The following is a 72,089-nucleotide window of genomic DNA, read 5'->3' as shown; positions in this document are numbered from 1 at the left end:
TGACAACTATTACTGTATTTCTTTGGATCATCAACCTGACTCGGGTGCCTTCATATCTTCTCTGAGCTGCGGTCCTTGGGGGCTCTCTTGAAGTCCATTATGCTAGCTATCTGTGCAGAGCTGGTATGATAGATAGAGGGAGCGTATGACAAACACAGCTGAACGTTGATTATCACTGAGGGTACGTCTACACAGAAGCAGCATTTCGGAATAACTGATGTTATTTCAAAATAACAAAATGTGCGTCTACACTGCAAGCCGTTATTTCAAAATAATGTCAAGGTGGGGGACTTCTTACTCCCACCCCGGCACCCCTCATTTCACAAGGAGTAAGGGAAGTTGATGGAAGAGCGAGCTTCCTTCGACTTCCTGCAGTGCAGACAGTGCCACAAGTCGAATGAAGCTATTTCGACTTCAGCTACGCAATTCAGGTAGCTGAAGTTGCGTCGCTTAATTTGACTTTGGCCCTGCTGTGTGGATGTCCCACCAGTGCATCCTGAACTTCTACACCGATAAAAGCAATCCGGGGTTTGCCCTGACCGAGCTAAATGGGGATTAATCATTGCACCGACCTGAAAGCCCTTGTCTACACTTAAGAATCGGCATAAGTGCAGTTATGTCTCTTGCTGGCCCCCAATTGCTAAGTCACCACCAATCCTGGGGGTAGATCCATCTTAGTTATTTTGCCATCTCTCTCTTCCAGATCCTGGGTTTGTCAGTTATACCTACTCAGTTAGATTCGGTGGGACCAATTCAGAGGTGTAAGCAGATATGTTGAAATGAATCCAAATTAAGTCGAAGGCTGCCTCTAATCTCACGTAGATATAGGTATAATTGCAGAGGCGCTAGGCCAAACTTTGCTCTCATTTACCCTGGGGCAAATCTGGAGTAACGCCGCTGTGATAAATGGTCCTCAGTATAAATTGGCACAGTTCCACTGACCGCCAGGAATTTATGCCTGATTTGCTCCAGCAGGGAATTAGCCCCAATGGAGTAACTTTGGCTGTACGGTGGTTTAAACAGCCCAGTGTGCTGCATTGGTGCAGTGACTTCGGATTTATCCTGGTCCCAGGAACAACACAATTTGGTGTGGAGGGAGTCAGAAGAAGGAATCGATTACATCAGTTTAGATTCTGCTCTGAATTGATACCTGTGTTTGGATTTCCCAGCAATTATTTGGAAGAAATCCTTCCTCCCGGACGTCAAGGAGAGTTTTGTCCTTGACTTCAACGGGGCCCGTTTCTTTCTTGCGAACTGTCCAGCCAACTTACTTGATCCACAAATGGAGAGTCGATCTTCTCCAAAGCTGGACACAGTTCTGAGATTAAAACAGAAAGATCCTGCTCAGGTGAACGCAGCCTTTTCCCTTTCATGGACAAAGATTAAGGGTTATTGCTGGAGGTTTTTCCCCCAAAGAGCAACGTGTTTTTTATTTACCATTATTATTTCTGCTCGAGGTTGCTAATCAGAACCAGCACCTGGTCAGCCTGCAAATAAAGGAAATACAATTAAATAGCACAATTGCTTTGTTTTAACGAGCCTTCAGGGCGCTGAGATGGGTGTGATGGGAGCGGGAGGCCCGGGGCCTGTTTTCTCTAGATTCCTTTTGCTTGTGTTCCACCGATCCCAGAAGCACGTGGGGAAGCAGCGACCGGCAGAAAGGCAGCATGGGAGAAGAACTGTGAGTGAGGCCGAGTTCCAGGAGTGCCGGTGCTGAGCACGGGGGTTCATAGTGGGAGCTCCTGGAAGTCAGGACTCGGCCTAACTGGGGGGGAGCAGAGCCCAGAGGGACAATAGGAGAACAGGGCAAGGCAAAGCTGAGATGGGAGGTGCAGGACCAGAGCAGCGCCTGTGAAGTGCAAGTTAGATGTGACTTAGAACAGCAAGGAGATGAGAGAGCAGGAAAACCTCTCTCAGGCTTCTGGGCAGGGCCCAGCTGGGGAGCAGAGCAGTGGGGAACACAGCAACCGAGGAGTAACTACAGACTGAACCTCTCGAATCCGGCCCCCTCGGCAGGTGCCGAACCAGAGAATTTGCCGAACCGTGGGAGATCAATATTGTCGAGCAGCATCACCAACACTGCCGCTTGCTGCGCTCTGAGAAGATACTTAGGGGTAAATTAAAGCTAAATCACAGCACGGGACACTGAGATCTAGGCCTGGTGGCTGTAAAACTTTATGGGACTGTGGGAAATTTGGCCACACCCACAATAAGTGGACACCCAGAGAACTAAAATCATGCCAGACCACAGATGTTTCTGGATCGGAGAGTTCTGGACTAGAGAGGTTCAACCTGTACTACAACCCGAACCCCCCACTACAGAAAGGATGTGGGTGCATTGGAGAGGGTCTAGCAGAGGACAACAAAAATGCTGAGGGGCCTGGAGAACATGACTTATGAGGAGAGACTGAGGGATTTGGGCTTATTTAGTCTGCAGAAGCGAAGAGTGAGGTGGGATTTGATAGCAGCCTTCAACTTCCTGAAGGGAGGTTCCAAAGAGGCTGGAGAGAGGCTGTTCACAGTAGTGATGGATGGCAGAACGAGGAGCAATGGTCTCAAGTTACAGGGAAGGGGGGGGAATTAGGTTGAATATTAGGAAAAACTCTTTCCCTAGGAGGGTGGGGAAGCCCTGGGCTGGGTTCCCTAGGGAGGGGGTGGAATCTCCATCCCTAGAGGTGTTTAAATCTCGGCTTGACACAGCCCGGCTGGGTTGATTGAGTTGGGGTTGGTCCTTCTTTGGGCAGGGGCTGGACTTGATGACTCCTGAGGTCTCTGCCAGCCCTGGGATTCTAGGATACAAAAGGTATCTGGTCAGACTTGGGAATTTTCTTCCCTTTTCTCTCTCCTCCTCCTTTTGCATCATTTTTTAAAATTCCTGACATGAAACAGTCAGAAACTGGCCCCTCCCGATTCTGTCCCTTTGCAATACGCATCCCGCTAGGGAGGCAAGGGGGGAATGTGCCAAGATGGAGCTTTTGGCCCTTCTGCTTGTTGGGAGCCCGGAGTGTAATGAAAATCCTATGGAAGCGGTTCTGACAGGGACATTAATAACTGTACCAGAGGGGCTACTCGGGCCGCTGACCGGAATGAACATTTAACAGAAGAACCTTGGCCTGTATACTGACATTATACAGTAGGGAAGGACACGGGGGGGGGGGGGGAAGTGTAAATCTAACTTGTAGCTTTTTCTGCCTCCCCCTTCCCAGAAAATAACCCCCCAGTGTAAATCTGTGGTCACTACACTCACTTGAGCAGAGTGAGCCGGATTATGCTGCTTACACCAGTGTAAAACCCAAGCAACTCCATCGGTCCCGATCCGGCAGCACTCCCCGGATGTCAGAAATGGTCTGGAGGAGGAATTCTATAGAATTAGAATATGAGTGAGCCGTGGGCGAGCAGTGAATGAGTTAAGCTGTCCCCCACCCCCACCCCCCGGACTGCCTAGCCCGCTGCGGCATGGAAGATTTATTCTTATCGCAGCCAGCCCAGGACACTGTGTAACCTGAGTTCCCGTAGGTCTGGGTCAAAACGGTCAGTGCTCGGTCATGGGCCCCGCTTCCCCCATCTCCCTCTCCCACGAGGAGGGATTGGATTTCCAACGCTCTCCTCAGTCGTCCTGAGATGGCGAAATTCAACCAAGAGGCACCCTCAGAGCAGGCGTCGGTGCAGAGGGGGGAGCAACGTGTGTCTCATCCAAAGCGCCCCTTGGCTGCTTCCCTGGGGCAGGAGGGAGGCTGAAAAGACCCATTTTCACAGCGCTCAGCACCAGGAAACAGGCGTTTCATCAGGAGCTGAGTCGTGGAGAGGAGGGTTGGGCCAGGCAGCTGTTGCTGAGGCAGAGACAAGTGTAATTTATGACCCTGTGGCTGGCAGAGGTTTGAGGAACTCGCTGGGAACACGCTGCACTGAACAGGCCTGGCCTCTGAGGAAGTATTTGGAGAGTGACTAATCAAAAGGGGATTATGCTCAGCTGATGGAGGCCATTGAGGCCTTTTGCAGGGGATGCAGATCCTAGGGGGAGCAGTGGCCTGGTGGTTCTGGTACATGACATATAAGTGCTAGTTCTGTCTCTGCCACAGACTCCATCTATAACCATGGGCACGTTATTTAACCCTCACTGTATATCTGTTCCCCATCTGCAAAATGGAGATCATATCACCTCCCAAGGGTGTTGCAGGCAAGGAACTGGAAGGGATCTTGAGAGATCAGGGCAGGACCAAGCTCCGTCTAGACCATCCCTGATAGATGGCTGTCCCACCTGCTCTTCAATATCTCCAGGGATGGAGATCCACAGCCCCCTAGGTAATTTATTCCAGTGTTTCACAACCCTGACAGGTAGGAATTTTTTTCTAATGTCCAACCTAAATCTCCCTTGCTGCAATTTAAACCCATTGCTTCTTAGAATCATAGAGCTGGAAGATACCTCAGAAGATCATCAAGTCCAGCCCCCTGCCCAAGGCAGGACCAATCCCAACTAAATCAACCCAGCCAGGGTTTTGTCAAGCTGAGACTTAAACACCTCTAGGGATGGAGACTCCACCACCTCCCTAGGTAAACCATCCCAGTGTTTCACCACCCTCCTAGTGAAATAGCTTTTCCTAATATCCAACCTAGACCTCCCCCACTGTAACTTGAGACCGTTGCTCCTTGTTCTGCCATCTGTCACTACTGTGAACAGCCTCTCTCCATCCTCTTTGGAACCCCCCTTCAGGAAGTTGAAGGCTGCTCTCGAATCCCCCCTCACTCTTCTCTTCTGCAGACTAAACAGACCCAAGTCCCTCAGACTCTCCTCATAGGTCATGTGCTCCAGCCCCCTAATCATTTTGGATGCCCTCCGCTGGACCCTCTCCAATGAGTCCACATCCTTTCTATAGTGGGGGGCCCAGAACTGGACACAGTACTCCAGATGTGACCTCACCAGAGCCGAATAAAGGGGAATAATCACTTCTCTGGATCTGCTGGCAATGCTCCTCCTAATGCAACCTAATATCCCATTAGCCTTCTTCTCCTATTATCAGAGGCTAAGGGGAGTTTTTTTTCTCCCTCCTCCTTACAACACCCTTTTAGGTACTTGACAGTTGATATCATGTCCCCTTTCAGTCTTCTCTTTTCCAAACCCAATTCCTTCAGTCTTTCCTCAGAGGTCACGATTTCTAGGCCTTTAATCATTTTTGTTGCTTTTCTCTGAACCTTCCCCAATTTTTCCACATCTTTCCTGAAGTGTGGCACCCAGAACTGGACACAATACTCTGGAATCAGCGCAGAGTAGAACTGAAGAATGACTTATCGTGTTTTCCTCACAACCCTCCTGTTATTACAGGATGAGAGGGTATGTCTATACTACCCCGCTAGTTCGAACTAGCGGGGTAATGTAGGCATACCGAACTTGCTAATGAAGCCCGGGATTTGAATTTCCTGGGCTTCATTAGCATAAAGCCGGCTCCGCCATTTTTAAAAGCCAGCTAGTGCGAACCCCGTGCCGCGCGGCTACATGCGGCACGGGCTAGATAGTTTGAACTACGTAGCCATTCCGATCTATCTGTACGCCTCGTGGAACGAGGTGTACAGATAGATCGGAATGGCTACGTAGTTCGAACTATCTAGCCCATGCCACGTGTAGCCGCGCGGCACGGGGTTCGCACTAGCCGGCTTTTAAAAATGGCGGAGCCGGCTTTATGCTAATGAAGCCTGGGAAATTCAAATCCCGGGCTTCATTAGCAAGTTCGGTATGCATACATTACCCCGCTAGTTCGAACTAGCGGGGTAGTGTAGACATACCCAGAGAGATAAATCAATGAGACGGGGTGTATAACCCGTCCCCTGGTTGGAAAAGGGATTACTTACAGCCAGAGGCTCAGTGAACCCCCCTAGGGGTGGACTTGTATGGACGGTCAGACCTGGGTGCAAGATTTAGAAAAGATGCAGGCCAGCAGTTAAGGGGGAAGGAAAAGGAGCAGGCAGGGGAAATCTGGAACCCTGATGGGGGACAGGGAACCATGGGGAGCTGTAGCCTCCGGGAAATCGGTTAGTGAAATTCCTTTGTAGACGAATGGCTGCTTTATCATCACAATGGGCCTTAGCTCCAGCAATCGGAATGTCTATGTTATATTCAGGAAGCTGGTCCAAACACACCACGTGACCTTGAAAAAGTAATTGAACCTCTCCACGTCTCATTGTAAAACTGTGTCTCACCGCACCTACATCATAAGGGCGCTGGGGAGGAATCATTCATGTTTGTGAAATACTTTAAGCCCCCTCCAGAGAAAGGTAGGAATCCAAGGTGGCGTTATTTCATCCAAGCCGTGCTTAAACGATCGTGCTAAATGCCGAAGCCCGCCCCTTCCCATCTGGGCCAGGCAAATGACTAATGCAAACCTGAAGAGCGACAGCAGAGCATATTGGAAAGATCAAGCCTATTTCAGCTTATGTTCCAATCGGAAATGCCAGAGATTGTTTCACAGTCTTCTGCAATGTTCATTATAAAAGTCCCCAGATGGCAGATGGCTATTAGCTTACGGTGACCTATATAAATGTCAAACGTAAAAACTATTGCCCCAGTGAAAATCTCAAAATAAATAACAACAGGAGGTTTGCGGCTCTGCTGCTGTTGGGATTCACGGGTTATGAATTCATACGCATTTATCCCAAAGCCAGCAAAGCAATGAACCTTGTTCTGTTTTTGAGGGATTCACTTAACACCTGCTTACAGACAAACTTCAGGCCTATTTGCCTAACTCTTGAACTAATCACTTCTCTCCTCTCCCACTGGGTCTGGACAGCTACCCCTGAAGGGACAGCTGGGTCCTGGAAAAACTAGGATTTCTGCAGGGCGGTATCGATTAGCACGACCTAACATCAGTGTCAGTCATTGCTGAGAGTGGAGACCTTCCTTTGCTTGCCAGAATCGTGTAGCAGCTACTTTAACAATCATTTGTCTTTTGTTGCCTTTCTTGATCACTATTCTGCCTCTTAATTATGTCAAAGGCCACGTCTCCACTGGCGGCAAAATAGACACTGTGGTGATCGATCTTCTGGAGTTTGATTTAGCGGGTCTAATAAAGACCCGCTAAATCGAATGCGGAGGACACTCCTATTGGAACTGGTACTCTACTCTTCACAAGGAGTAAGGAAAGTTGACGGGAGCATTTCTCCCGTTGACCTGCTGTGAGGAAGGGCCAAAGCTCGGCTTAAGGTACGTCGACTCCAGCAACATTTTTTACGTAGTTGGAATTGAGTACCTTAAGCCGACCTTCCCCCATAGTGTGGACTTGAATCCTCTATGGCACCATCTAGATCACCCCTGACAAGTGTCTGTCTAACCTACTCTTAAATATCTCCAGTGATAGAGATTCCACAACCTCCCTAGGAAATTTATTCCAGTGTTTAACCATCCTGACAGGTAGGAAGTTTTTCCTAATGTCCAACCTAAACCTCCCTTACTGCAATTTAAGCCCATTGCTTCTTTTTCTATCCTCAGAGGAGTATTTTTTTCTCCCTCCTCTCTGTAACACCCTTTTAGGTATTTGAAAGCTGCTATTATGTCCCCTTTCAGTCTTCTCGTTTCCAAACTAAACAAACCCGATTCCTTCAGTCTTTCCTCAGAGGTCATTATTTCTAGACCTTTAATCATTTTTGTTGCTCTTCCCTGGACCTTCTCCAATTTCTCTGCATCCTTCCTGAAATGTGGTGCCCAGAACTAGACACAATACTCCAGCTGAGGCCTAATCTGCACAGAGTGCAACAGAAGAATTATTTCTCGTGTCTTGCTCACGACACTCCTGTTAATGCTTCCGGAATCAGGTTTCCATTTTTTGCAACAGTGTCACTGGTGGCTCATATTTAGCTTGTGGTGCACTATGACCCCTAGATCCATTTGTGCGGTACTCCTTCCTTGACAGTCACTTCCCATTTGGTATTTGACTTTTTTTTTGGGGGGGGGTGTAAACTGATGTCGTTCCATTGAAGTCAGAGGAACTAAGTCCACTTACACCAGTTGAGAATCTGGACCACCATATGAAATCACACCCACTTACTCTAAAGGAACATTTGTTGGGTGCATTTTTTTTCTTTTGATGGACTGGAATTTACTATGGAAAACATATAATACAGGATTGTCCCAGTCCACTTCACATCTGTTCCTTTTCCACTGTTCCAGGCCTTTAAATCAACTGGTTACTGAAATTGCACTTGAAAATTAATTTCCAGCACAGCTTTTGCTGACTGCTGACAGCTGACAGATTGCTGCTTGGCTGTATATATATATTGTTTGTGCCCTAATGTGAAATAGAGGTCTTTGAACAAAGTATTTTTTGTTTTTTCCTTCTTTTATTAAGTCTGCAATTCCACAATGCCACGAGGCCTGCCATGTTCTTTGGTGCCGTGCGTATCCGTGTCTTTTCCTCAGCAGCCAAATCCTACATACTGAGAAAAGGCACAGTATGACAGGCTAAATGTGGCCTTCCTGTATAGTGCATGCAGCAGTAGCCTGATACAACAGTTAGGATGCTGAACGGGGAGTCAGGACCAGTGTTCCCTGCAAGCTGAGTGTTTGGGCAGCCACTCACAGGAGATTCACATGCCGCCCAGCTGACTAGCAAAGCACCCACAGCCTCACCTCCCATATATGTTTATATTGGTGGTGCACATGTGGTGCACAGAACAAATTTTATTCCACACACGGATGGAAAAAAAATTAGAGGGAACATTGGCCAGGAGACCTGAATTCTATTACTGACCCTGACCTTGATCTGCAAGTCACTTTCTGTCCTGTGTTTCTTCTCCACCTCTTTCTTTGTCTTGTCTATGTAGATGGGACATTCTGATGGGATCTGATTCACACCATTTGTTTGTACAGCACTTTGCACAGTAAGGTGCCAATCCTAGGCCTCTAGGCTGTGCTATAATACAAATGATAATTATGAAAAACATGAAAACATCGGAGTGGCCCATGGGAACTACATATCACCACGTGCCGTTCTCCATCTTGACCCCAGAAGTGGAGACCACTAGATCAAGGATTGCCTGATAAGATCTACGGTCTTTGGGTCTTGTATGAAAGAGGAAAGAAAGTTATCAGAGAATCATGAGGTAGGAAGCGGTCTCAGGAGGTCATCGAGTCCAACTCCTTGCTAGAAGCAGGACCAATCCCAACAAAAGCATCCTAGCCAGGTCTCTAGCAACCTGTTTTATCTATCAGCAATGCCCCTCTGCCATGTAAATTGGCCAACCTAGACTGTCTCTACACAAAAGAATAAACGGACACAAATCAGCTATCAAGAATGGTCACATTCAAAAACTAGCAGGTGAACACTTCAAAACCCAACTTTGGCGTGAAATCACAGAGCAGGAATTCATCTGCGCACTTGCCACTATCAGACTGTTTTGAGGACCAAAAACTTCCAGCCCTGTGAGAGACTTTTGTCTTTTCCCCTCCTTGTATTGGTGACAAAGAGCCTTACAGCTGCCATCAGGAGCCGTGCGCCCGGCTCCCGCGGCGCCGGACAGCAGCGCCCTTGCCTCTACGGCTGCGGGGCTATGCCTGGCCCGGCGCGTGCGCTAGCAGTGCTGGCTGGGCCAGGCTGGGCAGCGCATGCACCGTGCGCCCCGGGGACGGTGCTGCACGCCCGGGCCCAGGGTGCCAAAAGGGCTCAGGCTGGCCCTGTCCGCCGGTATCCCACAAGGCCTGCCCTGACGGCTCTTAAGGAGAGGGTTAATGAAGAGGGTTTTCCATTCCCTTCCAGTACCGGTTGCTGTCGAGCAGCAAACTGGGAATCGGTAGGACTGTTTGCCCGAGGAAGGACTGCAAGCGCGGGCCCCTCACTACTGAGCCTAATTTCCACTCTCCTTTTTCTCAATGGGAGGCAGGTGCCTCCCTGGGACGGCGAGGAATCGTCGGGCCGCCTTTCTGCCTTCTGAAGGGGGCCTCTTCTCATTCCGCACTGCCTGGTCCCGATGATTGAAATTTGAAAGCATGTAGCTGTTAATCTGGGAGTGATTAAAGAGCCTCATTTCTTGGAAGAGTCGGTACTCATCATCTGCTATGATGAATGAGACTCTAACATCCCCTGATCCCATTATATTGTGATTAATTGTGCCAGTTTAAGTCAATAATTCATTTGTTAAAAATAGGCTCGCAAAGTATCATTTGTCTCTGGGGGGCTATCACAAAGGGGGGGGGAATTCATTTGATACTTCTCATTAAATTAGTGTTGGGAGTTCTATTGACGGGTTCTGTTCATGAAACATTTATTGCGGGCTTATTTGATAAGGAGCTGGATTTGTCTAAAATTATGTCTGCTAACAGATGGAGCGGCCTGCATTTTGCCAGCGTTAATGAAAGAATAAAAGTCTGAAGAGCTGCCCGACTGGGGAGAAGAGGCCGCCCTTGCAAAGGGAGGGGTTTCTGATGATGTGTCTTAGGACACAGGCAGGAATAACAGTCTTATCTTTCAATTTCAACTCAGGCCTTGCCCCCCCCACCCTTGAGTCTGCTAGTGTGTTAATGGGAAGTTATATGCCTGCGACAAAAGATGTATGTATCCCAAACTCGCGTATGTATAAATGGTTATGAATGTTGCATTCATATTCATTGAGCCATTATAAATGTTTCAGCTCGGAACGATTCAAAAGGGAACATATAGGGAATAGTAGCTAGCCTACTAATGATAATGGCCATAACTGACAGAGACACATGCTTAATATCTTCATTGCTAGTCGCTTGTACTCTGCCTCGCTGTAATATTCCCAGAGATGTGTGGAAGGATGCCGAGAGCAGGGGCCCTATCCAAACCGGCCCAAAGGACCCCCGGAAAGAGGAGCTAAGGGGAATCTACCACCTTTGGACCTCCAGGAGGTTGGTTTGCAGCCAGCCCAGTTTGTTCAGAGCCAAAAATCGTTCCCATCCCATTTAGGGGTCAGGGCTTTGTAAGGGTGAAGCCACTGGTGATCCGTCCCTGGGCCCCTTCTTCCTAAAATGTAGGCTCTTTGAGGGCAGTGGCTCACTCACCAGACATCAGGAATGGTAACGCACGCAAACCTGGAGGGGAACAATGTAACTTCCCTGGGCTCTCAGTCATGGATCGAAAAGTTGCCGTTCTCCAATAACGGAACGTCACCACCCAATTACAGAGAGAGTCTGCAGAACTGGGGTTTAGCTGCGGCTTCGACACAGTTACCCTGGACTTGAATAAAGACATTAACTGCCCTGTTCTAATTCTTGGTGCTATTTCCTTTCTGTGTTGGCCTGGGGCTCTTCCTGAGCACTAGGCATGCTCAGTTTGCATTTTCAGGAGAGTTCAGCAGGAAGGACTGGGCGGGCTAATGGTCAAATCCAGTGACCGGGCTCTAGCACTCCTGCCTTTGAATCTGAGCCCACCATTTCAAGCTGTTTTAGCCCTACACTAGGGTCCAGAGTGACCTGGACAAAATGGAGGACTGGGCCAAAATAAATCTGATGAGGTTCAACAAGGACAAGTGTAGAGTCCTGCCCTTGGGACAGAAGAATCTCAAGCATTGATACAGGCTGGGGACCGACTGGCTAAGCAGCAGTTGGGTAGAAAAGGACCTGGGGATGAGAAGCTGGAGATGAGTCAACAGTGTTCCCTTGTAGCCAAGAAGGCTAATGGCATCTTAGGGTGCATTAGGAGGAGCATTGCCAGCAGATCCAGAGAAATGATTATTCCCTTTTATTCGGCACTAATGAGGCCACATCTGGAGTTCTGGGCCCCCCATTATAGAAAGGGTGTGGACACATTGGAGAGGGTCCAGCGGAGGGCAACCAAAATGATGAGGGGGCTGGAGCACATGACCTATGAGGAGAGGCTGAAGGATTTGAGCTTGTTTAGTCTGCAGGCGCGAGGGGGGATTTGAGAGCAGCCTTCAACTTTCTGAAAGGGAGGTTCCAAAGAGGCTGGAGAGACGCTGGTCTCAGTGGTGACGGATGCAGAACAAGGAGCAAAGGTCTCAAGTGGCAGTGGGGGAGGTCTAGGTTGGATATGAGGAAAAACTCTTTCCCTACGAGGTTGGGGAAGTGCTGGGATGGGTTCCCTAGGGAGGGGGTGGAATCTCCATCCCTGGAGGTTTCTAAGTCCTGGCTTGATCGAGCCCTGGCTGGGATGATTGAGTTGAGTTGGTCCTGCTTTGGGCAGGGGACTGGACTCGATGGCTCCTGAGGTCTCTGCCCGCCCTGGGATTCTCTGATTCAACAAGTCAGTGCAGGGCTAGTGAGTGGAATCTCTGGCCTATGTTAAAGAAGGACCGAGGAGCTGGTCTAATGGTCCTTTGTGGCTTTAAACTCTGCATCTCCTTCTGTTTCCGTTTGTCCAGCTGACAGTGGGAGAATTGACGTCAGCGGAAGGGAAGCGTCGGGAAAACTCCTTTGAGACCCTTTGCTGGAAGGCCCGAACGGATGGCAAAGTGGGCTTGGTGGCCCACATCCCTACCACAGTCATTGGGGGTCTGGCTCCACTAACTGCAGCCAGATTTGCACCACAGTTTGTCTCTGAATTATTACCAGAAGGCTTTGAGAGAGCAGAGCAGGATGGGAGGCATTTGGAGAAAACAAGGGAATATGGCACCCCAGGCTTTAAAAAGTGTCTCTGCGCTGTTTGCGCCTGTCTCTGGGATGCTTTCTGGCTCCCGCATCAGGTTGCCGGGTGCTCTGCTTCTCGGCCGTGCCACACAGTCCTTCCATTGTTCGAAAATCCCAGGGGATGGCGAGCGCTGTGAATGTGACGTGCGTGGCCAAAAATGTGTCACCGCTGCAGCATGGTGGCAGGGAAGGGCCTTTGATGTCCGAGTGATGCATTTCAGATGTCTGTGTGGGGGCCGGGGGAATGGGATCTGGGGCAGCCGTCAAACGGGGGGGGGGGGGGGAAGAGGTCACTGCTGATCTGGCGATTGCAGACGCAGCCCTTGATAACAGTGTTGGCTCATTCTCTGCGGCTTCTGCTCCCTCTCCTTTGGGAGGGAAATGAAATAGATCGTCTTATTTCCAAGGTGATGTGGGGCTACCACCTTTGGATGCTGGCACATTCATGCTGGTTTAGTTGGTCTCCATAAGGAAGCATAATGGGCAAAGGTCACCTTTTGGCTCTATGGAATTAGGTCGATAATCTGCTAGAACTTGTCCCCCGTTTAGCTTTAACGTAAGCCTCTGACCTGCAGTTGGCCACCGCGGCCTGTCAGTTCCAGTGCTGGAGGGCTCTCAGCCTGGCACTTTGGCATGTCCATAAAGTCTTGCTTGAAGGGACAGATACCGATCGGCTTCTTCATGGGCTTTTTCTTATGCTCTTTGATTCCACTCTTCTGCTATTTATCCATGCGTGGCAGGTTTACTTTCTATGGAGCCTATGCTCACAGCATACAACAGCCTCACAATCCAATATTGTCCTCTCTGTGAGGTAGGGCAGTGTTGTGATCCCCACTGTACATTTGGGGAATTGGGAGACTGAGTAACTTGCCCAAAGTCATTCTGTGAGCCCTGTAGCAGAGCAGGGACATGACCTCTGGGTTGGAACTAAAACCACTAACCCTTCCTCCTTCTCTTTATTGCAGAAACTCCCATGTATTCATGAACAGCAATACTTCTGCTAAGCAGCATTTTCACCTTCAAAGCTGTAATGTCCTTCATGCTTGGCTAATTCATCTCCCTCGCAACCGTGTAACGTAAATAAATATTATTATGGCCAGTTTACAGATGGGGAAAATGGAGGCTTAGCATGTGTCACTGATTTCCATGAGGGGTCTCTGCCTGTCTTACTTTTCCTTGGGATCGGGCTGGGCTGGGCTGGGCTGGGCTGGGCTGGGCTGGGCTGGGCCGGGCCGGGCCGGGCCGGGCCGGGCCGGGCCGGGCCTGCTCACCTTCCAAAAACTCCCCTCTTGCTACTTGGGAGGAATCCTTTTATAGGAACCCTGGAGGCCTTAATTGGCAGCAGGTTAATTAACCCCAGCTGCAAGCTGCCTTCTAATTAGGCCTCTATTTTCTACCCTGGCTGCTGGATTGTGTTCAGGTGAGGCTAATTTGGAAACAAGAAAGCATTAACCCACCTCCCAATATGGCTGCCTTCTCTCAGGCTGTGTCTAGACTGGCAAGTTTTTCTGCAAATGCTTGTAACAGAAAAGATTTTTGTTAAAAGCGTTTGTGGAAAAGAGCGTCTAGATTGGCACAGACGCGTTTCCGCAAAAGCACTTTTTGCGGAAAAGCATCCGTGCCAATCTAGACGCGCTTTGGTGCAAAAAAGCCCCGATCGCCTTTTTTGCAATCGGGGCTTTTTTGCACCAAAGCGCGTCTAGATTGGCACGGACGCTTTTCCGCAAAAAGTGCTTTTGCGGAAACGCGTCTGTGCCAATCTAGACGCTCTTTTCCACAAATGCTTTTAACGAAAATCTTTTCTGTTACAAGCATTTGCGGAAAATCATGCCAGTCTAGACGTAGCCTGAGAGTTTTGCAGTTTGCAGGCTGTGGTCAGTCACAATGCCTTGATTTATGGCTGAACGACTCATTGGCCAGGCCCTAAATAACTCTCCCCCATATACTGTGAAGGTGCCCGGCCAGCGGCCTGGGAGAACACTTAGCTGTGAATTATTGCCCGATCTCTCCCCGGTTTCACTTTCCAAGCCTCCATTAGTGCTCAGAGTCACCTCTTGATTTGGGAAAGTCTCCCTCCTGCTTCTCCGTGGCCACCTAGAGCAGCAATGAGCCCAACGGATGCCCCTCGGACTGAGGCCTTACCGAGCCAACGCAGCAGGGTCTTGCTTATGGGCCCCATGTGCAAACGCTTAGTTGAGACTGGTGAAGCATTTCACGGAATCTAGACTCCCAGGACGGGCAGAGACCTCAGGAGTCACCGAGTCCAGCCCCCTACCCAAAGCAGGACCAACCCCAACTCAGTCGTCCCAGCCAGGGCTTGATCAAGCCGGGACTTCAAAACCTCAGAGTCTTAGTTTGACGGTCTTCTGTGGGAGCCTGAAAACATTCATTAACCAGAGGGAGGGGTGCAGCCGGGAGGTCTCCAACAGCGAAGTCACCTCACTGTCTCCAGACGACATCTATCACCCTGCCTTGTCCCATGTTGTCACTTTTGCTGGCCCCAGACTGGGGTCCTCAGTCACTTCACACACACCCCCACACACCCCCAGCTGTGAATCCCCTTGGCAGACCTCGTCCTTGCATCAAGGTGGAGCCGAAAACGTCCGTCCAATGGGTAAGGAGGACAGCTGGTCCAGAGGCAGTGGAAAGCCCCCATAAAATGTGGAACAGAGCCTGAATGAGAAGGGGATTCGGTCACGAAGGGCCAGTCTTGCCTGGTTCCATTAAAGGAGACTTTAAGCAAGGCCATTTATGGTGACGTAAATAGAGACATGATGGGGGTGAATTTACCACTTGAGAGAGATCTTGGAGTAACTGTGGATAGTTCTCTGAAAACATCCACTCAGTGTGCAGCAGCCGTCACACAAGCAAAGAGAATGTGAGGAATCATTTAAAAAGGGATAGAGAACAAGACAGAAAATATCTTATTGCCTCTGTACATACCCTTGGCACGATCGCATTTTGAATACTGCATACAGATGTGGCGGCCTCATCTCAAAAAAAGATATCTTGGCAAGGGAAAAGGTTCAGAGGAGGGCAATAAAAATGATGAGGGGTTTGGAATGGGTCCCATATGAAGAGAGGCTGAAAAGACTGGGACTTTTCTTCTTAGAAAAGCAGAGACTCGGGATATGACAGAGGTCTATAAAATCATGACTAGTGTGGAGAAAGTGAGCAAGGAAAAAATATTTATTTGTTCCCATAACATAGGAACTCAGGTAGCAGGTTTAAAATAAACAAAAGGAAGATTTTCTTCATGCAGCACACAACCTGTGGAACTCCTTGCCAGAGGATGTTGTGAAGACCAGGACTTTAACAGGAACTAAACAAATTCATGGAGGATAGGTGTATCGATACTTATTGGCCAGGATGGGTAGGAATGGTGTCCCTAGCTTCTATCAGAGGCTGGAAATGGGCGACAGGGGTGAGGATTCCCTGTTCTGTTCACTCCCTCTGGGGCACCTGGCATTGACCACCTTCGAAAGACAGGACGCTGGGCTAAATGGACGCTTGATCTGACCCAGTGTGGCCATTCTTATGACATCGCAGTTAGGCACAACTGGATGAGAGAGATCCCACTCCGGAGCCAGACTCTCTTTGGTAGAAGCCTGCAGCTAGTATCAATTTTGAGTTACTCCTGGTCTGAGCTGATGTGGAGCTCGCAAAGAAGGAGCCACTGTCAATCCTTTAAGTCTACTCCCTCTGTTCCCACCCACCGCTGAGGCCGCCTGTCAGCAAGATGCATAAACCAGACGATGGCACAGGGCAGTCGGGTGTTTTTGTAACAACCTTATTAGGGAAGACAGAACTTTTGTGTTTCCTTTCCACCTTTTCTCCAGACCCAAACTGCTGTCGGGTGTGTGTGGGGGGGGGGGGGGAATGTTACCTTTAACCAACATTAGATTGTGTTCTACTCCCAAATTCCATCCCACGTCTCCGAGCAGAGACCCAACAGTGTCCCTATTAAATTATATAAAGCGAGTCCAGTCCTTGGCTGTCAGCAGGACCCATCAGTCCTAATTTATCGCCCCAGGAAACACAGTACAATTATGGTAATAAATAATAATAGGATTCAGTACATGACAACATGAATGATGGAGCCTCTCAGAACTCATTTACATTGCTTTGTGTTGCAATCACCCAGCTTCTAATGTAATGCCAAGCAAATGAGCCTTTTTGAATATTGTGCAATCTATTGCAAGTCAACTGGCACAAAACTCACTCAATAAATCATGTTCAAACACATGCCTCTAATGACAGGTAAATCAACAATGAAGTAATTGCATTTAATGTATTGAAACGCTGGACAAAAACAGTGACCTCAAAGTGACTTTTTGTTAAAGGTGTGATTCAGGCGCAATGGCGAACGTGTCTCTCATCGTCGTCTTCTTTTTTTTAATCAGGCACTTCTAAAGACTAATGATATTGTTCCCTTCCCACGCCTTAATTTACGGGCCACTTTCTGTACCAGCTCTTGCAACGGCACTGGCTGTTCGGCATCGCTGGCAACCCGGGTGGTTCTTTGAGATGAGGGGCTACATTCTGCCTTCGTTTCCATCTAGGAAACCCTCTCTGGAGATCCATGCACCTCATCTTTGCAAAGAGCCAAATTTTCAGTGGAACTCTGTGGCCAACGACGAGGCTGGGTTTATTTTGGCAAGTGAAGGACCGGCCTGGAGCTTTGGAATTGACATGGTTCAAATGGGCTTTCCCCCTTCCCTTTCCTTGTTTCATTTCACTGGGATGGAAAAGGGAGGAGCAGGGCTAGCATGGGGATGGGAGGCTTCTGCAGTGAGTGGTGTTAGCCCCTCAGGTGATTTCTTGTTGGTCGGCTGGCTGGAAAAGGGAGAAATTGATTGTGACCAAGATTAGAACAGAAGAGTGGCCACACTGGATCAGATCAAAGGTCTGTGTAGCCCAGTGTCCTATCTGCCCACAGTGGCCAATGGCAGGTGCCCTAGAGAATGTGACCAGAAGAGGGAATCAGTGGTTTGAGTGTTGGCCTGCTAAACCCAAAGTTATGAGTTCAATCCTTGAGGGGGCCATTTAGGGATCTGGGGCAAATTTGACAGGGATGGTACTTAGTCCTATTGTGAGGGCAGGGGACTGGACTCAATGACCTTTCAAGGTTCCTTCCAACTCTGAGATGGTATATCCCCTGCCACTCATTCCTAGCTTCTGACAAACAGACTAGGGAAACCATTCCTACCCATCCTGGCTAATAAGCATTGATAGACCTAACCTCCATGGATTTATCTAGTTCTTTTTTGAACACTGTTAAAGTCCTGGTCTTCACAATATCCTCTGGCAAGGAGTTCCACAGGTTGACTATGTGTTGTGTGATGAAATACTTCCTTTGGTTTGTTTTAAACCTGCTACCTACTAATTTCTTTTGGTGAGCCCTAGTTCTTATGTAATGGGAACAAGTACATAACTTTTTCCTATTCATTTTCTCCATAACTGTCATGATTTTATAGACCTCTATCCTATCCGCCCTTGGTCCCCTCTTTTCTAAGCTGAAAAGTCCCAGTCTTTGCAATCTCTCTCTTCACATGGCAGCTGTTCCAAATGCCTCATCATTTTTGTTGGCCATTTCTGAACCTTTTCCAATGCCAAGGGTCTGCACAGGAGCACAACATCCTGTGGCAAGGAGTTCCACAGGTTGACTATGCGTCATGTGAAGAAATACTGTCTTTGGTTTGTTTTGAATCTGTTACTTATTCATTTGATTTGGTGACCCCTGGTCCTTGCATTATGGGAGCAAGTAAATAACTTTTTCCTATTCACTTTCTCCCTACTGGTTGTGATTTTATAGACCTCTATCACATCCTCCTTTAGACTCCTCTTTTCTAAGCTGAAAATCCCAGTTTTATTAATCTCTGTTAGGTACTATAGAAATATATAACAAAGAAATAGTTTTTTTGTCCCAAGGAGCTGATGGATGCAACACACAAATGTGGGACACTTTATAAGACAATACTGGGTAGTATGCAAAAAAAGCGACCACGGCCAACCCAATCCACACTTGCTTAGTTATTAGTGGGCATCACAGCAAAGGAGAACTTTGAGGGATTCACAGGACAACAGGGAGGCAGCTTTGCAGATGTAGCCTGTGACTCACTTCTCCTTCCACAGTTAAACCGTCCAGAAGGTATCAAAGGTCCCTTTGGAATCATTAGGCAATGCAGAGGTTTTCCATCTCCCCGTGTTGGCCCGCCATGCTGATAGCTCCCATATGATGCAAACTGATTAGTGAGATGGCCAGAGGCGGCATCAAAGAGCTATTAATGGAGGAAAAGAAAAGAACAAAATTCTTCCAATTTTAGAAAATTGTTCCCAGTTGCTCTGTTGGGATGGGCATGTCGGGGTGGGGGCACATCGGTTTTTCCACCTCGCCACAACACCAGGCCTCCAGAACCCTGATTATAAAGATCTACCATGTTGACCTGGGTGTTTCTCAGCACTATGCTGTACTGTTCCTGGAAACATGACAGGTACTTAGCATCAGGGCCAAGCCAGAGATCCTCTTGAAGTGCAGACACTCATTGCAGACCAATGCACCAGACCAGGCTGCAAAACTCAGAGGTGGATCTGGATTTTGAATAGCCCAGTGTCTGGAAGGTGATCTGAGCCAAAGTTGTCATGGAGACCGTGCCCTGATTTTCAAAATTACTGAGCACTTCTATATACATAAGACGAGCCATACTAAGTCAGAACAAAGGTCCATCTAGCCCAGTGTCCTGTCCTCCAAGAGTGGCCCATGCCAGGTGCCCCAGAGGGAGTGATCCCTCCCCTGTCATCCATTTCCAGCCTCTGACAAAAAGAAGCTAGGGACACCACCCCTGCCCATCCTGGCTATATTGATGGACCTAACCTCCATGAATTTATCTGGTCTTTTTTTTTAACCCTGTTGAAATCCTGGTCTTCATAACATCCTCTGGCAAGGAGTTCCACAGGTTGACACTGTGCTGCATAGAAAAGTACTGCCTTCGGTTTGTTTTAAACCTGCTACCTATTAATTTCATGTGAATACCTCCTAGTTCTTGTGATATGGGAACAAGTAAACAGTGTTTTTCTTATTCACTGTCTCCTCGCCACACTTAGCTAGAACTTCTGAGATTCAGGCCATATGCAGGGCTCATCTGAAGACCTCTGGAACTGAAATGCACTGTGTTGAAGAGGATAGGATCCTGGTTTCTTGGTGGCTATTTTATCCAAACAATTGCACTTTGCACCACTGATAAGTAATTAGCTATCCCATATCCTCTTGTGCATGCCCATAGGCACAGACACTCATGCATTTGTAGACACGCTCATATTTGTTAACTGAGATAAAGAGATAGCCCTAAACCCCTTTGTGTTTATTTCCACACACACTCTCTTCTCCCCCATTAACTGTGAATTAATGTCAGCAGTTCAGTGGTAGGAAAAAGACGCCCCCTCTGTTCCCCCACCCCCTTGTCTTTCTATTGCACAGCTCCCAAGGGCCAATAATCAGGCACTGGCTGTGAAAAGACCCAGCTAAAGCATCTTGATTAATGACGGGGGAGCCAGTCTTCTGCACCTTTCCCACTGGATCCCTGAAGCACAAGCCCAACCCAGCTGGAAAGAAATAAGAACCTGAAAGTGACAAATAAAGAGTTGGAACCATCAGGAATCAAAACCGAACTCCGCCAAGACAAGTGGGAGAAATGTTGATTCCCCAGCCCCCAGAGACTTTAATCCAAGGGCCGGTTTTTCTTTCCTCTCCCCACTGCTTGTGAGATTAGTGTGGTTGCTGTATTAACAATGCTGGAGACAAAGGTACTTTTAGTCTTGGGCAGTTCCAGGGGGCACAGGATTGGGCGCCAGGAAAGTCGGGTTCTTTATCTTCTTTCTCATTCCCTCCCTCCCTGCTCTTGGAAAAAGGGATGTTTCCCCTCTCGTATACGGGGCTAAGCTGGGGAATGGGTTTCTCAGTCGACTTCAAAGGACTGGAACGCTACGGGCAGCTGTGGCCACATCCCGGCCTTCCCAGGCCTCACCATGCTGGGGGTGCATTTTAAACCCCAGTTGTTCTCTGGCGAGAGAGAAGAATTTTTTCCCTGGCACCTTTGCTTTCCAGGCCCTGCTTCCCAGCATTGTTTTCATCTGCAGAGAGTGGCTGCTTAAAGCCAAGTTTCTCACATAATTAAACGCCTGTCCCCTGCTCATGCCTGCACCCTTCCGAAGGCAGCGGGACATCGAGATCCGTGTTATTAAAATCCTCCAGCAATGAAGTAATAAGCGAGTGTGTTACCGTTCTGGATGTGATGTCATCGGACTTTACAAGAGGCCCAGGGAGATGTTCTTCAGAGGAACATATTAATCTCCCCCGCTTACTTTTCATTTTGCTGGGTTGATAATTAGTAGCCATTCTGTTCCCACGCAGGGCTCTGCCTAGAAACCCAGCTGCAGTGCTGGGTGTAGGTTCGTCACTAGCAAATATGACTTGAGTTTCGGCATAGGGTTATTTGCTTTTCTTGCAGCCCACGCTGTTGGGTCCTCCGAGGAAAGCAGGCTCACACCTGGAACAATCACAGTCCAAGAATGTCCCACCAGGAAATTGAGTTCCCCTAAACCCCCGCTGACCTGCCAGGCCAGACATCCGAATGTGCTTGGCACATCTTGGGAGGAGAGAGGCGGGGTAGGAAATGGTGCTCAGCTGCAAAATTCAGCCCCCGATCTAGTTCCAGAATTCAGATCTGTTCGGTTCTTCTGAGAAGGCCAACACCTACTGTGTTGCACCAGTGTAAGAGTAAAGCCATTCAGCTGACCCAGAAGGGAACAATTAAATGGATTGAGGTGCACTCTCTGGGCACGTCTACACTAGGAAGCTATTTCGAAATAACGAAAATCGATTTAACTGCAGACATAACAAAATCGAAATAGCGTGTCCTCACTTCTATGGGGAAGCCTCGAAATTAGTCCACACTGTTTGTTTTTGCGCAAAAACGGAATGAAAGAGAGTATGCAAATGAAGCGTGAGAAAATGCTAATCCGTGCTTCATTTGCATTGCCTCTTTCGGCAAAGCATGGAGTCTAGCTGTAGCCTGGCTGTGTGAACGTCAGAGCCGCCTTTGTCAACTTCTGTTGTACCCAAGACAAGCACATCTGAGGAAATGCTGACATTTTTTTCCCAAAGGTGGACTCATGAGCTCTACTGGGGGGGGGGGGGATGAAAAACTCCAGTGTCTGTGTGTGTTCTTCCTCCGACAAATGATTGATTTGTGAAGCTCTTTGCAAAACATTTGCGAAGTATTAAAATAAAAGGAGGGGGTAAGAAGAGGCAGTCAAATAGTTTCTAAAACTTATAAAGACTGTAGAAGATTTATTGCTATTAGTCATCTTGTCCACACTTGCTCCCCAACCTGCACTAATGCATGTTTCTTCCCTGCACTATATTCTCCTAGGCTTTGTCCAGGGAAGAGGGTAGGGGAGGGGGTAACAGTCTCAGGAAAGTGGAAGCTTTTACCCCTAATCCACTTCCCCCTACTCAACACATACAGATAAACCATTTAAAAGTCCGTGTTAAATAAGAGGAACAGTATTTTGAGGCTAAGACCAGGACTACACTAAAAGGGAAGGTCGAATCAAGATACAGAACTCCGGCTACATTAATTACGTAGTTGGAGTGGACGTACCTTGTTTTGAGGTTCTACTGTCCCCCGGGTGGGAGGCCAATGGTGTAAATGCTCCTGTTGCTTCCCTTACTCCTCACAGGAGCAGGAATATCGGCCACAAATGGGGGCGCCCTCTGAGTTTGATTTAGTGGGTCTTTACTAGACCTGCTGAACCGAACTCTGGAAGATTGATTGCGGCAGCGTGGATCTTCCGTTCTGCAAAGTCATGGCTTAACTCTAAATTGGGGGGGAGGTTGAGTTAATTGGGGTCCCACGTGATTACTTCGTGTGCTCATAACTAGCGTCATCACCTTTCCAGTCCAGCCTGTTTTAACACGACTCAGCGAATGGGGTTTCTGCCATTTCCCTTGGAAGGCCGTTCTGCCCTCTAACAGAACTCACCAGTAGGAAATATTTCTTTGGAATCCATTTAAATTTTCCTTTGCTCCTTTTCATCCCATTACTCATTTGCTGTAACCCCTTGGCTTGGTCTAGCTAATTCCTCTTCCTCATCAGCATAGCGCCAGAAACTCATTTTCCTATTTAACTCCTGCCTGCCAGCTGCCAGACTCCCCCAGCAACAACAACATGCCTGCGTCTCACGTTCCCTGGGCCTCTCCAGTCAGGACTTGAGGCTTCACACTTGAAAAAAGCTGCAGACTCCTTGGAACCGATATGTTAGTCTTAGAGCTCGCTGGAGCTTCAAAGAGCTGAGGTCAAGATCCAGCAAACTCAACACCAGAGGAAATTAGGTTGCTAGGCTTCCGAGATTGTTTATTATGCGCTCAGCTTTAATTAGCTGTAAGTAACATCATGTCAGTGTTCTGTCACAAATGCTAAAGTGGTAAGGGCAATTTTACTGAGTCTGGCAGTTTAAATCAGAAACAAGAAAGTCAACATGTCAATAATGGACCTGGACATGATGGATCTATTAAGAGGAAAACCTGAAATGTTCTGGACTTCATTATATCTACTTTGACTCTACAAATGTACATCAGAACAAGCTGTGCCTCGTTGGAAAAACCCCTTGGAGATATTTTTCCACTCAATTATAGGGCACTGCTGCTCACCTCTCAGCATTTGTTTTTTTCACGCTTTATCCATTACAAAAATATATTAATGGAAGGTGTAGAGCTGGAAATAGGCCAGTTGGGTTTAATTTTGACAAATATATCTACAGAGCTGGAGCGGATGGGATGAATTTAAGGGGGGAGGGGATGTGACGCTCCTTTAAAAAGGGATTTAAAAAAAAAACCTTTCTAGACACCAGGCAATAAAAAAGAACAAACAGGAGTGACTTTTAATGTTCCCAGAGGCTGAACACATAACTTTCCAGGATCATAAGAATGGCCAGACTGGGTCAGACCAAAGGTCTATCCAGTCCAGTGTCCTGTCTGCCCACAGTGGTCAATGCCAGGTGCCGCAGAGGGAGTGAACAGATCAGAGAATCACCATCTGATCCCTCTCCTATCATCCATTTCCTGCCTCTGACAGAGGCTAGGGACACCATCCCTGCCTTTCCTGGCTAATAAGTATTTGATGGACCTATCCTCCATGAATTTATTTAGCTCTTTTTAGAACCCTGTTAAAATCTTGGCCTTCACAAAATCCTCTAGCAAGGAGTTCCACAGGTTGACTCTGTGCTTCATGAAGAAATAAAGAACAGATGAAAGAACAGAGAAGAAGTAGGGGTTTATGGGAGAAAGGATGGCCCAGTGGTAGGACACAATTCTGGGGCTCGGGTGACCCCCCCCCACCCCCAGACTCAATTCCCTACTGTGCCATGAACTTCTTCTGTGACGTTGGGCTAGTCACTAGAAATCATCGGTGCCTAATTACTGTTTGAGGACTTGAGCCTTAGACTCTCTCTGCCTCGGTCCTCTGTCAATCAGATTGGGGGAGCTAGCACCTCCCAATTCACCAGCTTGAAGATGAATACATAAAAGACTGTGAGATGCTCCAATACTCTGGAAATGGCAGCCACGTAAAAACCGTGAAGGGGCATTTCCCAGTGAAAGTGGTTCCTGGCATGCTTGCCTCTCAGCCAGCCCATCTTTTCACACGCAGTCTTGCACAGATTTTTGCAAGTGAATCACTTTGCGCCAAGGGACTTCCAGGGGACTGTCCGTGCGCTTAAAGCTGCCACATGATTTGGGCCTGAGTCTCGTACACAGAAGCCCCTCCCCCCCACATCATTCGGGCAGAGTAAAGGAGCTATAGCCCATTTGAAGGGCGTTTCAGGGAGGGGTGGGGGTAGCAGCCATGCTCACCGGGCTCTGGCTTGCTCTTCATCCCAGTCCCTGGACGACCAGGGAGCGAGGGGAAAGTACATGCATTCCGTGCACGCCTCTCACACCTGGCTGGGGAAGGGAGGGGGAAGAGGAGTCAAGCACAGACGGCAAGAACTTTCCCCTCGCTCCCTGACCATCCGGGGAGCAGGATGAAAAGCAAGCCGCCTCCCGGTGCACCCGGCTGCTCCCCCACCTGCCCTCCCTAAACTCTGCCTCTGCTGCGCTCTCACCCTCTTGCGTTAGCTCGCGTTTTGCAGGTTTTGAGGCATAGGAGCGCCCACTGGCATTTTGGTGGGATTTGCCATCCAAACAATCCCCTCCCCCCCCAAAAAAAAAGAAGTTCCTGTAAAAATAATCGGCATTATTTGGCCAGATGGAGTACATTACACCACCAATTTCCTGGATGCAGACAGGGCATTTGTTTTATACTATGCCCCTTTCGGGGTTATCTTGATGTATTCAAAAGGCGATTTTTTTTTCCGAAGCAAAAGTTCCAGCACATCAGTCTGAGGCCAGAATTGCGGGCTGCCGGCTTGCAGAGGGTGGGGAATTTTTGAATTTTGACAGCGAGGCAGGGAACGTGCCAGGGACTCGCGTCCTTTGCATTTCATTAGTTAATAGCTGTTTATTTTCCAACATGTCCCATTCCAAGTGTATTTTGGCCTGTGTATTATACACATGTCCATTAAAATTAAGCAGATTTGCCATGGTCTGACAATATCAGTGCTGCTCTGCAAATGTAAGCAGATGTTTTATGAGCACTCAAGTTGTGGGTTAGGTTAACCACAGCAAAAAGCATATGCATGTCAGGGAGTCTGGCCTTTTCGGGTACCTGGTGGGAAAAAGTCTATGTGCCTTCTGGCAATGTGGCCTCCAAGAGGAAAGCGCATAAGAGGGTCTCGTCTTACACAAAGAAGGGGAGGGCTGGTTGTTTGTTTAAATGGCTGTAAATAAATTATATCGGGAACAAGTTTTCCCCATTAAACTTTCCTCCTGTTGTTTTGTTGATCACTTTACATTTTAATTCACTGGGCTGGCTTTCCAGTTTTGGTTTGGGGACCTTTTTATTCCATTCGCCAATTTCCCCTAGTCAATTTAGTCCACGTGGTGCAATTTTTCTCCATTTGCCAGCAATGTTCCCTCTAATTTTTTCCATCCGTGTGCAGAAAAAAATTTGTGAGGTGCTCCGAGGCACGGGTGGATGTGCACCATCAGCTCCTTGGTGCCACTGAGGCAGCACAGAGAGACCACTGCAGACCCGTTGGGCCCTTTGTTGCACCTCTTTCTCTCTCACATATGGCTCCCCGGCTCCTCTAGGTCATTTCCCGGTTGTAATACAAAATAATCAATCAGTCCAGTGAATCCGGGGCTGTTTCCTGCCACCTCTTGAGGGGAGAAGAAGGCTATTTCTTGTCCAAGTTTCCCAACTGTTGGCCAAGTGAAGCTGTCACAGAGGTGGTGCTCTATACTAAGCCCCATTACCCTTCGTCCCTGGGAGAGTATTTCCATACCTGCTTTGGGATGGAAATATCTGTCCTAGCCAAGTCTCGGCTTTCTTGAGAGAAGACAGGCATTCTGGGATAGGCCTCCAGCCAGGCAAGTTTCTTTTCACCCAAAAATCTTCCTGACCTCAATATCCAATAGTGTCAGAATAATTACCAGCTACAGGGTGAACATCTTTAGTCCAGCACCCTTGGGACCTGACCGGTGCCGAACCAGAGAATTTGCTGGACCACAGGAGGTCAATAGTGCCTAGCAGCATTGCTAACACTTCCAATGCTTGCTGTGCAGAAGACATTTAAGGGTGAATCAGAGCTAAATAACAGCACAGAACACTGAGAGCCAGGACTAGTGTAAACAAACATTAAGGGACTGTGGGAAAGTTGGTCACACTCATGGTAAGTGGGCACCCGGCTCACTAAAATCATGCCAGACCATGGATGTTGCTGGACCAGAAAGTGCCAGACTAGAGAGGTTCAACCCACAATGCCAAATCCTGTTTGCCCAGGACCCCGGTTGAGCAAACTGAAAGAGAGGCCGAGAACAGGAAAGAAACCCTAACCTTACAGCTGCTTCCTAAACACTGCAGAAGGTACGAGGGCAAAGCAACTGGCAGGTTCCTGGGCACCTGGCATTGGCCCTGTGGGCAGACAGGACGCTGGGCGAAATGGACCTTTGGTCTGACTCCGTCTGGCCGCTCTGATGTTGCAGGTAGTGGATTCTGAGCCTCCATCCTTCGCCATGAACACACTGTGCAACTCTCTGCAAGTCATTCAGCCCCTTGGCGGGTCTGTGAGCCCCGCGTCAGAATCATATATATAGTAGCCCAGTGTCTGTGAGTCTGTAACGCCGAAATGCTGGCTGTTCCCTCTGGGGGGCGCTGTTGCCTGAAGTACTGCCGGTTCCCTCTGGGTGGCCTGTGCTGCATGGGGAGTGCGGGGCCCAAACGGTCGCTTGCGCCGTTTGCTCCCCCGCGGTGGCCCGGCTGAGCGGCGCCGAAGTCAGTCGAGCGCCACGGCGGAAGGGGAAGGAGGGCGGGGCGGTGACGTATATGCCCAGGGGGTGGGGCCTGGCCATGTACGTCACCTCCTCGCTCCCCTTCGCCTCCTGCCATGGCGCTCGGCTGACTTCTGCACCGCTCATCCGGGCCGTCGCGGGGAAGCCCAAACGGCTGCTTGCTACCCCGCGGTGGCCCGGCTGAGCAGCGCAGAAGTCAGCCAAGTGCCATGGCGGGAGGCGAAGGGGGGCGGGGCGGTGACGTGCGGCGTGACAATGGCTCCAGGCCCCGCCCCCTGGCCGTGAACGTCACTGCCCCCCTTCGCCTCCCGCCGTGGTACTCGGCTGACTTCTGCGCTGCTCAGCCAGGCCGTCGCATGGGAGCAAGTGGTGCAAGTGACCGTTTGGGCTCCGTGGTCCTCCGAGTGAGAGGCAGGATGGGGAGGAGGAGAAACAGAGAGAGAGAGGCAGGAGGCGGAGGAGAAAGAGAGGGGAAGGTAGTAGGAGGAGGGGAGAGAGAGAGACACACGGAGAGAGAGACCGGAGGCTCAGGAGCGGAGTTTGGCTCTGCAGTACACAGCCAGGTCATGGCTGTTAAGCTGTCAGGTTTGCCACAGAGTGTGTATCCAAACCTAGACTGCAGTCCCGTCACGGCGAGGCCTGTGTCCGCCCTTGTGTTTGGTTAAGATTCACCATCATGGGGTCCCCTGGCGGAGTGGGTCCTTTGTGTGCAATCACCATACAAATACATCAATAACGATAAGAACGTTCCCATGGTCCCATCTTGCACCTTCTCCTTCATAGTTCATGCAGAGTGTCGCCAGCAAGATGAAAGCAAAAGGGAGCCGTTCGGTGGGGAGCCTGGAGTGCTGGGTCAGTTACTACCGAGTTTCTCAACCTTTTTTTTTAAGTACCCCCTTTTAAAAAAATAAAATTAGAAGTACCCCCAGTACCTATAGTTTTCAGACACACACAATTTTTTTCTACCATGGCAACACATTTGTTTAAACAACTTAATCGTAGCCGGGCGGGCGATGACATTTTTGGGTGTAAAAAGTACAAAAATAATCAAGCGCTGTAAAACTTCACACAAAAGTTCAGTTTTCACCAAGTTTCAGTTGTTGACGTACTCCCGCAGACTTCTCTCAAGGACCCCTAAGGGGTTTTCTGATTGAGAAACACTGAGTTACTATGCCCACAGCATCGCAAAATTTAAACTTACGGAGGTTAGGGCTTCCTGGATACTCCCCGCCAGACATCCACACGATCTCCTCCAAAGCTCCGCCCGCCTTCACTTTGCTTTGCAGGTAATGTTTGCCTTGTTCCCGTTCCGGAGCCACCCTGGCCGTGTGCTGCTCACAGGCCCTGATTTAAAATAGCCAGCAGCGTGGGCATTCTGTGACAAACAATTATATTTCTGTGTAATACACAAGAGCGGGTCAGATCACGTCGCTGGCGAAAATCATCGGCACTTTGCTGGGCCAGGTCTTCCCTTCACCTCCAGCCTGTATTTACATGGATCGCTGGGGAAAGTGGTGTGGAAGTAAGGGTTATGTGTAGCCATCCGAGATCTGTTAGGAATGAACCCTAACCCTAACCCTTCCCTTGCAGTTGCTCAGAAAATAAACTGCCTCTGGCTACTTGTTGCTAACGAACGCAGAGTGAGGACTTGTTTTCTTCCACAGTGGTAACTCGCGCTGATTTTCAGTTCTGCCACCCCTGCCTCGTTGGCCTGCCTGTCACCATTTCTAAGCCCCTACGCTTGGAAAAGAACAAGGCTTTTGCCGACTTCTGCTGTCCAGCCCTCCCCAGCGCCGTGTGTGACCCTGGTGCCTCCCTCGTGAGCACATGGGAAGGTGACTGGTATCACAAGAGGCGATGTAACCAGTGCTCGCCACTTGCTACGTCACAGAAAACCCCCGTGTGAAGGGAGGCCTGCGGAAGTGGTTTTCCAGCTCAAGAGCGATTTATGACCGCAAAGGCACTTCCCTCCCCTCCCCTCCCCTCCCCTCCCTCTCCCTCTCTCCCTGTGTTCGGGTGGAATTAGTCAATACGCACGCTGACGGGCCTTTGCTGGCGGAATCCACTGCACAAGGAGGATGTCTCTTCCCTTCCAGCCCTCCTGCCACCCTACGCTGGCAACGTTTCCAAAGGGAGACGACGTCTCCAAACGCACCCCTCTCTGGGCCCCTGCGTGCTCCAGCCGGAGGCTGTGCCCCGCCAGCCGGCTTGCGGCGCTTTCCAGCAGGAGGAGAAAAGTGCTTGTCTCATCACAGAGTCCAGCTGGAGAGAGCAGGGTTTTCAAAGGCATGGGGCTGACCTCTAGCTCGGTGCCTGAAGATTGTCGACTCAGTGGATTTTTTTTTCTTTCTCTCTCTGTCTCTCTTTCATTCTTTTTTTTTTTTTTTCCTTTCTGCAGTGTCCTGACCTTGCGAGGCCTTGGTCTCCCCCCATCCATCTCCCAGGCTTCAGTCTCTCCTGTGAACTCCTGCTGGGAGATTAATTGCTGCTATCACCCCTAATCCATCACACTTCCCAAAGATTGTTTTGACATCTAGTTAATTTTTGGCTGATGATTTATCAAATTCTTATTACCGTGCTCTGAAGGGGATCATTTATTGTGTTGATTCATGGTAATGATAAAGGGGAACCTTTTTGAATTTTAACTACATTCCCTCCTGGCTCTGCCCAGTGCAGAAAAACCTCTCGCTGGGAACTCTACAACAAAATGGGTGGGGGAGGGAGGAACCTACATTATTTGTCTGCGAGCCAGAAGTCCAAAAGAAGTGAATATTTATTAAGATGTATTTTTAGAAGCAGGGTCTGGACCATGTTTCAAGAGCATCTCCCCCCAGGCTCTTTAAAACATTTATTGCCCTGTAAATGTCTACTCCCATTTGATTCAAATCGAACTTAATGGGAAATGATGTCAATCATGTACCAGTGGAAATGTAAAACATGTCTCTCTGCCCGTCCATATGGCAATCCCGGCTTCTTAAAAGTACACGGAGAATTTTCTGTGGCTCTTCATGTCATCCCTCTTTCTCTGCACCCACCTATTTTTAATTTGCCTCTTTTTTTAAAAAATAAACCCAGTTGGCTAAGGGAATGCGCACTCTCTCTTTGTGTGTGTGTGTGTGTGTGTGTGTGTGTGTGTGTGTGTGTGGAATGCACACTCTCTTTTGTGTGTGTGTGTGTGTGTGTGGAATGCGCACTCTCTGTGTGTGTGTGTGTGTGTGTGTGTGTGTGTGTGTGTGTGTGTGTTCTGGATCTCAGAGACATGGCCTATGCCGTATTTTCCCCGCTGTGCATCCTAGCTTCGGCCCCTCCATCAGAGAGGAAGGATATCTTTGGGCCCAGGCAGTGCCCTAAAAAGTCTGGGTTCAGTGCCTGGCTCCTCATGTGCCCTTGGGCAAGTGATTGTCTGTGCCTCGGTTTCCCACCTGTATAATGGAGATAAGGGAGCTGCCTTCTCTTGGTTTGTCCATTTAGGTCACGTGCCTTGTGGGTGGGGCGTGTGTCTTGCTCTGTTCCCATACACGTGCTGCCTAGCTCAAAGCCATGATAATCATTAACAAAAAGAAAGGGGAGTCCTCCTGTTGAGGGGGCAAGAAATTGTTTTTTCTTATAAATGCACTTTTCAGTCATGCCGGGTGGCCCTGAGGAGTAAGGGAGCCACCGGGCCCTGCCCCACCCCCATCCGCCATGACGCTCAGCCGGCAGGGAGAACGGAAGGTTCGTTAGGCGACAGGGACGCAGTGTAGAACAGACGTGTCGGCACAGGCGACAGAACCAGCTGGTGCCATCCATCTTGGGGGGAGGGGGCTCCAAGCCCAGGGCCCTGCCCCCGTCTCTGCCCCCCAAGCCACCAAAACTCACACAGAAGCCCACCCCAGCCCTACGGCCGGCCCCACCTCTGGCCTTTGTCCAGCTTCCCCGGTGAAAGGTGTCACGTGGTTACACCCCCCTCCTACACCTCTTTCCCAGGTTTAGGTTAGGAGGGACACCAGCCATTGTGTCCATGTGGAAAGCTGCCACGGTGACATTCCCACCACCGTCTAGGTATTGGTGCCCAGGGAAACTGAGGCACACACACTACTCCAGGAGAGTAGAAATCACACGCCACGTAACAAAGCGGCGACAATTCCCACTTGGTCGCCCCAAGTGATTTTTATTTAACCTGTGGGATTCACGACTCGATCACGAGCATTTCACCAGCGAGCAAGCCATAAGCATCCGAGGGGCAGCGGGAAGGAGCGCGGTGACGTGTCTGCCTGCATTGGAGTTAGGAGGCCTGATTCTTGGCCTGCACAGAGGTGCCCACACTAGCTCTGCTGGCAGCACTTGAAAACAGCATGGGCAGAGGCGTGACGACCCACCGAAGAACAGAGGGGACCTGTTGTGTTTCTCCGGAGGTGCCCTGCCCTCCCCATCCAACACTGTAATTGCTAAAGGGTGTGCCCCATTATGCCCTCCTGTCCTTCCTGCACTCCATCCACCATAAACTTGGCACCCTTGTCCAAGTTTATACCCAGTGGGTCGGACAGGTTGGCACTCACCCTGCCAGCCCGTGTGGCTGCCCATGCCATCATGAAGTATGCTATATTTAGGCACTAGCTAGAATCAATAGCTTTACAAGAAGACAGGGGCTCCAAACCAGCAGAGCAACAACGTTTTCTGCATCTGTCCGGAGACAAGACCCTGTTGTTTCAACTCTGCCCAAGAAATAGCAATCTTCCCCCTCCCTCTGAGTACTGTGGAGCAAAAATCTCCACCTGCCACTCCGGCCAACCAGGCGCTCCTGTGTTCAGAGTCTCTTGAGGGTTCCCGGAACACGCCTGTGTCCTTAGATCTCCTGGTAGGTGATCACGGAGTCATTTGTTCGCATTAACGCTTGGCACAAAGAAGCGGCATCTCCTCTCAGAGCCGGGGTCTTTGCTAGGTGATACCCCTTCCTCCACGAGTCAGGACAGAAACTAACCTGTCCCCCCAGGGTTTAAAAGGAACAGCTCTGCCAGGGTTGAAACAGATCCCAGGTGTTAGCTTGTTGCTTTAACGAGGGACCCTCGGCTTTGAAAAAGCAGCCAGGGTGGGCAGGGTATTTGGTTGGGTCAGCATGAAGCTCTGGAACGTGAAGTTTGTGTGTGCGCAAAGAGGGTTTTTTCTTCACTCAGCGCACAGTCAACCTGTGGAACTTCTTGCCAGAGGATGTTGTGAAGACCAGGACTTTAACAGGGCTCAAAAAAGAGCTAGATAAATTCATGGAGGTTAGGTCCATCAATGGCTATTAGCCAGGATGGGTAGGAATGGTATCTCTAGCCTCTGTTTGTCTGGAGGTGGATAACAGGAGAGGGATCACATGAGGATTACCTGTTGTGTTCCCTCCCTCTCGAGCATCTGGTATTATCCGCTGTCGGCAGACAGGATATTGGGCTAGATGGACCGACCCAGTATGACTGTTCTTATGTTGTTAGATAAACAGGAGGACATAAGTTTGAATTTGAAACTCTTTCTTGAATTTGAAGGATTGAACAATGTGGTAAATTAGAGTTTATAAAGATCTTAACTAGTGCTAGAAGCTGGTCCAAGCCCCTAAAAACATATAAGGCTACGTCTACACTGGCATGGTTTTCCGAAAATGCTTTTAACGAAAAAGTTTTCCGTTAAAAGCATTTGCGGAAAAGAGCGTCTAGATTGGCACAGATGCTTTTCCGCTAAAGCACTTTTTGCAGAAAAGCGTCCGTGCCAATCTAGATGCGGTTTTGCACAAGAAAGCCCCGATCACCATTTTCGCGATCAGGGCTTTTTTGCGGAAAACAGAACTATGCTGTCTACACTGGTCCTTTTGCGCAAAAGTCTTTCGGAAAAAGACTTTTGCCCGAACGGGAGCAGCATAGTATTTCCGGAAAAGCACTGATGATTTTCCAGGAGATCGTCAGTGCTTTTCCGGAAATTCAAGCAGCCAGTGTAGACAGCTGGCAAGTTTTTTCCACAAAATCATTTGATTTTGCAGAAAAACTTGCCAGTCTAGACACAGCCTTCCTCTTTCAAGATGATTTTTGAGATTTCAAAGTTTTTAAAAATGTTCATCATTTTCACAAAAGGGGTTGGAATGTGAAAAATTCTCACCAATTCTAATCAGGAGTCGCTCCCATGAAGCTAGGGATACATAACCAACATAAGCAAGAGGAACATCAGGTCTGTCCTCTGCAGGCAAAGATAACGGCTGTTCTGTGCTAAGAAACAGTGAACAATACAGAAGTGGCCATTGGAACTGGTTTTACCAAGGCAGAGGTTGGCTAGAACAGAATGTTGAACAGGCTTTTTTCCCCCTGTGCCCTGTGCACTTTGCTGCTGGTCCAAAACAAAATTGACCAAAAAGCCTTTTCCATCCGAAAAATGTAATCCGTTGAAATCGATTGGTTTCTCATGGAAATATATTGATTTCAGTAAATGTTTTTGATTTTCTGATTGGGAGAATAAAGGTGGCAATGTATTAATTTCAACAGATCAAACTGGTTTTGATCACTAAAAAAAGTGACGATGACAAATTTTTTCAACTGGCTTCGTTCATCGTACGTCAGAAGTACTTGGCATCTTCATATCCGGACACTGCAGGACCAGCCTTCTTCTGCTCCCAGGACTCCATCCAGGGTGAATGCAGCCTCTGGCGGCAAGATGTGGATGCTGAAAACCAAGAGGCAATCAAAAAGACCCTCAGACTTGGACTGGCTGCTGTTTGGGGTCCTTGCTTCTCCTTGCAATGATCATTAAGGAGCAGTAAGCATTAAGGAGTGGCTGGTAATGCAGGCAAGGGATGACACAGCCTTCTCAAAACTTCCTACCTGCCTGGCCACCGGGGAAGGCTGGGGCCATGGCACAGGAGCTCAGCTTCTTTGGACGTGGCAGTCCTGGCCCTCCATGTGGCCAGGAAGGATCGGGCTGGGGATGGGCAGAGCTAAGACTTGCCTTCCCAGCTGGGCTTTCACCCAAGTGGGGCAAAATAAAACCCTGAAGACATTTTGGAGGCTTTACACAGCCCTGTGATGGACACGAAGCTCTTGGGCACACTCCCGGGGCACCTTCCTCCGTTAGCAGCAAGCTCCGCCCCTTTGAACTGCTTCCCAGGGTGCTTTGCTTCCCCCTGCGGCCAGCTACAAATATATCCTCTCCTCAGAGAGGTGAGGATGACCCTGAGAACCAGCCTGGTGCTTGCTTAGCACAGCCCGGGATGTCGAATTCTGCTGCCCGTTGCACCCATGTAAATCAGGAGAGAACCCAGATAAAATGAGAGGCCTAGGAAGAGCTGGTTTGCCCTCACCAGCATAAACCAAAACCCAGCTTGAGAGCAGAGAGAGAACGGCTCACAATAGACAACAGTTCATTTGCGTTGCACCCTCGCCGTAGCTTCTAGTTTTCTTATCCGCGCTCTCTCCTCCCCCCTTCCCTCCCGCCTCTCATTTTCCATCTCTTTCAATGAGGTCACCCTGACTGAATGAAGGACATGAGGAGCCATGAGAGGTCAGGCATTAGCGCCGTTATTACTGCGCTGCTACTGAGAGTCGGCAAGCCATCCATCACCAGCGCCACTACTCCATTAGGCCCCGCGTGAAATATGCCCGGCTCTGAATCGCACGGCCATACATCTCCCAGTCTAGACACCTTCCTGTTGTGTGAAGATCAATGCCGCACGGTCATGCATCATGTGTCATCCAGTAGCCCTCACTCTAATAATCGTGTCTATTCTCTCGTCTGCAGGATAAATTATGGCGCTGGGAAAGTACTATATTATTCAGCAACCTTGGTCACTAATGGATTATTGGTTTATTGGCGGATAATGTTGAGCTCCTTTTTGGCTGAATCTCGCGCTTATTTATTTATCTTTTTTCATGATGAGGCGGAGGGATGGCGGATTTAGATTACTCTCCTTTCAGAGCTGCAAGTAATAATAAGAAGAAAGGCCCTGACGTTCCCCTTGACCATGGATCCACTGCCTCGACTCTCATGTAATACAGATATGCCTTGCGCCCGTTGAAATTAAATGTCTTCTCCTGTGATCATTCTTGGCCCAAATGCTGGGTATTCTTTCTCGCAAAAGTTGGGCGGATTATTGACTAAAGCGGACGACAGGGCTTCTAGGTTCTCTTCGCACCCCAGAAGGGAAGTGTGACCTAAGGGTGAGAGCAGTGACCCACCAACCAGGATTCTGTTGTCTGGTTGTCACTAGGGGCATGTCGACACTGAAACTGGAGCACATATAGGCATATTTGTGCTAGGGTGTTAATTTGTGTCTATGCTACGTGGGCAATCGATGCTGAAGAGATCGATGCACCGGCCGTCGATTTATCGCGTCTGCTTAGACAGGATATATTGATCTCCGAGTGATTTCCCATCACATCGATGCTGGTCCTCCTCCAGGATGGGAAGAGTAGCAGCCATCGACAGGACAGCAAGACGCCACGCTAAGCATGTCGACGTCAGCTATATGATTTGCAAAGCAGAAGTAGATCGACAGGAAGGGTTAGTGTAGACACAGCTATCAGGAGCACTGAAGTTTCAGCCACATGGTGACGGCTCAAGCTAGCCACCCAAGTGCATACCCAGGGCAGGCTTATGCTAAAGGAGAAAAAAAGTCTCAGAGAGGTAGCCGTGTTAGTCTGTAACTTTAAAAACAAAATTGGCTCGGAGCCCTCCCTTTCCCTAGACGGAGTGGTCCTGTAGCACCTTAGGGCATGTCTATACCAGGAACTTATTTTGCAATAATAAAATAATAATAACTCCCAAAATAACTTTTGAAATAGTGTGTCCATACTACAGGGAAGCCTCGAAATGAGTCGGAGGCAGGATCCCTTTATGAGGACGCGCTTCCTCGACTTGGAGCCCCAGGAAGCACCTGGGGAGAAATTACTTGGAATAACTATTTTGAAACAAGCATTATTCCTCGTGGGACGCAGGAGTCATTTCAAATGAACCAGCCCATTATTTTGAAATAACAGGCTTGGCAGTGTGGACGCTTGGCTTGTTATTTCAAAATAAGGAAATAACTAAAGCTTATGCTCCTACACTTCAGTTAGTCTATAAGGGTATGTCTACACTATCCTCCTAGTTCGAACTAGGAGGGTAATGTAGGCATACCGCACTTGCAAATGAAGCCCGGGATTTGAATTTCCCGGGCTTCATTTGCATAAGCGGGGCTCCGCCATTTTTAAAACCCCGCTCATTCGAACCCTGTGCCGCGCGGCTACACGGGGCACGAACTAGGTAGTTCGAACTAGGATTCCTAGTTCGAACTACCGTTACTCCTCATTCCACGAGGAGTAACGGTAGTTCGTGCCCCGTGTAGCCGCGCGGCACAGGGTTCGAACGAGCGGGGTTTTAAAAATGGCGGAGCCCCGCTTATGCAAACGAAGCCCGGGAAATTCAAATCCCGGGCTTCATTTGCAAGTGCGGTATGCCTACATTACCCCGCTAGTTCGAACTAGGGGGGTAGTGTAGACATACCCTAAGGTGCCACAGGACTCCTCGCCGCTTTTGTAAAATAAGGAGAGTTATTTCGAAAAAGCTCCCTCGTGTAGACCAGGGCTGACGTACATCATGAGCTTTCATGGGCACAACCCCCTTCTTCAGATGAGAAGTGGGTGGTGCTCTCAAAAGCTCATGATACTATAGACCTTTTTTGTTAGTCTCTAAGCTGCTAGAGGCCCGCTTGTTTTTTATGTTTATTTTTTTAATGGAAGGCGCTAGCTCGGTGAAGCGGCAGCAGAACTGCTATTGCAATTCAAGCTAGATACATCAATGCTAGCTGGGACAAGTTCAGCCATGTGTGGTCACACCTCCAGTTACTTAAGAACAGGAGAACGGCCGGAGTGGGTCAGACCAAAAGTCCATCTAGCCCAGTGTCCTGTCTTCTGACAGGGACCAATATAAAAAATATATGGAGATATACCTAGCTCATAGAAGTGGAAGGGGCCTTGAGGTATCAGGTCCAGTCCCCTGCCTTCACAGCAGGAGCAAGTAAGATCCCTGACAGATCCCTAAGTGGCCTCCTCAGGAATTGAGCTCACACAGGTGGGTTTACCAGGCCAATGCTCAAACCACGGAGCTCTCCCGCCCTGCTCACACATCCCTGCCAGTGGGGTGTGGAACGAGCGTTCGGGGCAGGAGCAGTAAGCTTAGCCCTGTGCCCCGCCCCCACCCAGGAGCCGGGCCTGCTGCTGGCTGCTTCTGGGGAGCAGCACAGTCCCCAGCGCCAGGACAGGCAGGGAGCTGCCTTAGCCCCCCACTGCTCACCTGATCCCCCTGCAGCCACGCTCCCTGGGGCCCGACATTCCTCCCCCCCGCACCAGGCCGCGCCCTGGCATTGGAAAGCCGCTGCCTTAGGCTGTGGCTCGGGGGCCGGCGGTTCGGAAGGGGACCCGCGCGAGGTGTGAGGTACCGGTGCAGGCAGCGTTAATTGCCTGTACGGAGCGCAGCCTGCTGTGTCTCACTCACGTGCCGGCTGCTAATTTGTTGCTGTTTGTTTGTACATGACAGTAATGTGTTTACCTCATTAGGGGATGTCAAAGTTCCCCAAATCTGTAGCGCGGCGATGACAAGAGCTTCTCTCGGAGGCACTGGAGAAGAGCAACAGATGGGTAGGTGGGTTTTTGGCAGAGGGGCAGAAGGCGGGTACCCACAGATAGATTTATTAACCCTTGAGCACCCTGCCTTCCACGCACTTACCCCTCCCTCCAAAAGGGGTTCACTGCTATGGAATAATGAGCATTGACTCCCAGCCTCAAATGCCATGTAAACACCCTAAATCCTCTTGAAACTGGCCTGCACCTCATGGGTGCAAATGGCAGCTCCCCTTGCCCACCCAGGGGTGAAACCCTGCGGTTAATGGTAAAAGGGAATTTTACACGAGGGGGTTGAAGTAGTGCGAACTCATGGATATCCCGAACTGGGGCTAATTCCAAGGCTTTGGGTCGATGGGCCCCACACAGATACAGAAAATGCTGCAAATAACCTAGTTTGTTTTTAAATCGTTGCCCAATTTTTAAAAAGGCCTCTCTGCAGAGTCCATCCTCTGCATGTAGTTGTGTGTCCACAAGACACGTACAGGAGAGATCCCTAGATTTCCAAGCCAGTCAGACCTGCCACATGGCACCGATGAGAGAACCACCCCTCCTCCCCACAGTCCAGCATCGGGCCCCTCCAGGCTCGACAGGGTGTGTCACTACAAGGGTCGCAGTGCTGGAATTCAATACACCCAGGCCGTGTCCAGACTCGGGGGGTTTTTCGGGAAAAGTAGCCTTTTCCCGAAAAAACTTCCCCTGCGTCCAGACTCAAGCCGCGTTCTTTTGAAATTATTTCGAAAGAACGCGACTTTTCTTTCGATGGCAGTAAACCTCGTTTCACGAGGAAGAACGCCTTCCTTCGAAAGTTCCTCTTTCGAAGGAAGGCGTTCTTCAATGTAAAGAGGCCGTCTTCCAAAGAGAGCATCCAGACTCGCTGGGTGCTCTCTTTCGAAAAAGCGGATTTCTCTTTCGAAAGATCCGCCTGCAGTCTAGACGCGATCTTTCGAAAGAGGCTCTTTCGAAAGATGCTTTCGAAAGAGGCTCTTTCGAAAGAAGCCTGCAGTCTAGACATAGCCCCAGGTGGGAATCGCCCACTGCAGCCGCTGGAGGCGTGGGGAAATTTCTGAAATGTTGACCAAATGTGGTCACTGAAAATGGTGAGGTTTTTTTTTTTTTTTTCAGGACAAATTGTCCCTGCTCTGGCCTGCCCTAAAACGCCAGCCGGAACAAGTCCTTACATACATGGAACAATTGGTGAGGGTCCAGAGAAGAGCAACAAGAATGATGAAAGGTCTAGAGAACATGACCTATGAAGGAGGCTGAAAGAATTGGGTTTGTTTAGTTTATAAAAGAGAAAATTGAGGGGGGACATGCTAGCGGTTTTCAGGTATCTAAAAGGGTGTCATAAGGAGGAGGAAGAAAACTTGTTCATATTGGCCTCTGAGCATAGAACAAGAAGCAAGGGGCTTAATCTGCAGCAAGGGAGGTTTAGGTTGGACATTAGGAAAAAGTTCCTAACTGTCAGGGTGGTCAAACACTGGAATAAATTGCCCAGGGAGGTTGTGGAATCTCCATCTGTGGAGATATTTAAGAGTAGATTAGATAAATGTCTATCAGGGATGGTCTAGACAGTATTTGGTCCTGCCAGATGACCTCTCAAGGTCCCTTCCAGTCCTAGTATTCTATGATTCTATACCCGTGAAGGACATGTCTGCACAGCCTCCCGCAGATGCAGGTTCACAGTGTTAGGAACAGGTGTATAAATGTTGTAATGTGGGCGAAGCTCGGACCCAAACCACAACATCTACACATGGTCCCACAGGCTCTGTTGCTGACCCTGGCTTTGAGACTCCTTACCACTGGCTGTGTGGATGTATTCTAGCAGGCTTGGGAAACAGTCACCCCTAGGGAAGTGGGAAAGACCCACGCCTGGCAATAATGCTGGGCCAAACAGGGCATTGAAGAGTAGGCCATTGGGCTAAAACTCCTGCACTCTCCAGTGAGGTCAGGCTGCATTTGACCTTAAACAAAAGCATCTAGCTGTGTATACACTGCTAATGGAGGGGCAAGTGGCTCAAATCCTCCCTCTGAGCGACTCCGAACAACAGGACTGGAATTTCAGTTCTACTCTGCGCTCCGACACTTCCATCTTCCGTGGCCTTAGTCGAGTCACTTCACCTTGCTGTTCCTCACCTTTCACCTCTGTGAAATGGGGGTTGACCCTTACTGGATGGCAGTGAAGATTAATTAGTTCCATGTTTGCTGTGAAAATACTAAGCGTAACTGCCATGTATTTATTCTGCCAAGTGAGCATAGTCACTTCCTTCCCACGACTGAGTTCTTCGGCAGAAGCTGCCCACAGGGACAGAAAATACTTCCTGAGAAGGCAGAGTAGATGAAGCTTTTGAAATTATAGGAACACCACCAAAGCCTTTGTTCTTTCTTTAGCTATATGAGAGGGAAACAATAGTATTTCCCCACTCCACTACCCTCCTGACTCATCAGGCCAGGTTTGTTCAGGACGTGAATGGAACAAAACTCTCATCATGCATTGATGGAGGGAATTCAGGAACTGCGTCCGCTCAGTTAGGGCCACTTTCTGCACATGCCCGGAATTCCTCAGCTGCCGGTATCTCTGACAGACAGAAGGAGTATCTCAGGGAAGATCTCCCTAATGCCTCTGACAGGGCTGGCTGGTTCCACTTCCTATGAGACAGAACAACGGCACCACATTTGACTCCGCTGATCAGATAGGAGCTACGTTACAAGGCAATATTGTGGTTCTCCTTAATGTCCTGCCAAACTCCATTTATCTTCGCTGCTCTGCCCCACCCCCATACCCCAGCCCTGCACCGCCCCGCTCAGGCCACCGAGCAGAGAGAAAGCCGGCGTTGTGAGGACAGATTGCGAGCCTCAGTGGAGAACTTGGGTTCAGAAGCGTGTTTTATATTACTCAGGAATGAACCAGAATAATGTAATTAGGGGTGCTCCGATTGACTCATCGCACAGGGGATTTTGGCCTGGAGCATGTGGATTGGAGCACCAGAAGGCAGAAAAATGTGAGTGTCGAAGCAGTCATGGTTTATTAGTCCTATTGAAAAATAAATAAGTATCTAAATATGGAGACCCGTTAAATCGGTGGTGGGGGTCACGTGCAGCCCATTGGAGTTCTAGATGTAACCGACGCATCTAGCATTCTGACAGCCGGGTAAGGGAAGGGCAAGTTGGATTAGAATTCTTGCCCTCCTCACTGAGGCCAGGTCTACGCTGCCGGAGAAAATCGATGCTCCAGCTCTGTGAATTGCATAGCTGGAGTCTATGTACCTTGCGCCGATTTTCTGGAGCAGCCCATAGTGGGAAATCAACAGGAAAATGCTCCCGTCAACTTCCCTTACTCCTCTCAACAGGAGGAGTACCGGTACCCTCAGCGTTTGATTTAGCAGGTCTTTACTAGGCCTGCTAAATTGAACCATAGAGGATTGATTGCCAGTGTGTTCATCCTCCAGCAAGTGGAGACATGCCAGCCAGCTCTTTTAAATGATGGGAATAGAATGACATACGCTGATCTTCACCCCACACACAATAGGATGGTGTCTAACCCCTGCAAAGCTAAAACTGGGAGAAGTTCTCCTTCCCTATTCCTTCCTCATCAGTGCAGATGAATTGGAGTGAAAATAACAGAATATAGATAGATAGATAGATAGATATAATTTCAGAAGTATATGTCAGTTGTAGAGCCTGTGTTAATGAGGATAATTAAGTAGGATGGATGTGTCCCATTCATAGCTTTTTATGGGAAAATGCGAATGTCAAAAGCAGGAGAAATTGGCTTTGTAACGCACCAGGCAGTTAATGTCTTTATCCAAGCCCAGGGTAACAGCATCAAATTTGTAGATGAATTCCAGTTCTGCATCTCTCTGTGTAATTGGTTAGTGAAATTCCTGTGCAGAAGCATGGTGAGTGAAAAGGCAGGTTAAAATGTTCCCTTACAGGGTTATGTGTGTTCCCGTTTCTGATGTCTGATTTGTGTCCATTTAGTTCAGTGTACTTGCATCAATTGTGCCTGTTTATATGTGGATTTTCTCCCAGGGGATTGCAAGGTTTGTAAACTACAAATACATATCTATACAGACAGTATGTATACAAACATACAATCCTCAATACCCACATGCAGTTAGAAATATGCACACACAGAGTACACTCTGTAATATGCATATATGAGTATGTGTAATATTGGCAGCTGTATATTATAGAATGAGAAAAAGAGAGAGCGAGAAAGAAAATTGAAAAATCCCCAGGTTCCTTCTATCTCTGGCTTCCGAGCTCTCTTTCTCTTGAAATTACTTCTTGCCACAGTGATATAGGACTTGCAGGGCTTGTTGGGATACACAATCCATCTTCGAGAGCCCATAGTCACAGGGAAAGTGAGAACGGGGGGGAAAAAAACCAATTCCTAAGCACATTTCACCATTGGTTTTGATCCATAGCCAAGGCATTCCACCTGCAGAAATCTTCAACTATCACAATTCTGCTGCTCCGGCCGATAACGAAGATAATTGTTTCATCCACTTTGTCAAGCTGAAATGAAAAGAGGGCAAAGCAAAATGATGCCATCATAAATCACGGGGCTGAGACAGCAAAAAAAAGGACAAGATAGTGACTTCATTAAGGGTTATGTATTGTGTCATTAAGTTGGCAGGGGTCACCTTTCATGCCATGCCCTGGCCCCATGATGCATTGCCAGCTCCTCTTTCCAATAAAATTAAACGTAGATGTAAAACTGATTAGGCCATGTTTGCTTCAGCCCGCGGCAAGGGAACTGCATAGGGAATAATTGATACAGGATCACGACTGATTTGTAATGGCAGCGATTTCTCTTCCTGGTCATTTCGATGCTGACCTTGCCCATTAAAATCAGTCTAGCTGCCTTGAAAAGAGAGAGACTTTATTCCACACACACGCACCCCGGCCACCCACCAAAGCGGCTCGCCTGGAATTCGTGTCCCCAGCCGCTCTCTCCTTGGAGTTTTTCATTCAATGTTGTTGCAGATTGAAATTGAATGGAGGTGGCTGTGGTGTGACAGACCCTTCTCCTATGGGGCCAACCCCTCCGATCTCCTTGCCATCATTTGCAACACCATTCTCATGCGCCAGCGACCTTGGCCCCTCTTTGGCTTCACCTTAGAGACAACCAATCTATTATTCCCTTCTCCACCTCCCTCCCAATCGCGTATGGGGAGGCGTGGGCCGTACTGAGTCCCTCTGCGGGGTCTGTGCAATTTTGCGAGTGAGATCAGGTGGTAGGGTATTGCTTTGCACGGCTCTCATGCATGCTTTGTTCAGCTCCGTCATGGGTTTCCGGGTGCCTTTGAGAAAGGAGGGCTTTAACCAGAACTGAGGGGCGAGAGCGGCCAGCCACGGATGGTGAGGCGGGACCTACGGTCTAGCTTACGCTCTGTGATGAATTCTTGTTCATTAAGTTATCCTGGGGAGCGAGTTTTACCAGGACAAGGGGGGTCACCACCTGAAAAAGTCAAAATCCTAACCTGGGGGCGGGGAAGCGGGGAGGACAAGAGAAGCATTTTCCAACCAGTTAAAAAACCTTTTCATGACAGAGGAACAGTTGACGCACATCGCAGGGCAATGTCTTGCCCTCACAGGACCATTCTTAAGGAGGCACAAGGCCTGGAGCACCCCCCCACACAGTGCCCAAAGTGCAGGAACCAGGGCAACCCCCCATTGCTGCAGGCCCCGCTCTGCTCCACCCCTTTTCACAAGCCCCGCCCCTGCTCCACCCTCTTCCTGATGCCCCATCCCCCAGTCAGTGTGGGTGGGGAGGGGGTCCCGGGAACCCGGCCCTGGGCTGCCACAGGGCTCAGCCCCTGTCTTGCACTCACTGTGGCCACGGGGGCCGGAGCATCTCGACAGACTGCTCCATCCCTCGCCCAGCCCGCTGCACTCCAGTTCACCATGGCAACAGGATGCAGAACCGCCTGGGGCCGGGGCGCTCTGCATCCTGCTGCCCCAGAAAAGCGGGCTGGGCAGGGCCGGCGTGAGCTGTGTGCATTTGTTTCCCCTGCATGGTGCTTAGCCCCGCTCCAGGCACAAGGAGCCTGGCTCCAGCACCCCCTCCCCCAGCCAACATGCCTGCAGGGCTCTTTCCCCATCCCCGAACCATGCTCCATGCAGCCCCCTCCCGCGAATCCAGCCTGTGCCGCGCTGAGCCCGCCGGGGCCGGTGGAATGGGGAGGGAGTGGCAAGCTCCCCACCCCGCCAGGTTCTCTGACCCCCAGCACGCACAGACCGGCATCTGGAGTGGATTTCCAAGCAGGAGCAGCCACCTGGGGCAGGCCCAAATCGCCCAGCGATTGGCTTCCGCGGAGTTAGGCCAAATCACACCAGCCGAGAATCTGAGCCACCGCATAACTAAGTTTAGCACAGCCTGTGACGTAGTGTTGGTACCTTGCTGGTTGCTATGCTGGGGCTGTGGGTGACCCCCACTGGCTGCTGTCTGTAGCACGGCCCAGCAGGACAGGGGATGAGTCACTAGGCCAGGGTCTCTCAACCTGTCCCACCAGCTACCCCCCAGGGAGAGGAACAAAGGAAGGTGGAATGCCGCCCCTGGCTGGGGGCAGGGCAGGAAGAGAGTTTTAGTTTCTATCTGGGAGCATGGAGGAGACAGCCTAGGGAAAGGGGCTGGAATTTAAGGGCCTAGTCTCCCCCATCTCAAGGGAGGCTGAGGCATCGTAAGCCTGCCCCGGAACCAGATTACATCTGTGCTGTGCTGTGTCCTGGAGAAGCAATAAACTCCCTCTGTTCTACTGGCTGGTGGAGTCTGTCTGTGCCATTATGGGGGTGAAGGAGACGGGAAAACCCCAACATGCCGCCACACAGCCCCCCTCAATGATATGATGAAAACCTAGGGTGCATGCCAGTACCCTCCCTGCTTCCTTCAGATGCCAATAGGTCACGTCTCAGGCAGCCTTAGACCATGAGACAATGGGATGGATTGAACCGAACGCTTACAATAATGGCACCAGGAGAAAACAGAGTCAATAACAAGTCCCGAGTCCCCTTTGCAATGAAAAACCATTAGAGACGGAACCTGTGAAACAAACCCATTCCCATGCCTCACCCCAAGAAATACGGACTAAAAAACTACATAGCGGGAGGAGAGTGCAAGAGCATTATAAATGGAGGCATGAAAAGCTCTCGTTTCCCCATGCAATATCGACGTTGATGTGAAATAAAGGAGCCGGGACCATCTCACCGTACACAACTGATGGAAAATATAAACATTTTCTGGGGCGCAGATGGCCAGTGCTTCAATTGTATTTGTCTCGTCTCGACGTGTGACAGCTAAATTCAGTCATTTGTGAACAACGCAGCAATAAAAATGAGTAATAATGATTGGAGGTATCTTACTCCTGGTTTAATGGGCCTCCGTGCCATTCTCAGAGCTTCGCCACCCTTTACCAGGAAGAAAAAAATGAAAGATGCAGCAGGCCACAGCGTCAGTGGGTGTAAATTGGCCCACCCGCAATGGAACCGCCCAAGTGGACACCTGCTATAGGTCTGGTACTGCAGTTTTCTGCAGTAATTGCTCTAAATATTAAATGCATGCCCTCATCAGCGGCAACATTTGTGGTCTGCACAGAGATAGTCACATACTTTTAGGTAAGGCAGGTTTGATTTTTAAATATTTTATCTGCTTTTCATCTTTGTCCTGCGATGATCTGAATTGTCCTGTGTTTTTAGGCTGGGATTCTCAAAGGAATCAAAGAGAATTGGATTCCCAATGACAACCTTAGTTGCTTTGATCACAGTCTACCGAGGTGTGTCAGCAAAGGGAGGCGGATAGATATGCACGGGGCATTAGTGCTCTGTTGAGTTCAGTTCCAGGCACCACATTTCAGGAAAGATGTGGAGAAATTGGAGATGGTCCAGAGAGGTGAAACACAAATGAAATAAGGTCTAGAAAACATGGCCTGTGAGGGAAGATTCAAACAATTTTCAGGTATCTAAAAGGGTGTCATAAGGAGAAGGGAGAAAACTTGTTCATCTTGGCGTCTGAGCACAGAACAAGAAGCAAGGGGCTTAAACTGCAGCAAGGGAGGTTTAGGTTGGACATTAGGAAAAAGTTCCTAACTGTCAGGGTGGTTAAACGCTGGAATAAATTGCCTAGGAAGGTTGTGGAATCTCGATCTGTGGAGCTATTTAAGAGTAGGTTAGATAAATGTCTATCAGGGATGGTCTAGACAGTATTTGGTCCTGCCATGAGGGCAGGGGACTGGACTCGATGACCTCTCGAGGGCCCTTCCAGTCCTAGTATTCTATGATTCTATTATTCGGGTTTGTTTAGTCTGGAAAAGAGAAGATCGAGACGGGACAGGATAGCAGCTTTCATGTACCTAAAAGAGTATTAAAAGGAGGAGGGAGAAAAGATATTGTCCTTAGTCTCTGAGGACAGGACAAGAAGCAATAGGCTCAAATTACAGCAAGGGAGGTTTAGGTTCGGCATTAGGAAAAACTTCCTAACTATCAGGGTGGTTAAACACAGGAATAAGTTGCCTACGGAGGTTGTGGAATCTCTACCACTGGAGATATTTAAGAGCAAGTTAGATAAACACCTCTCAGGGATGATCGAGACCAGGGGTGGCCAACCCATTGTAACAAAGAGAGCCGAAACAGCGGTGGAAAAAATGTGAAGAGCCGCACCAGAATTGTCAAGCAAAAAAAAGAAAAGGAGGCTACTCCTTTAATAAACAACATAGGCTTTTTGGCCATATCAGGTTCCCATCGATGGCAGCCATCTTGGGGACCATTTTGAATCACTATCCCAGTGAGCACAGGGGAGCTGTGGGCGGGAAGGGAGGGCAGGGGCCATTGAGGGGGGGAGCAGGAGTGGCTTTGTGAGCCGCACTTTTGGGGGAGAAGAGCCACATGAGGCTCGCAAGCTGTGGGTTGGCCACCCCGAACTAGTCGGTGGTTGGTCCTGCCATCAGGGCAGGGGACAGGACTTGTTGACCTCTCAAATTCCCTTCCAGTTCCAGCATTCTATGGTTCTATGATTTGTCCTTCTTCCAGGAGCTGAGCAGGGATCTATCCATTTCTCTGCAATGGAACGTGTTTCCATTTGTCCCTCTCCCACCGTCTTTCTTTATAACCCTGAGGTAGTCAGACTCTTTGTGCTTCTCTTTAAACAAATGCACCATTTGGCTCATGATTATTGCATGTGTTTGGTAAATGCTCTAAGAGCCCAAGATTATATAACAACAATTTGAAATTAGCAATTTTCAACACACTGTGAACAGTTATGGGTTGAGCACACTTTGCTTATCCAATTATTAATGATAAACAGATAAATTAAATAATGTGCTGAGGTCTTCAGTCTGGGTTATAGACACTGAGAAACAATATAAACTGGAATACAAAAAATAGGACCTCTAGAAGAGGAATGCAACCCCCATTCTCAGAAAAGTAAATTTTAATAAGATTAGGCATAACCCTCTTCTTGACACAGATACGGTAGTGGCAGAAAGGACGTGGGTTCAACACACACTCTACGCAATGTTTCAATTCCTGGTTGGTACTTTGGTTGGATTCTTCCCAAAGTCACTCGATCGCTGTTTGCCCCGGGCACATTCAAGGAATGACTTCCATGCGTATCCAAGGATTAGCAGGCTTGGAACTTCCCGAGGGACATGTCCGAAACCAGACCGATCAGTGCTGCAACCTCTGTTATTCAGTGACATGATATTAGATGGGATTTAAAAGCAAAGCCAGTTCTGACAGTGAGTTTTACCAAGATGGAAAACAACATGATGAAGCCTCACACACTGGCTGCCTCTCGGAGGACTTAAAAAACAGCAAATGGTCTGGTAGCACTTTATAGTCTAACAAAACATGGAGATGGGATCATGAACTTTCGTGGGCACAGCCCACTTCTTCAGATGACTGGAGGATGACATTCACCCCTGTGCAAATGTAACCCACACAACACTTCCTCTAAAGTAGGTACTCATGCGCTAAGCTCCAGAGGGACCAGGTTCGGTTCCACCTGCCAGTCTCAAACAGAGGCCAGAAAAAGGCCTATGCACCACTAAATTCCACCTAAGCCCTATTTTGAGGGCTCAAATACCTTGTACTGGCCCCTCTGCTCAGGGGTGAAATCCACCCCAATGTAGTCAATTGCTCCATGCTTCAACTAATAGCCTCTCTGGTCCAAGCAGCGGGCATACTCATTCCCTATGGTGGCCCTGAAGCTGGGATAAGAACCCACCATTCTAGGACTCCAATTCTCACCTGATTATAAAGACTATGGACGTCCATGTGGGTATTTTCATTGGGTTCAGTGATCATTGGGTGAGGCCTTAAAACAGTCCTTGCAACTGTGTCTCTCTCCCCTCACTAAACAAGTGCTCACGAGCTGCGCTGAGCCACAGAATTATACTCCAGTTGCAACTTTGACCTTCCAGCATTTAAAAAAGGCGTCTTCGTAGCTGAGTACAGGCCCAGAGGGAGAGCCGGGAACAGAGGGGAAAGGACAAAATACATTTATACAACTTCTTGCCAGGCAACTAGCATTCTCCCCATAGTATTTCCTGCCTATCACTGTCTTTTAGTGCCATTAACAGTGGAGTCAGGGGATCACAAGGAAAAAAGGGGGATTATTAACTAGATAAAATGCTAGAAGAACTTGAAGGATCAAGCTCCTTTCTTCGAGATGGCTAGGGGAAGGTGTTATTTAGTTGGCAGCTGGAAATGTTTTTGTGAGGCTCAGCTGTTACCACTCTTCTCAACAGTTCAAGCAGAGCTCTCTTCTAACAACCTTTTACTTTGATTTCCTAGTCAACTGGAAGGAAAAGGCAGCACCTTCTTCTTCTTGGCTTCAGGTAATGAATTGCTCAGCAGAGCAACAGTTAGCAACTCCTTTTCTCTGTCTTTTTCACAAGCTGCCCTGCCTTGAGTGCAGGAATCTTCTGCCCATTGGGCCATCCTGAGACAGCCTTTCTCGGGTTTCTTAAACGTTTTTTGGCTGCAGAACTCCTGCGTGGTCCTGAAAATTTGGTGGAACCCTTAGAATACTGCGATTTGTAATTGAAGAGGTACCCAAATTAATAGACAACATTATGTAATTCTATTTTTATTTTTTGCATATATTTTTTCCCTTAAGACAGCTATCAGAAAACGAGTACCAAAATAACAGGGTCATACAGCGGCCGTTAATATTTTCTTGTGGACTCATCCCCGTGATGATATTCCTCTGTCCTTATGCTGCTGTTTACTCTTGCAGGCTGTGGCACTGCTTTGCTTTGTCTCTGCAACCAATTTTGGAATTCTGGCATTGAGAAAGATGTTCTTCCGGCCGCGGTGCTCCCCCGTCACTGCCACCTGACAAGGGTTAGGCGGGCAGCAAGCTGGAACCACTGTTAAGCGTAATGTGGCCTTTGCCAGCCCTAGGATTCTACTATGGGAAGATAACCGCATGTGCAGAAACCTCAGGAGTCAGCGAGTCCAGCCTCTGCCCAAAGCAGGACCGACCCCGACTCAATCATCCCAGCCAGGGCTTGGTCAAGCCGGGACTTCAAAACCTCTAGGGATGGAGATTCCACCCCTCCGTAGGGAACCCATCCCAGTGCTTCCTAGGGAAAGAGTTTTTCCTAATCTCCAACCTAGACCTCCCCCCCCTGCAACTTGAGCCCATTGCTCCTTGTTCTGTCATCTGCCCCCACTGAGAACAGCCTCTCTCCAGCCTCTTTGGAACCCCCCTTCAGGCAGTTGAAGGCTGCTGACAGCTGCCGCTCCACCTCTTTAGTCTCTTTTTATGCAGTGCCCAGGCCATGTGAGTAGGCCCATTGAGTGGGCAGCGGGGGCGATATGCCCATTTCTTAGGAATCCAGAAGCATTTAATAACAGAGGCGCAAGTGAGTGCTCTGCACTGGTCTAGCCACAGAGGGAGGGGAACATGAATTGCGAATCAATAGCAACCCCCCTTCCAGTAAGGCGCTGGCATCCCACAGAGAGGTCCCAGTGGCAGCTGCTACTCCCCATTCACTATGCCCCAGTTCATGCTGCCAAGTCGTTCTGCCAGGCGCTGATCCCAGATTGATTTTTCTTAATGTCTTTATATAGACACGTTAACTCCGAGCCCTTCCAACACAAGCATGTTTTTCTGCTCCTTCATTCTGACCTTGGCATTTTCTTTCTCCACTCCAAGTTCTGTGCTGTCCTCTGGCCAGCTTTGCCTCTCATTTGTCAATGTTATTATTGAATTTTCAAATGCCAGTAGTGCACATAAATCAATGGCTCGCTTCTCCCTAGTGGCATATCCCTGCCACTTGTGGTCATTCATTTTTTTTAATAAGTCCTCCTCTCCTTTCACCCATTTATAAAAATGCATCTTGTTCGCCCACTGCCGTCCATCATTCGGTGAGTCCGGCTATTTGTTGCCCCTGAGTGCTTATTCATCAACGTTTTCAAAAGCAAAATCACTCTTCGCCTCCTGCTCTTATTGTGCCATCAATCTCGACCGGGGATCAATACACCTCGCTTTTGCAATTTTTCCCCTCCACCCTCCTGCGCTAGCTTTCCCAAAGACTAGTCTTTTTATTTACATTTTTAACTGATCAACAGGAGTGGAAAAATGGCAGTGTCGAGGAGCTAAATGCTTTCATTTGCGCCCAGCATGGCACTCACTATACAGGCATCAGTCATATCACATGATAACCCAGTGAAAAGGATACTCCTCTTTTCTCTTTGCTCCACTCCTGCAGTGTGAATTATAAGAGGGGAGAAAGTCCCCAGCCCCTGGAGACAGCAGCCATAAGAACTAGAATTGGTTTATATTTTTATTTTTATTTTTTTTCATTTCAAAGTGATTTCAGGGAAAAGGGGCATTTCACTGAATTTTCATGAAAATTTTCAGGGAAACATTAATTTTTTATTAAATTTTCTGTTTTGCCAAAATTATAGATTTTTTTAATTCAAAATGTTTTTTTTTTTCTCAAATATTGGACATTTTTAAGAAAACTGCGTAAAAACTGATTTTTTCAACCGAAAATTGGTTTCCCAAAAGCTGGGAAAAAAAATACTGAAAACGAATTTCAAACAAAACAATATTTTTCAGTTTCTGTTTCTAATGGAAATACTGGTGGGGGGGGGGGGAGGGAGGGAGAAAATGTTGACAAAAATGATAAGCTCCCCAAAAGTGCCCCACAAAAGTTACTTGACAACTCTTGATCTGCTGTAAAAGGAACAATCTGTTTTGGTCACCTAAAGGACCAAGTGTTTACCCGTTCAGTGTTACTTGCTGAAGTGATTTGGTGGACCAGGTCTTGAGTGACTACCACCGAGTACAGTCTCATAGGGTGTGTCTACACTACCCCGCTAGTTCGAACTAGCGGGGGTAATGTAGCCATCTGCAGTTGCAAATGAAGCCTGGGATTTGAATTTCCTGGGCTTCATTTGCATGAAGCCGGCCGGCACCATTTTTAAATGCCAGCTAGTTCGGACTCCGTGCCGCGCGGCTACACGCGGCACAGACTAGCTAGTTCGGATTAGGTTTCTACGAGGCGTACAGCTAGTTCGGATTAGAAGCCTAATCCGAATTAGCTAGTCCATGCCGTGTGTAGCCGCACGGCACGGAGTCCGAACTAGCCGGCATTTAAAAATGGCGCCGGCCGGCTTCATGCAAATGAAGCCCGGGAAATTCAAATCCTGGGCTTCATTTGCAACTGCGGATGGCTACATTACCCCCGCTAGTTCGAACTAGTGGGGTAGTGTAGACATACCCATACTGAGGGAGCTGATAATGGGGTTTCATTGATTCATTAATAAGGGAACTTTATGTATCTTTTGCCTTTGTGTAGTCTGCAGACTGTATTCTAACTCCATTCCCCCATTTCCTTTCACTTCACTGTGCTTTTACTTCTGGAGCCGTGACTTCCTCAAATTCTCATTTAGGGCACCAGTAAAAATTAGTCTGAAGGTCCTAACCTAGTATCTAATGGACTTCCATCCACCACACAAAATCCCCACCCTAGCTGGCACAGCTGGCAGCCTCTTTGTCCTAAGGGGGAGGGATAGCTCAGTGGTTTGAGCATTGGCCTGCTAAACCCAAGGTTGTGAGCTCAATCCTTGAGGGAAGCATTTAGAGATTTGGGGCAAATCTGTCAGGGATGGTACTTTGTCCTGCTGTGAGGGCAGAAGACTGGACTAGAAAAAGAAGTGCCACTGGAGGGGAAGATTGAAGGGATGTGGTAGAGTATGTAGGCAATTGGCCATTCAGATGGCTACCAATTCTATCATGCCTGCAAACTACCCTTCCCAAGCACAGAGCATGTCCTTGTTCATGCTCCCCAAGCCTTCCCAGTTATCTAGGGTCACACTGTTCCCAGGGAAACAACAGCAGGCTTCAGAGTTGTCAGTCAAGTGGGCCGGCAACAACAAAGGCCACACCATTAGGGTGTCCCATCAGGGGTGGCAAGTGTGTCATCAACCTTTTGCAAACAAGATAAGGGAAAGCAGCAGCCCCACATTTTCAAGAGGAGGAAGCCGGAGCAAGGCAAAGAACGAGGAGGCAGAAGGCAGCATCTGCCAAGATAATAAATGCGGGCCAAAATCATTAACATTTTGTGGTTTGACACTTAATTGATTAACTGATTTGAAGCAACAAGACTCAGTGTAGCTGTAGATTAGTGTCGAAGGGATAATTATGGCGAAGCGCCTATTTCCAAACAGGGTGTCAGCTGCAGTTTCGAGCCGGCAAACCTTGCTTTCCTGCTTTTGCTCTGCAGCCCATACGAAAGGTTCTTGGAAGAGGTCCCTTTCTGGTTCAGTGCACTGGGATTGGAATGGAAAGGTCAGGTACGGCCTTATCAGCATGGACAAAATCCCCTTCTATAATGTATGTGTTGGTTCTCAAATTAAATATATTAACGTATTATTTGTTCTGAAAATGTCATTCAATAGATAGTAAGCCGAGGTTTCCTGGCAGACCTTTGAAGCCTAAAGTGTAATGTAATAATAGTACATTAATCCAGAAGCTACACAGTCATCTCCCAGCAGACCTCAAAACCCCAGGACTAGCTCTGAGCCGCTGAATTCGCTGCATCTGTTCCTAGGAATTTCTGTCTAACAAACGCGGGCGTGTTGAAATATGCTCTGCCAGCTCCGGCATGAGACACTACTTCTCTCCCATCCATCTGTTCAGCATTAACACTCAGGCACCTGTAACGGTGCTTCTGGGTACAAAGGCAGGTGTTCGTCTCTCTAGCGGCACACAGCTCAGCGTCGCTTTATTGAGGGGGGTGCACAAAGCCCCAAGCTCGGCGCTGGAACCGAACCAGGATTTGTACTTCCCCTGTCGCCCAAAATTATGTTTGGGGCTCATCTCTAATTGAACGTCAGTGGGAAATTTTGGCGATTGGACTTGGCACTTCCTAAATTCTTGGCATACGCAGGTTCCTGAAAGAATGTCTCCATCTTATTTCTCAAAAGCTAGCTAGCTATTGTGATGTGCTATTGTAACCCACGCACCTACAGGCTATGGGGTACTGTTCTATGGAGTGGCACTTAGACAGCATACAGAGATACAATGAATTTGTTCCATGGCCTTAGCTGAGAGCCAGCTGGCTTTTAGCTCAAGTGGTAAAGGCTCCTGCACTAAACTTCAGTGGTCCCTTTTTTGGTTCCATCTGCTGTGTTACACTAAGCCCTGGTCTATAATAGAGAGTTATTTCAAAATACCCCCCTTGTTTCAAAAAAATAAGCAGAGCATCCACACTACCCACCCGTTATTTCGAAATAATGGTCTGGTTATTTCAAAATCTATACTTTTGCTTTCCTTGGGGAATAAGCTTCTTTCAAAATAGTTATTTCAGGAGTTACTATTTTGAATTTAGTTATTTCGAAATAATTTCCTAGTGTGGACATGCCCTAAATGACAATAATATTTACAGCTTTCAAGGAAACTAACGCCTTTTATTTACCCTTATCCCCACTGGACCTTGATGGTTTGGAGAAATTGGGGTCCCTCTCTGAACAAATCTAGCTTTCCTTTTGCAAATCTGACACTTGGACAATGAATACAGCTATGCAAATAGTTTATAGCACTTCATTTATCTGGCAAATTTAGACCCAAGTTTCTCCACAAACCTAATCATAATTGAAACAAATATGGGAGAAAGTATAGCTCCCGTCCTGCCAGTTGAAGTCAATAACAAAACTACAGGTGGTCCCCGAGTTACGAACACATTGACTTATGACCGTTCATACTTACAACCAACCTCCCATTAAGCGCAGTACAGCCGGTTCCCGAGTTATGAACGTGCAATCCACGCTTACGAACAGCGCAGTCACATTTAAATGAATGGAGTCCGACTTATGAATAGATCGAGTTACGACCAAGTGTTTGGTACATAACTGGTTCGTAAGTCGGGGACTAGCTGTACTGGCTTCAGTGGTATTGAATTAATCCCTGCATAAGACATTCACCCATTTTTACTGATGAAGTTGTGCAAAATTATCCCAAAATAGACTTTGTGTGTATATAGTATATACAGAGAGCACTGTTTATTTAGACTGTAAATACTTAGAGCAATGGAAACTTGGTCTTTGAATAGGGTTCGTAGGTAATCTACTATATATTGTATAAACTGTCCATCCATAAGTCTGTTTGTGCAAGAGCCCCTCCTAAATAGTAAGAGCTTAGGAACCCCCCCCCCCCCCAAATTTGGTATGCAGCTTCCTCCTATAATAATTAAAGCAAGGTCAGAGATTGATTGTGCCAAGATAATGGGATGTCTCTGTGATTGTTTCTCATAAAATGGAAAGGTAGGAGGGACAGTTATATGGCTGAATGACCACAGGGGGGCAGCAAAGGGCCAGAGATGGGGACCCATACAGCTATACCCAAAGCTGTCTCTAAGCTGCGCGGTAGCACTGCCCTGCAGCTGCTTAATCAGTCCCACCCAACCAGGGTCTCAGGGGCTTGTGCACAGAGCGGCCTGGCTGGGGGAGGGGCACTTCACCATCAGTGACAGCAGCAGCTCCCTGCTGAGAACAGAGCAGCGAGTCTCCCCCAGACAATAGGGACACGTCCCTTCCCTCCTAGCTGGCGGAGACTCACTGCTCTGTCCTCAGCAGGGAGCTGCTGCTGTCACTGATGGTGAAGTGCCCTTCCCCCAGCCAGGCCGCTCCTTGCATGGCAGGCCTGAGCCCCTTGGCTGGGCAGGGCTGATTAAGCAGCTGTGGAACCGTGCTACCCCACAGCTTGGAAGGAACTTTGGCTAGAACCCCATTGGGGCAGCAGGCATGGAGAAAGGAACCAAAGATTTCAGAGAGTTTCTATTCATGTGTCTATCTGGCTGTGTCTAGACTGCAGGATTTTTGGTTTTTTTGGAAAAAAGTAGCCTTTTTTCGAAAAAACTTCACCTGCGTCTAGACTACAGCCACGTTCTTTCAACATTAAATCGAAAGAACGCAGCTTTTCTTTTGATGGCGGTACTCCTCATTTCCTAAAGTGCTCTTTCGAAAAAAGGCGTTCTTGAATGCAAACAGGGCTTTTTCGAAAGAAAGCATCCAGACTGCCTGGGTGCTCTCTTTCGAAAAAGCGGCTTGCTTTTTCAAAAGTACTGCTTGCAGTCTAGATGCTCTTTTTTGAAAGAGGCTTTTTCGAAAGTATCTTTCGAAAATGCCTCTTTCAAAAGAGGCTTGCAGTCTAGACGTAGCCTCTGTGTGTCTGTCTGTCCCCTAACTGGGGGACATGCACCCTGTAATGGGATGCAGTCACAGAATACCCCTTGGGATTGTTCCCCAGTGTGCAAATTATGCCACTAACATGCATTTTCTTGCTCTTAGGGCTCTCCACCACACTGGGCCAGATTCTCTGGTCTCCTCCAGACAAGGCACAGAGTTGGGGTTACCTTCCCTTCTGAAGATCAATGCAGACACTGAACCACATCCGCTCTGGTAGAATGCAGTTCTATGGCACAGCACACAGAAAATCTACCCTCAAAAGGAATCAAACCCCCAAATAAATACATCTTTCTCTGAGTAAAAATTTTACTCTAATAAAGCTCATGAGGATGTTTGACCTCTTTATCAATGAAAGAGAGAGATACACACTGGTTGTTCCCCCCAAGTAATAATTACTTACACTGGGCTTGATCATACACAAAGGCTGTGTCTACATTGGCACCCCTTTTCCGGAAAAGGGATGCTAATGTAGACTTCGGAATTGCAAATTCCGCGGGGGATTTAAATATCCCCCGCGGCATTTGCATTTACATGGCTGCCGCTTTTTTCCGGCTTGGGGATAAGCCGGAGAAAAGCGCCAGTCTAGCCGTGATTCTCCGGAAAATAAGCCCTTTTCCGGAGGATCTCTTATTCCTACTTTCAAGTAGGAATAAGAGATCCTCCGGAAAAGGGCTTATTTTCCGGAGAATCACGGCTAGACTGGCGCTTTTCTCCGGCTTATCCCCAAGCCGGAAAAAAGCGGCAGCCATGTAAATGCAAATGCCGCGGGGGATATTTAAATCCCCCGCGGAATTTGCAATTCCGAAGTCTACATTAGCATCCCTTTTCCGGAAAAGGGGTGCAGTGTAGACACAGCCAAAGTGTTTTACTAAGTACAAACAGTAAGATTGATCTGTCTGTTCTCATTTGCAACCACTTAAAAGTAAGTTACTAAGTTAAAAGAAAAGAAAATGCAGAGTTAGGTCTAATTCACTAATAAACTTATTGCAAACAGATTTTAACTCTAACAAGAGCTATTCTTGTTCTAGGCATAAGCTTCAGGTCAGAAACAACCTTTTGTATCTTGATCTAGGTCTTCAGCCCTCTTTGGAGTATGTCACACCAGCCGAAGACAAAGGGCTGATAACTTCCTCTTGCTTAGATAGTCTTTTCTCCAGGGCGGAAATCTTCTGTTCTCCATTCCCCCTTCCATGAAAAAATACTTGGGTCAAAATGGAATTAAGTACCCAATCACCTTTGGACACATAAGACAAATAAGGACGCTTACAAGTCATTAAGTCGTTAAGACTTCTGGCGGGGGGGCACCAATTATGGCTCTCATTAGCACATTTTAAACCATAAACAGTCTCATAGTTCTAATTTTACATCCAAGAATGTAATAAGATATACAGATGCAGTTGATGCACCAAAATAGGATATACAGATGCAGTAGATTGTAACATTAAAATGGATAGGTTACATGAGGCATTTTGCCCAAAGTATCTCTGAGTTATGCATATTTGTATGCATAATCCAATTTGCATAACCTCTAGGAGGGAACCATCACACCCTTCCCCCAGCTGTGCTTGCTGCACCTACAGCGGCCATGGACAGGTGTTTCTCACCTGTCCCCAAGACGCTGTGGTGAAAGAGAGCTGGGGTTGTCCTTTCTCCCCAGGGCAGCCTGTATACTGTACTCCTCATCCCCAGCTCCACCTTAGAACAATGATTTAGATGAAGGAAAACAAAGCTTATTTGAGTTAAGGACCCCAGCAACACCAGGTACATCTTCTAGTGCTGAAATAATAAAAATAATAATAACAATATCAACAACCATAATAACCTAAATTATTATGATCCTCTTTTAGATGTATATGTAAATCTTTTTAAATTAAGCGTTGGCAGATTGCTAACATTCCAGAACCGATGGACAGGAATTCATTATGATATATGATCATTTACTGTTAATAGTAAGAAAAGCTTTCTGTTTCCTTTACTGGGCGGTTCAAAGCCAATAGTTCCCGTTTGCGGAATGCTGAGTAGATAGATGGCGCTGAAAGAATTAATTGCGCTACATAAAATCAAGATTAGAAGCTTGATCGTATTTGATTCTCATTCCAACTCAGGGCAGCTCCCTCTCCTTGTGAAAAAAGATTGCAACTCTACTTAGAGACGACATGTATGACAATGAAGGAATGATTTGGAGAACTTGGCAGCGAGGGGTGGTGGCACCAACACAAACCCTCGCACTTCTTTTTCCTTCTCCATCTTGTTCGGGAAACACACCCTGCACTCAATCTCAATGTCTTCCAATCTGTGAACTTTTCAGGGCCTGGTGTACACTAAACCGGGCAGGCTGGCTTGAGGTGTGCCATCCAGCTATGCACCATGTGTAGCTGAATTCTGCTTGCCGTAAGCCGAGCCGCAGTGGTGTCTACACTGCATGAGGCCAATGGGAGCACAAGTTCCCACCGGTTTCCCTTACTCCTCGCAGAACAAGGAGTACAAGACGCTATCGGGGGCTGCCCTCTGCATGCGATTTAGGGATATGCTTTAAACCCGCTCCAACCACGACCTCCACCTGTGATGCCACCAAGAGGACATGACCACTATCATTATGAGAATACGCTGATGGATAGGGCACTTGATGAGAAGGGAGGTGGATGCCATTGTAAAGATAGCACTTCACTGGACACCTGAAGGATGACAAAAAAAATGATGGCGTACTGTTGAGCAGACATGAAGAGAATGAATTACAACTGGGATACAATGAAGAAAATGGCCAAAGAGAGACAAAAATGGAGAACCTTCATTGCTGCCTTACATGCCAGTGGGCGTAATAGGCATTAACTAACTTTAAACCCACTAATTCGAACTCTAGAGGGTCAATCTTCTCTGTCGTGTAGATGCAAGAGAAGACTGCAAAGGCAAGTTTCCCTGTCAAAGTGGCAGGGTTCTAGTACAGCAAGGAGGGGGAAATATGTCCCAACATAACCCTTGATCAAGGAGCCGTAGAGGTCACAGAGAGAACATGCTGGGATTCTTCTTCTCAGCTCTCGTAATGGCATTAGCAATGACTGTTTCTTACTCAATCATACTCCCAAAGGATTTTCAATAAACTTTTTATGTGCCATAACTGTTACATTAAATAAAGCTGAAAGTATTGAGTAAACTGACTGTAAATCACTTTAGATGCCTTGGAATTACATTAAGTGTGAGAATTATGGATCTTTTGCTGCTTGCCGAAACTGAGAGACGACAGAGCCAGAAATGTTTATGTTGCAGCCTTTCAGAAGATTTTTTTTAATTATTTGTATGCCACCAGATGGGCTTCATGTCCTGTAGATGGCTTGTTCAGGGGTACGTAGGTGCGGAATGGCTGGCTACAACTGGCTACAACTCGGGATCTATGGCTCCAGTGACTACCTGCCCCTCCCATTCACATCTGAGTTGGTTTTCTCAAGTGGAAAACTTTCATTAAATGCAGTGTTGGCAGATCTGGATATGCTGCAGCGTTTATTACATTGAGGTAATTTTCCATTGGGTGCTTCCCAGCTGATATTTTATCAAAGTAAATATCTTATTTATTTAGCTTCAAAGAAATGCTGAGCAAAGAGCACCTCTTCCTGATCTCTACGCATGCGTGAGATAACTTTAAAAATACGTCAGAATGAATGTTTTCGGGGCAGCCATACAATTGAAGGTAGCCCATCACCACTGAATCAGGCAACTTAAAAAACTCAGATCTCACCTTTCCTCCAGTTTCTACCCCATTTACAACTCCCTCCACACTATTACCAAATGAGTGGGAAACTAGATGAGCTTTGCAAAATACCATGACGGTCATCGGATTCGGGGCATTGGGGGTCAAGAATGGGGAGCCATAGGGCACCCATAGAGCATTTTGAACCAGCAGCCCTTCTTGTTTATGCCATGTCTTCAACGCAAGATCCTCTGCTGATTTGAACTTGACCTAGATGTGGTGGCCTTGCTATGCCTGTCATTCTGTCATAGACCATTGGGGGAATTGTTTTTTAAAATCTTTAAGCCTTAATAGAGCCACGTCTTCACTTTCTGGATGATCGACATGGTGGTGGTCAAAGTTCCAGAGTTTGATTTAGCAGGTCTAGTAAAGACCAGCTAAATCAAACACTGAGGGCACCCCCATTGATGCAGAACTCCTACTCCTCATGAGGAATAAGGGAAGTCAATGGGAACGTTTTTCCCATCAACCTCCCACTGTGGAGATGGCTGACAGTCGAATTAAGATATGTTGACTCCAGCTATGCAGTGAAGATGGTCTAGATAGTGCTTGGTCCTGCCGTGAGTGCAAGGGACTGGACTTGATGACCTCTCAAGGGTCCTTCCAGTTCTAGTCTTCTATGATTCTATGAAAATGAAATGTCTATTCTGCTTGTTTGAAATGCAGCTTCAGAATTCCCCGTCCATGGGATATTTAGAAGCTTCTCCAAAAGGAGTGGGCTGGGAAAGTCGTAGTTCTGGCCTCTGTTTTGTTTGAAGCAAAGCCCCGGACATTTTCAAAGTTCCATCCCAATCCAGCTCCATCCTGGGTTCACAGCAGTTCAACCAGCCCGATTCTTCACCCATTCACAGCACCGTAAATTAGGCAAGAAATCCAGCAACTCAATTGAGTTACCCCAGGGTGGGAAAGGGAGCCAGGCCAATGTATTTCAAGTCAGCTCGTACATCACTCAGTTTGCATTGGAAGTATGAAACAAAGGTCAGGGGAGATCTGGGTTTGGTGTGTTCTCATTCCCACTACATTAGAAGTGGAACTCTGCAAACCAAGCAAGGCAAAATGGCAACCTGGCTGGGATCCAGTTTTGAGATGGATGGCGGGAGGTGGGGAGCAGTAAGTGAAAGAGAGAGTGAAATGCCTGGTCTATGTTTCTAGCAGAAGCATGGCAAATCACAGGCACTCGCACGCCAACATTGCAATGAGGAAATAGTTAGGAAAAAAAAGGCTCCCAGTGGGAAAACCTTCTGTTTTGCTGATCTTGTAAATCAGCTGAATTCAGCATGTCACAAGCACGTCTGACAATGCACAAGACAATGCCCAGATTTTTGTAGTGCAAAAAGCATATTAACCTTTGTGTACTCTAGCAGGCTTGCGACAAAAGATGTCTGGTAAGAACCATGGGGCTCATTGTAATTGCTTGCCATGTGGGTCAAGGAGCCAAAGTAGTGTGAAGATAAGAGGGAATTGCTAAAGGCAAATCACCTGGGTTTTATTATGCTTGCCCTAAAAAATAATTAGCATGGGCCTATGAAATCATACTGCGAAGGGGTTTGTTTTAGAAGAAAACTAGAACCTATATAGTGTTGCTTTCTTCCTGCAGAATTAATTTTGTTGTTGTTGTTGGAGGAAGACAGGAAGTTATCTCTAGCAAAGTCAAACGAACAAACCCCGGTCACATTGAATAGCAACAAGGGGTTGGATGCCAAGTGGCAAAAATAGGCATCTTCGCTAGTCAAGACACAGATTTGACCAGAAGAAAAAACTTGTCAGTTTCTCCAAGAGGGCGTGGCTGAATGGAGCAAAAATTCCATCCCACCCCATTGGCTACTTGGGACCAAGGACCGTTGTAAATTTGTCCCTGTCCTAGAAACCCCTTTCTTCCCCCACTTTTTTTAAGGATGCAGACAGTCAGTGGAGGAGCAAAATGCCCATTTTCTGCTGGCTGCTACTTTCTGTGGTCACAAAACAAAATCAGGATTGGAACAGAGAGGAGGAGATGGAATAGCAAATGCATGTAACATTATTAGAGGGTTGATTTTGGTAGGTGCTGAGTGCACACAACTGGATGGGAACTGCAGGTGCTCAGCACATCTGAAAAATATCCCCAGTATGTATGGCACCACCCACCCCAAAATTCGGGAAATTTGGTGAGTCAGGGCCCCCCAAATCACCAGCTTTGGCTGAACGTTCAGGAGGCGCTTTATAGGGTCCTTTTTCTTGGCTTTCTGGTTGTGTGAGTCAGTTCGGTTCATGGTTTCAAGTTTTGCTCCGCACCCACGTGAGCTAAAAACTCATTTTATTCCTAAGAGCAGAGACTCTTGTGATATCATGACTCCAGGAGCCAGGGGTTTTAAAAAAAAGCCAAAGCAATCGTGAGCCTTGTGACTCAGTCGTGAGAGATGGGAACAGTTACGTGATTGGTTCGTTCTCTCTTTTCCCCCTTTCAGGCCCACCAGTAGGAGGTGATGGAAGAGGACAGGTTCTCCAGGCCCCACTGATATTAAAGGACTTGGGGTTCAGCAGCCAGACCCCCAGGTACTTCAAATTGCTGCTGGCACCCCACATGGCACGCTCCCCCCCAGGGCATTCCTCCTCCTGTCTCCCTCCTCGTACAAGCCCTTCACTGCCTCAGCCCCGCCCCGTCTGTCTGTGGCCCCGCCCCTCATGGGAGCCAAGCCCCTCCCACTGCAGAGGCTAGCCTCCACCCGTCCCCGTCCAAATAAGGTCCGCGCTGCCTGCAGGGGCCCGGAGCACAGGGAGGGTGGGCAGTGCATGGGTGGCTCTAGCCCATGGAAATGCCTTCTCCTGCCTCTTATACCCACCGCCCACGCGGACCACACCTCCTCCTTACTGGAGTTCTCAAAACAGTGGTGCAGAGAGCTTCTGGGCTCTCTACAGAGGGGTGAGTTTCATGAGACTGGATGAACTCCTCTTCCCACAAATGCAATGGCCAGACTCTCAGTGGCATCAGGCTTTCACAGCAGGTGTCTCTTACACATGTGTCTGTGTAGCGCCGACAGGCAGAACCGAACCTGGGACCTCAGCGCATGAGCCTCTGCCGCAGGAGGTAAAAGCCAGCTGGCTCTCAGTGCCACTAGGTGGGAGATCACCCCCCCCCCACACCACACACACACACACACACACACTGTGTGGATTTCATATTGAAAAGGGGGGGGACAACACTGTTCCAAACCTCATGTGTGATGCAGTCCACATGCCCTAATGATTCTGATCTCTCTGGGGCGGGGCTAGGGAGCAGGGGATAAAGGAATCGCTATCTAGCTAATGTCTGTGCTAAGCCCAAACCTAGGATCTTAGACCCACGTTCTCTGCTGAAGCCAGAAAGTTTGCTTGGCTGCTGCAGCAGAGTAAGCTCTGAGTGGCATTTACATCCCCCCAGCACATGCCTACCAGGCTGGACTTTCCCTCGGGCTTATTTTCTTAAGGGACCCATTTGTTTTTGCACTGGGCAGTTGTTCGGAGTCCTGGAAGGGCTTCAATGTGCCGTTGTTGGAATTTCCAACCCCTGGAGCCCAGTCATAAATGTCAGCAGTTGCTGCTGCACCTTTCAGAGAAGAACAGATTGTGTTTCTTGGAGTCCCTGACGCAAGGTTGGGCCCAGCAGATCCTGACACAGAGAGGGCATTCTTTGGGGCAAAGCTGGAATCAAGCAAGATGGAGTCTAGTTTGCAACCCCCTTTACACCCGCAGTCTAATTTCAGCAGAAAAGCAGGTGACTCCAAAGTGGTCGGGCAGAGGCACTCATTTCAAACTTTTCAAGCCAACTCATTCATTTGTAATGAATGGAGTCTGTCCGTCTGCTGCCAGCACCTCCTGTGGAGGGGTATAAATGAACAACCGCATCCCTGATCACAGGAGCGGCTACAGGGAGATGTTGCTGAAAGAAAATTGGCGTAAAGAAAATGGGTAATAGAGGCCACGTTTCTGCAAAGCATATGCTTAACTTTAAGCAAGGGCTTAATGCCAATAGAAGTCAATATGACTTCCAATTCAGCATGTGTTTAAAGAGGTATAAAGCCTTTAGGATCAAATTTCCCTAAGAACTCAGCTCCCATTTAGCTAACTAAATCAATTCTTCAGATTTACAAAAGCAGGCACCATGGGAGATGTTGGTGGGGCTGGGAATTCTGAAAATCAGATCCTTCTTTAAGTGCCTAAATGGGAGCAGAGCTCTTCTGCGAATCTGGCCATTCATCGACCAGATGGCTCTGAAAGTGGTCCAGGATTTTTCTGACTGAGAATGGCTATTTACCCGGGGTTCCCCATGAAAACACGTTGTGAGGGAAGTGGTGTGGAGCAGAAGTTTTTCATTCTATTTCTCCGTGGCTCACGTGGACATCTTGCAAAACTCCCCATCAGAACTGGCGTCCTTCGGCACACTCAATGACAGTCCCAGTCCAGTGAGGCACGGGACATGACAAGAACCTCACTTTTGCATCTCCTAAACAGAGCCAATGCAAATCGGGTCTGCTTCTGTCCATGGTGTACTTGCTTTGTAGATAAACCGAACCCGACATCCCTGGGCTCTTAGCTTGAGCCCCTGAACAACCAATAAATACTTTTACTTTTTTAAATGACCTCACCATGAGAACTCCCTCTTTGGACCATACCACCTGCAATAGACAGGGGAGTCTCTTATTTGTGTTTAAAAAATCACCCTCATTGGAAAGGCCTCAGGTCCCTTCCATTACCCCCCTCCCAGGTATCCCAGCTGTGTTTGCTTTGTCCGACTGCTTTCTGAGCTTCCAGTTAAAGGTCATGAAGAGCCATAAAAGTCCGATTCCCCATTATTACATGCTTAAAACAATCAGTTCCATTCTTAGGCAGGTATGAGAAGGTTTATTCCCTCCTTGCAATTCTTTTTTTCAGAATTGGATTTTGCGATTCATTCTGCGAAGAGGAAAATTCCAATGGCAATTAGTCATTCCTGTGGTTGGGCCGTATAGTCACAGAAATATGCTCTCCTGTAACTTTGGATTAAATGTTAACAAAAAACACCTATTGAAAACAGAGTCAGACATCAGGCTGCACATGCACAATGACTCTAGCGCATGGCTTCTATGCTAAGCAGGGTTCACTCTGCTTATGTATAGATGCACACTAGTTTACATGCTATTCCGAGGCAAGAGAGCAGGCATGCTGCAGAAAGGTTCAGCAGGTGAGGCTAGAATGAGCACGCTGATCATGCTACCCCCGAGTCTCTAGGTCTGCAAAAACAGTCCAGGAAACTGAGCCCAAACCATCTTAGTGCAATGACATCCCGTTGACCTATGTTGGGTCCCAGTCTGACAATCGCTTCTAAAGCAGACCTCTCTGCACTGGACCAAACGGGAACAGCAAATCCAAACCCCAGAGAAGGACTAAAGGAAGGATGGATTTGAATCTAGACCCAAACTCTCCAGTTCGGGGAATTCAGCTCTTCCGTAGAACTTTTCAGCCACTTATTTTAAGATGTCTTACAAAGGAAGGTGAGTATCATTATCCATTAGGTGTAAGATGGGAAACTGAGGCACGGAGACATGAAATAAATAACCCAGATAACAGAATAGAACCCAGTTCTCCAGAATACCAGTTCCCCATCCACTCACTGGGAAACACCATCAATTTATCCTCCGTGGTCTACTGACCAAGCATCATATCATGAGAAAATCCCCAAAGGGTCCAGAGCTGAAAGTTTCTGAAGGTGGAAGGTTTGATCTCATAGGCTTTCTTCAGTCATCCCGAGGTACTGAATCCCTCTCAAGCCTCTAAAGTTTCAGAAAAAAAATGTTAGCTTAGAAAGTAGTGGGGAAAAAACCTATCCCTCCTGGTTATGTATTTTCCCCATTAAAACCTTTTTTAAAAAGGCATTAACATTCATAAACCACAGTGGTGCTGGTTCCTTATAGCTCTCAGTAATGTGGAAGTACCACGGACAAGGTGATGGAGCAGATTTCACATCGTGGATTTTATTATTAAATACTACCATAAATAATCATTTGAAACCAACATCATTTGTCAGCTCTGGGGTAACATAGACACCCTCAGATTTTGCCAAGTTCTCATGCTTTTTGTTTTGAATATGTATAATTTTATGGGCTTGAACTTAAATAACTTCTGCTGTCTCTCTCCGACTCATCCAGCTAAAGAACAAAGGCCATGCTACTTCCACACAGGAAGCAAAGGGAATTGTAATGGACCACTTTTTTTTTTTCTTGGAAACCACAGTTGTGTTGCTCATTTTTCTAAGCAACTGGAGAGTCATCCTGGAAAGGAATCAACTCTGCTGTTAGTATTAGTCACAGACCCTGGAAATACATATCTTTCCCAGGAAGCCCCAGGGGAGTTCAAAGTCCTCTGGCCAGGCTCACAAATATTGACGTATCTAAAGATGTAGTCATAAGAATGGCCATACTGGCTCATACCAAAGGCCCGTGTAGCCCAGGGTATGTCTAGACTACATGGCTCCGATGACGGAGCCATGTAGATGAGTTTACTAGACTTGGGAAAATGAAACGGCAATTTAAATAATCATTTACATCAAAATGGCCGCCGCGATGTGCTGATCAGCTGTTTGGTGGCGCAGCGGGGCAGTCTGGACGCTCCGCGGTCGACAACGGAAGCCTTTGTCAACCACTCCGTTATGCCTCGTGGAATGAGGTTTACCAGAGCGGTCGACAAAGGCTTTTGTTGTCAACTGTGGAGTGTCCAAACTGCCCTGCTGTGCTGCCAAACAGCTGATCAGCACAGCGCGGTGGCCATTTTTATGTAAATGAAGTGGCAATTATTTAAATCGCCGCTTCATTTCCCTATGTCTAGTAAACTCATCTACATGGCTCCATCAATGGAGCCATGTAGTCTAGACATACTCCCAGTGTCCTGTCTTCCCACCGTGGCTAATGCCACTGTGAACAGAACCGGGTACTGTCGAGTGATACATCTCCTGCCACCCATTCTCAGCTTCTGACAAAAGAGACTAGGGAAACCATTCCTGCCCATCCTGGCTAATAAGTATTGATAGACCTAACCTCCGTGAATTTGTCTAATTCTTTTTTGAACACTGTTAAAGTTCTGGCCTTCACAACATCCTTTGGCAATGAGTTCCACAGGTTGACTGTGCAGTGCATGAAGAAAAACTCTAATGCTCTATCCGGGACTATTGCCCTGACTCATTCCTGCTCCTTGCCTCAGTTTCCCCATTTGTCAGATGGGGGTGATGATGCCATCCTATCCTGGAGTGCATTATGAGGGTTGCCTGGGAGTTATGATCCGTTCATTAGTTTATAATGGAGATAAGATCTGACCCCAGCCCCAGAAGTGATAACCTGGGAAACGTGATCCAGTCTCTGTCTGTGAAATGGGGAGAACATCTGTGGGCTGGATAGAACCTTTTCTTTTTTTTTTTTTTTTAATAAAGCACCATTGAAATAAACTAGTGCAGAGGCCTGGGAAGCAGGAGACTTGGGCCCTGCCTCAGGCTCTGCTGTGGTCTGACAGGAGCAAGACCCTCTCACGCTGCGCTTCAGTTTCATGCTATGCACGTTGGGGATAATGATAGTAAGGCCGCGAATGCGGGAAGAGGAGGAGCAAGGGGAGCAGCTACCCCGGGGCCTGGTGATTTCAGAAGGTCCAGGACCCCAGCCACCACTTCTGATGCTGTAGCCACGGCAACAGCCAGAGCGGTGGGCCCTTTTACTGTGCCGTCTGAGCAGCACAGAAACGTTGGCAGGAGGACACCCCTTCCCCCCAAGACTTCCCCCTTTCTGGGAGCACCCAGTACTTGTAGCCTCAGGGTCCTGGGAAAGTGAGGGGGACGTCTAGACAGAGAGATGCAAATCAAGCACATCGAAGTTGCTCATGAAGACGGGATTTAAATATCCCGCTCCTCATTAGCATAAACATGGCCTCCACTTTTTTTCAAAACAAAGTTTTTTCTAAAAAAAAGGCAGTCTAGACGCGGATCTGTCGAAAATAAAGCCTTTTTCGACAGATCCTGTGTTCCTCAAAAAATGAGGTTTACAGAATCTGTCAAAAAACGGTTTATTTTTCGACAGATCTGCATCTAGACTGCTGTTTTTCCGAAAAAACTCCGTTTCGGAAAAAAGCAGCAGCCATGTTTATGCTAATGAGGTGCAAGATTATTTAAATCCCGGCTTCATGAGCAATGTCGATGTGCCTAATCTACATCTCTCTGTCGACAGAGAGGTGTAGTCTAGACACACCCTGAACGACAGCGCTCTCCTGTATGAAGCGCTGAGAGACCTGTGGAGGAAAAGGGTGTATTATATAAGAGCTGGAGGGTGTTATGGGCATGAAATCTTCAGGGCAGAATTTTCAGAAGGCTTCTGCGGACACAGCTGGGGGGCTCTGTTTCTAAAATACCTCAGCTCCTGCTTAGGCGGGGTGTGTGGGAGAAGGTCAGATTTTTTTCGGAAGAGTTGAGCAAGTTGAGCTCAAGGCTCCTTTGGACAATCTGGCTCCCTCCCCAGGGAAGGGCTTAGCACTTGGAAATCAGGCCCTAAACTCTTTTCAAAATTGGCCTCACCCCCTACTGACTCACCCGATTGGGGTCAGAAGGAGGGGAGCTTTAGGTTCATAACCCACGGTGAGCGCTTCACTCGAAAGGCACTGTGAGTAAAATTCATCTCAGCGGAGAGGGAGCACCCGAAGCCTACAGAACAGAGACGAAGGCTGGCATGGGCCTTCGGATGACAACCTGTCAGTGTGCAAAGCCCTTCTTGATGTTACTGCCATTGTTTACTGTATCTGTTTGTTGGGGAAGCACCCCGAGCAGAGGGATAATCGAAAGGTTAAATGATAAATTGTCAGGCCTCTGCGTGGCCACCCCACATGGGACACACAGCCCTTCTGACCAGCGATCACTCTCTTAATGGGGAAGGGAAATTATTTTGCCATCCACTCAAGGGCAATTTTCTGATCAGCTCCTGCTCTGATGCATGCAGAGAGGAGAGAGAGTGAGGAAGAAGGAGAAGAGCGAACACAAAAAAAAAAAGAGAAAGGAAGAAACATGCTCTAATGGAAGCTCATTTTTGCAAAGTACCCCGGTGGCCCCGTGGGCCCAGAGAATTAAACGCTGTCATTCAGCGCTTGAAAGCAGAGCTATCCAGTTTGCAGACACCTGTCATAATTAAACTAATGGCTCTGAAAATGTGCCTTGATATTAAATCTATCTTCCACCGAGGAGCCAGGCTGATTAAAACGGCGGGTTGACAGTTAATGATGAACCTCTCGCGTGCCGAGCGTGGTAACTGGAACAGACCGGTTCATCCCTCCCTTGGCCTGTCCCTTTGTCCATGGAATGCTCCCCCTGCTACGAACTGCCTGGCTTTTCCCCAGCGCCTGTCCTGCTCGCAGCGAGAGGGCTGGAAAGGGACTTTCTATGTGTATGTCGAAAGGGAAGGGCTGAGTGCTAGGCCGGGGAGCCGGGCCAACTCCTCCCCATAAGGCTTCCTCAACCCTGCTCCCCGGCCAGAGCTTGGGGGCCGGACAGCAAGGTCCGACGGGCCGGATGCAGCCCACAAGCCGTAGTTTGCCAACAGCCCTGGGCTCCCTTCCTGGCCCTGGTATTGATCTTGGATGGGTCGTTTCTCCTCTCTGGGTTTCGCCCTCCCTTTTCTGTCCCTGTCTCCTGCAATTGGAACCTTATGAGTCCAGAGCTGCCTCCCACGCTAAGAACATGCCGCACTTGTGCCCTCATCCCTATGAGCGTCTATTTATCGCTGTCACTGAACTGTAATAATAGAAGAGCTAGAGGACACCAAATGAAATTAATGGGTAGCAGGTTTAAAACTAATAAAAGAAAGTTCTTCTTGACACAGCGTGTAGTCAACCTGTGGAACTCCTTGCCAGAGGAGGCTGTGAAGGCTAGGACTATAACAGAGTTTAAAGAGAAGCTAGATAATTTCATGGAGGTTAGGTCCATAAAAGGCTATTAGCCAGGGGATAAAATGGTGTCCTTGGCCTCTGTTTGTCAGAGGCTGGAGAGGGATGGCAGGAGACAAATCGCTTGATCATTGTCTTCGGTCCACCCTCTCTGGGGCACCTGGTGCTGGCCACTGTCGGCCGACAGGATACTGGGCTAGATGGACCTTTGGTCTGACCCAGTACGGCCGTTCTTATGTTCTTATGTATCTCCCAAGCCCACGTGGGCCCTATTATTTGTGGTGCTACCCAGCTGCTCGGGGTTCTGAAAATGCCGCGTCGCATTTTGTAGAGCTTCTTCTGCTGAGAAATCCCGTCCTTTCGGGCTCTGTGGGTGTGCCTAAGAGGACAAGAAAAACTCCTCAATCCTCCCTGTGACTAGCCACATTGGCATGGAAACAGGGAGCCTGGTTGTGTTGAGGTTCATGAGCTGCTGCTGTTTATTCCCCCAGATGATGTCATAATCTATTTACTCTGACATCACATTGGGTTGTTGTGGCAACCGTGCGACTGTCACAAACACAGGAGTATGATTTCAGGAGCAGGACGGAAGAATCCAAATTGCTGCGGGGAGGGAAGAGGTTGGAACATCCCCATAAAGGACTTTTGGGCTTACGGAGTATCCCAAAATTGCTATCCCAAATCCTCACAGCAAGCTCGTTATTTTGAAATACAACGGGCTCACTCTGACATCCCTGTGAACCATGGGTTCCCAAACTGGGAGGCCTGCCCTCCTGGGGGAGGGCTGAAGAACTTACGGGGGGGGCATGAGGTAACCCAGCCACACATACCCCAGTCAATCCCACCCCAATCTTTGCTGCTATTTTTTTGGGAGGAGGGGCGTGAGGGTTTCTCAAAAATCAAAAAGGAGGCGTGATGCCAAAAAGTCTGGGAATTACTGCTGTAAACCTTGCTCCACAAGGAGTAAGGAACATTTTGGACTAGCGGGTTATTTCAAAATTTGGCGCTGTGTAGACCGCGCCAAATTACCAAATACGCTTATTTTGAAATAAGATCGAAATAAGATACACAATTTGCATAGCTCAAATTGCGTATCTTATTTCGAGCTACGGTGCAGTGTAGTCGCACCCTTGGTTAGTTTCTCAGTCCTGCTCCCCCAGAACAGCTGCTAAGAACTCTCCCTTTGTAGCAGGCTTCATGGTGCCCACAGAAGACAGGGACGACATAAATTGGCCCTAGAAACTGACCTGCCCTGGGGCAGCCCTTTGAGCCTCATAGACTAAGACTCTGAGCTCAGCGTTGATAAACACAGTCATCCCCAAAGGATAGCAGAGCTAATCAGACGCAGCCCTAACAATTAGCAGGATGCAAACTCCATAAAGTACAGGTAAGTATCAGCACTTCCATAGAGCATTTACTCAGATGAGCAGGGTCATGATGCCCCAGAGCCTGAACTCCCCATCTATACAGTGGGGCTTATCAAACTTCCTTTGTCGTCTTGGTCTTTGTAAATTGTAAGATCACTGCGGCTGGGAATGTCTGTTCCTATGTGTCTAACCCAGCCCTCCAAGGCCCTGCTCACAGCTGGGCTGCTAAACCTTGCCGCTGCAAATGCCACTGAGGCAAATCCATGCCCACGCCTTGGATACTGCATTCTGTTATTGGTGCCTGTGGCCAGGTCTCCGGGGCAGCAGGATGGCCTAGTGGTTAGGTCCCGGAGTTGGCTGGTGGCCCAGGGTGTAAGCCCAGGCTGCTGAGGTCCCAGGCCTAAGATTTCCTTATCAGAGTCTGGTTCTTCTGTTTGGGGCGTGGCCCCAAGGGTCCAATTTCCCCCTCCTCGGCAGGGGGTCCTTCTGGTTCTCCCCCCTTTGCGCCGGGGGAGGAGTCAGAGGCTCATGTGCTCCTGTGGCTGGCCCAGCAGACAACTCTGGCTCAGGTCCTGCGGATGGCAGAACCAGCTCTCGCCTCTTCGCTGGGCAGCCCCTAACTGTGCACTGGGTTTCCAGTCCCTCCCCACCTCGGCATCATGCCAGGCTCCCAGCTTCCCACCCCGCCAGTGCACCGGGACTCTCTGATCCTGTAACATCCATGGTTTTGCTGGACCGTAGATGTTCCCGGACCAGCGAGTCCCAGTATATAGAGGTGCGACCTGTACTAATCATGCAGGCTGCTGATGAGCAAGCAGGTTTGGCGCTAAGTCCAGTGACAAGAGCCATTTGCTGGACTTGTCTGGTCACGAGCCCTCACTCCACCATCAGCCTGTCACTGACATCCAGCCGGGCTCCTGTCTGACTAGCATTAGCTTTCCTACCCAGCCCTCTCGCCATCCCCTGCCACAGCAGTAATTACCAGGAGATTAGGCAGCATTAAGCACTCCTTAATTTGACACATTGCAGTGATCTCCAGTCAGCCTTTCTGCTCGAACGACTCTCCATAAATATTTCGGGAGGCGACCAAAATAAACAGAGGCGAGGCTGTTTGTACAGCTGGGGCTCCAAGCAGCTTTCCGGAGAGCAGGTAGCAAGGCAGAGGGTTACAGGAGGGGCAGGCGGAAGGAATCGGCAAAGTACCTTGCTTCTGCTGAAGCACCAGGAGCTGGGGAAATGAGCAAAAGTTAAAATAATAATAATAATAATAATTAATAAAAGTCGTATCCCTGATAGCAATGTAATAGAAACCATTTTTAAACAGCAGCCTAGTAAAGAGAGATGGGTGTTTATGTAAGAACTGGCTGCATTAGGCGAAATAATAATTACACTGGAGTTGGTTTTTTTGGTGTGCTATTAGCCCAGACATTATTCATTAAGTAATGCAGTGGAAAACCACTGTTAGCACAGCAATAAATCCCATGGGTCCCCATCGCTTCTGAGATAGGATCATTTGGTAATTACTGTGCATTAGAAGTTCAATATTCTTTCACGTTTTTTTTCCTCTGGGTTAGTGGCGGGCTGCAAAGGCACGTGCTGGGTGGGAATACAGCATCCTCAAGGCGCTCCGCTCCACGTGTCACTGCACCTGGTGTCCGCTCCTTGCGGGCCTCCGTCCTGCACTAAAGGAGGGGAAAGTCGCATGTGCAAAGCCAAATGCACAGAGCAGTCTGCGGAGGGTGGA

This window comes from Pelodiscus sinensis, chromosome 28 (assembly GCF_052426305.1).
Source record: "Pelodiscus sinensis isolate ZL-2025 chromosome 28, ASM5242630v1, whole genome shotgun sequence".
NCBI classification, from domain to species: Eukaryota; Metazoa; Chordata; order Testudines; family Trionychidae; genus Pelodiscus; species Pelodiscus sinensis.
This window is presented reverse-complemented; position numbering follows the sequence as displayed.